General features: G+C 34.0%; 1 protein-coding gene across 2 annotated transcripts; it reads left to right on the top strand.

Annotated features, from left to right (window-relative positions):
• The first annotated feature begins 31557 nt into the window (after window positions 1-31557).
• On the top strand, window positions 31558-48439 carry LOC149580625 (ubiquitin-conjugating enzyme E2 34-like). Of its 2 annotated transcripts, XM_089792490.1 has the most exons (11): window positions 31624-31772; window positions 34012-34085; window positions 35079-35210; window positions 36613-36667; window positions 36960-36998; window positions 37343-37406; window positions 37578-37639; window positions 37766-37805; window positions 37953-37980; window positions 38198-38289; window positions 47958-48439. In XM_089792490.1, exons 3-11 carry the CDS (start codon window positions 35154-35156, stop codon window positions 48244-48246), a joined length of 726 nt encoding a protein of 241 aa, XP_089648616.1. In that variant the 5' UTR covers window positions 31624-31772; window positions 34012-34085; window positions 35079-35153; the 3' UTR covers window positions 48247-48439. The 2 variants fall into 2 exon arrangements, with proteins under 2 accessions (XP_089648607.1, XP_089648616.1); XM_089792481.1 differs by lacking the exon at window positions 34012-34085 and having other exon boundaries at window positions 31558-31772.
• Window positions 48440-72089: the final 23650 nt, after the last annotated feature.

Raw genomic sequence — 72089 nt, 5'->3', positions numbered from 1 at the left:
ACTTCAAAAACTAAAAGCATTTAAAACATAACATTAAATTCCCTATTATATTTTCAACAATGTTGCCTCCTATAGCGTTTCTCTTCTCTGCCACTGCAGCAAAAAGAAAATGATCTATTACACTTGATGGAAAGACTAATATTGATGATGTTTATTTTGTTGATGGTTTGAAACATTATATTTCGAGTGTTCGATAGCTAGTGGACAAGGGATGTCAATTGCAATTTATAGAGAAGACTTACATTGTCAAAGACAAAGATGACACATTGGTTGGTACTGGTACAAGGACAAGAGGTAATGTATTTCAGTTATATTGTACTAAGATGACATGTTTAGTTGCTAAGGTGGATGACAGTTAGTTGTGGCATATCAAATTTTGTCATATAAACTTTGATAACATTGTGAAGGTCAATACTATGTTCGCAGTTATAGATTTGCCTAAAATTGTGAAACATATTAACATGGTGTGTAAGGAATGTGTGATGGAAAAATAGAAGACAACTCTCATTTCCAAGTGAGAAATTCACTACATCTATGAAGTCGGAGTTTGTGCACATAGATTTGAGTGGTCCTACTAAGAGAAAAGCATTCTATGGTAAAAAGATATTTTATGAATCTTGTTGATAATTTCACTGGAATGATGTGGGTAGCATTTATTATATATAAATCTGAAGATTTTAACAAGTTTAAGATATTTAAGAGTAGATTTGGAAATTAATACGATTTGAAAATTAAATGTTTGAGATCTGATAGAGGTGGAGAGTTTATTTCAAATAATTTTAATAGTTTAAAAGATAGCTTTTAGCCCTAAGACACCTAAGCGGAATGGGATAATAGAAAGGAGGAACATAACGGTGACAAAAGCAAAAAAGAGAAATGATGCTTGAGAATAATGTATCTAAGATATTTTAGAGAGAAGCAGTAAATACAATAGTGTACACTATGAACAAACTATAAATTAGATAAAATAGTGGTAAGACACCTTATAATATTTGGTTTGGGCATACACCCTCAGTTAAGTATTTTAGAATCTTTGGAAGTAAATCTTACATTAAGAGAGAAGGTGATGTTGGAAAGTTTGATTCAAGGAGTGATGAAGATATGTATCTTGGATATTCATTGAAAAGTAAAGTATACATATGTTTTAATCATAGAACTAAGACTATTATTAAGAGCACAAATGTAATAGTTGATGAGATGTTTAGAATTCAGGAAATAATGCTTGATTATAATTTTGATGAAGAAACTAATCCAAGGCTTGACAAAGAGCATGTTGATCAAGAATTATTATATGAGAATGACACTAATTTGTATAATGAAATCCATAAAGAAGCATGGAGAGAAGAACAAATAGAAGAACCAAGAGTTGAAGGCAAAGTTGAAGCAATGACACCAAACATAAATTTGATAAAGAATCACCTTGTTGATCAAATTATTGAAAGAAAATTAAGAGGAGTTATGAAAATAAATATGGTACAAGAATGGCTTTGTTTGATTTCTCAGATTGAAACTAAAAATGTTGATGAAGCTAGTAAAGATGATTTTGGGATTAAAGCTATGAAAGAAGAACTAGAGTAGATTGAAAAGAACAACACACGGGAATTGGTTCAAAGACCTAAGGATAAGAATGTTATTAGAATTAAGTGGGTATTGAGAGACAAGATGAATGAAGGTGAGATTGTGAGAAACAAGGAAAGACTAATATGTAAAGGTTATTCACAAAAATAAGGAATTGGTTTTGAGAAAAAATTTGCACCTCTTACTAAAATAGAGGTAGTAAGAATGTCTTTGGCATATGTAGCTAACAAAAATTTCAAAGTGTATCAAATGGATATCAAATCATCTCTTCTAAATGGCGAATTAGAAGAAGAGGTATACATTGAGTAGCATTCATGGTTTTCCTTTGATAGATCAAATAAATATGGTTTGAAAGTTGAAGAAAGCATTGTGTGGATTGAAATAAGTACCTAGAGCCTTGCATGTGATATTGGATAAGTATTTGATAAGTTTAAAATTTGAAAAAGGTAATGCTGATAGTAATTTGTATTTCAAGGAAATTGACAATGGCTTACTAATTGTTGAAGCAATTGTGGATGACATAATCTTTGGAGGTGATGATGAAGCAAGTGAAGCATTTGCAATATAAATGAAGAAGGAATTAGAGATGAGTATGATTGGTGCGATGAAGTATTTCTTTGGATTGCAAATTGTTCAAGACAAAGATGGTACCTTCATATCACAAGCTAAGTATCTTAAAGACTTGTTGAAAAGATTTGGTTTAGAAAGTTGTAAACCTATTAGAACACCTATGGTTACTACTCACAAAATTTCTATCAAATATGAAACACTTATTATTGAGAAAAGAAAGTACATATCTATGATTGTAGGATTGTGATACTTAACACACACTAGACTTGATATATCTAATGCAATTGGAGTTTTGGCAAGATTTCAAGCAAATCCTAAAGAATCACATTATGAAATAGTGAACATAAATTTCAAATATTTGAAGGGTGCACCTAACTTTGGATTATGGTATGATAGATCAAATAATCTTACTTTATGTACATACAATTATGCAGACTAGGTAGGAAGTATAGATGTCAAAAAGAGCAAGTGGTGGAGCATTTTTCTTGGGAGGAAGATTGGTTTCTTTGCTAAGCAAGAAACAAGATTGTATTTCATAGAGTACAATAGAATAGAAGTATGTAACAACAACAAACAATTGTAATCAAATTATATGGATGAAAAAAATGTTGAACGATATTGGGATTGAGTTTATATAACTTGTTATCATACATTGTGTTAACACAAGTATAGTGAGTATGTCAAATAATCTAGTTTTATATTCAAAGACAAAGCATATATCTATTAACTATTATTTTTTGAGAGAAAGTTACAGAGAAAGAGATCAGATTAGAGTATATTAGCACAAAGGAGCAAATAGAAGACATATTTACAAAACCTTTTCTGAATGACACATTTGAATACTTGAAAGGTATGCTTGGGGTTTTACCCCAACCTACTTTTCAATAGTTGATGTCAAAGTTGCATCAGTCCAGTGGTAAAAAAGCACTATTTCTTTTATCTAGACTAGATGCTTGATGCTTCCTCTATGAGGGATTATCTATGTTTGAGATGAGTCATTAAGGACTCTTGGTATCGGTATTTAACAGTGTCTATGGACACCTAATCTTATTGCATATCTTATGAAGAGAATTGACATAATGATACCATTTTCATTGATGTAAATGGGGGAGAGTAGCACATGAAAAAAATCCTTGTATATTAATTGATATCAATTGGGAGAGATACACATGAAATATCCTTATATATTGATGGGGGAAGAGTATCCTTTGGGGGAGAGTTGTTCCTGAAGGAGAGATGTGGTTGATGGATGATTTGAAAAGATTGATGAAGAGGATTTGAATATTTGATTGGTGAAGATGATTTGAAAAGGTGTTGATGTATGGGGAGATTAACACCTTTCTTGTGCATAATGGTTACAACAAAGATGACATTCATGCACAACATGAATGGGGGAACAATTGCAATAGAGAATTTTGGTATTAATGGAACTTAGATGTTTTTTCATCTATGTTGCCATCAATACCAAAGGCGGAGATTATTAAGAATGAATGATGAAGGTATTCCTATGGGGGAATATCCTAGCATTGTTGGTGACATGATTCAGAGGTTGTGTGTTGAATTTGTGATAGATTTTGTCATTGATGTCATCATACTAGTTATTTTGTGAAGACTGGGAGTGCAAAAAATAGATTTTGGTTTTGCTAGGTTCAAGGAATAAAGATAAGCTTATGTGAAGTTGAGGATATGTTATATAGAGTGTCTAGATTCTATAGTCAATAGAACATACATAAATATAAAAATTGGACAGAGATATGATGAATTTAGTCAAAGCAGCATTCAAACAAAGTTTTTGAGTAGTGGTTACTATTTTTTGGATTATATCTCCTAACATTGGTGGATTCTGGTCATGCAGACTTGGAAAGAGGTAGAAGACATGATGAAGATGTTGAGGTTAATCAAACACATCTAGATGAGCATCAAGTGAAGAATTATGAAGATTGTGAGTCGACAATTGTGTGTAATTATGAAAATGATGTAATATTGTAATGTAGTTTGTGTAAACTTAATATCTAAAGTTGGTCCTATATTATTATTATAAATTGGGAAAGCCTCAAGGTCTACTCAATAATTTTTTTTATGACTTGGTATAAAGGAAAGTTGTTTTCCTTGACGTAAAGTGTCGATAGGCATTGTATTGTGTAATGTGAGTATGCAAACTTGTATATGAGATCCAATGAAAATGATAACAAATATCTTTTAGAGAAGTGTTTGGTGTAGTTGAGGCATGGTGAACTAACAAAGAACTATATTTGGCAAAGAAGTGGTTGTTGGACAGTGTTGATGTACAATTATATTATTCAGTGAAGATAGTACTAAAGCTATTTGGAAAGTGGGTCCATCTATCTTCCTTAACAACTCCTTATAGGGTTGGCACTATTAGTGTAAATAATTAATTATTATTACACTTTACTTAAGTTTACTTAGGATAATGCATTTTTATATTAGTTGTCATGTAGACAAATATGTATAGACATATGAGTTGTCTTGTTGACAACACAAGAGTTAGCAACTTATTAGAGCACAGGGTGTCTACAACATCTCTTTATGAGATACACCTATGTAAACTTATCCACACATCATCGTACAAACTCTTGTGCTCAATGGAGGATAATCCACTCTTGGTGGACATGTGCTTAGTTGTGATGTTTATCTCTTTGTTGACTCCTAGTCATTCTAGATGCCTTTATATACAAGGCACTTCTAGTGTGTATTCATCTCATATCCAATTATTTGATATGAAATCATCTTATATCCATTATCATTTTGATCATTATTGAGACTCTCAATTGATCGTCATTAGTCTCTCTTGTGCTATCTATTGAGCTTCTTGATCTTGGTGTTGAATTATTGCCTTAGGCAAATAATAAGGATTCAAAGTCTCTTAACAAGGACTAATATGTACTGAATGTGTTTTATTGAATCCTAAGGAGGCCCATCCTCTTATAAGGAACTTATATATTAGTACATAATTTTGTGGGTACCATCCCCACCGAAGTTTTCCCTCTAATCAAGGGTTTCCCTAGTTAACATATGTGATGTTGTTGTGTATGGTGATCTTTCTATGGTTGTTTCATCTAATGTTTACATGTTTTGGAATTAATAAGGATATTGAGAGTTGTTTTAATTGCATAACTAATTCACACCATACACCCCCCCCCCCCCCCCCCCAAGTTATCTTGGTGGACTTTAATTTCTAACATAAAGGTCTCATCGCATGATGAATGTACAAACAAAGTTTTGGTGTGCATATTTTGGTAAAATTTTCAAACTGCAAGACTTTAGATTACTAGAGTAAAATGAGGTTGCCAATACAGGATCACCCACTAGGCTAGGAGCCTAAGCTAGTGATGCAACCTAATCTTTCTACTAAAGAAGAAAACCAGTTTGGCATTATTAACAATGTGTAGCAAGCTTCATGGGACGTCAGGAAGAATTATGCTAGTTATGCAAGTGATTTTGATGAACTTGAACTAGAAAGGGATAGGGCTGCAATTACACTAATGTTGGTGGAATGAGAAGAACAATCAAGTGAATGTGTATACATCAATGATATGCTCGATATATTTTCTAACCTTCTCCCTTGATGATTGTGAAGATTTTCTTTTTGTTAAAACTGAAAATATTGTGAATAGTTGTAATTAGTTTAGTTAAACAATTTTGAAAGGGTCTAAAGCTTTGTCATACCTCTCAATTTAGTATAAGGAAAGGTACCAATACCCTAAAAAAGATATCACACATCATATAATGATACAATACTATACATTAGGATATATACAAACCAGGGCATAACATAAAATTGAACAATCTATGCAAGTTTTGAGTGGATATTACAATCAACCACCACTCTATTGTACTCTTTTTGAAGTTAATCAAAATAGTCTATTTCTCTCAAGAATTGTTTATAATTATCTTATATTTTTATGTAGATTTTCCTCTTGGATTTGCATTTCCATTGATAGATTGAAATTCAATACATTCCTTTGATAATTAAAATTCACAAGCTTTATATTTTTTTTATTTCAATTGGTCTTCCGAGATTGAAGTTAAAAATAAATGAATTGGGGTTTGTATTCAAGCTCTTTATCTAGTGATTGATGGTAGGCATGCACTATCTCTAAAGAGTTTTGATAATCTTGAAGTCCATATTGAATTAACTCTATTATTCCCAACCAGAGTAAGGAACTTGTCTAATTTGATTTCAATAAAGCATATTATCAATGGAAGTTGGTGGAGTTCTTTATCACACTCAAGTGTTGTACAATTCTTAAAGCCATATTTATTCAAATACATTTAAAACATTCATTAAAGCATTCAACCTTATACCATTGATTTCTCCTTGGGAATAACTTGCTATCCCAAGAGCGTCAAGTAGTAAAATCTACATAAGCTATATCCAAAGGTTTCCATTAGGTACACCCACCTAGGTAAGGAGATCCTAAAGTGAAGAGGGTTTGATCTCTAAGTATCAAACCTAGTCATTGGCAAAATTATGTTGGATTTTGTAGCATTGAGCAAGCAAGGGTCATAGGTTTTCCAACCAATAGTTTGAGGAACCAACATAACCAACTTTTCATCGATATCTCATTTGCAAAAAATGAACTCCATATGAGAAAGATATAACCAAAAAAATATAGGTTGCTCCACAAGGCCTAGAAGGAGCCTACAGGTGATGACGTAGGGGTGGTGAGGCTAAATTTGATGTCCATATAGCCATTGCTGGAAAAAAATACTCCCTCACTCAAAAAAATAATAGTCATTAAAATGTAGGGGCCAGAGATGGGAAAATATTTGGCGGCTAAAATTTGTATGTGTTGGTATATTCTATAGTTTTTGAGAAAGCACTAGTCAAAGGCAAAAAATGTGTGAAAACCACCAATAAATTGCTAGGATACTCGAAAAGGAAAAAAATCACCTATCAAAAATGCAAAGTTGTCGAAAGAGGTGGTGTCAACATAGCGGTCCTGGTTACAAAGGATGCCCATGGTGGGGATTTTGGTGCATACAAAAGAGGAACATGTATGTAGAGATGTTGATTGCATGAACATCTAAGGAGGGCCTGTAGACCAGAAAACCTAGGGGGCAATGGAAGATTCATCGATAATAGCAAGGTGAGCCACTGTCTCGTGTGACATGAGCAAGCATATGAGATTGTGCAACAAGACTATTGGGCAAGAGGTTTGAGCCACTTTGAAGGTGGTGAATAGTCTCCTAAGGTGACCCACATAATATTTTGGGTGGAAGCAGCATGCCTGATGACACTATCAAGGAGTATGCACGGATACCAAAGGGATGTGAGAGGTGAAAAAACCAAAGTGTACAAAGAGTGCATGGGGGGCACAAAACATGAAAAGGATGATGATAACAAATAGAGATAATGGAAAATGAAATTATATTATTCATTCCTCTATTATAATCTGCATAATAATACATGATATATACAAACTAAACTCTTGTTTGAAAGAGTAAATCATGGTGAAGGCAGTTCCATTTATCTCTAATGTAGGCAGTTAACTAGCCTTGTGTCCAAGTTCACCATAGGAAGAAATGTGACCTCCAAAAAATATTAAAGAAATGGACCATGTAGTTAATGCAAGTAAGTTGGAATTAATCACCAACATCCACCCTTAATTCTAATTGAGGAGAAATGAAAAATCTAAGGAAAAGAATGAGGAAAGATGGAAAACCAAGTGGGAATAAACCCCCACCCCCCAAAACAAATGCTAATAAAGCAATAAAGTTACCATACTACAATTTCTTTTAGTCCAAGATGATCTCTGAGAGAGTGAGACAAAAGAAAAGATAGATCCCTCTAGAATGTGTAGTAAACCATGTGTAGAAGATGGTCCATGATCTTTGAACAACGTTCTTCCCTTTAGGAAGAAACAAAACTAAACATGTGTGAATGAAATCTCCCCAATCCTGAAAAGGCAAATAGATCTCCTCAAAATGTTTTTCAAATGTATCCAAACTCATCTCAAAGTTTAAAGAATGACAATGTAGAAAAGGAAGAAGAGGATAAGAAGGTTCCCTCACAATAAACGAAGAAGAATCACCTTCATCAAAGAGAAGATGAATGCAATCAATATTGCCATCTAGATTTGCAATGAGAGACTCTACAAACAAAAATGATATACATGATAGAAATTGGTCCCAATGAATTAAATTTGGAAGACGCAAATGATCCTATTGTAAAGAATTATTGGAAGCTTTTAATGAAGCAACTCTAATATCTAAAGAAACAACAAAAGCCCTAGGGTTATCAATAAACTAACCATCCAAGATGGATGTATTGTAATAACCCTCTAATCTTGGAAATCATAAGTTTAGTTTGGAGATAGTATAAGTATACTTGGGATATGTTGGAAGATAATGTTACTTTTGGTATGCTTTGATTTCACAATGTGTTTAAGTAAAAACTATAAAATTACATTCAACAAGTGTTACTAGAATATTCAAGCACAATGATGCATGTCAACCAGATAACCTACTAAGAAAAATAAAATCAACTAGAATCTTATGATATAAAAATGTTTAGAAACATTTATATCCTTATCATACATATCCTTGCAACTCTACTTAGAGCTTGCTTAAAATGTCTACAAGTTGATTTTCATCAAATATTTGATCATGCTCTATATGATGTTCTTAGGAAATTGAGTATATGGTTTATTGTTTAATATATAACTTGCATCATCCTTTATAGGTTGCTTAGAATTATAATTTAGTATCATAATTTCAATACCTTGGTTGGACATATTGTTTATGGCTTCTTTTAATTCATACTTATGATTTAGTTTTAATCTAACCCCACTAACCCATTGCACTTTATGCATATGCATGTCTGTGTGTTTACTCTATTTGGCATGTCTTCTTGATGAGGGAAGTAGTCATAGTCACTCCTATGAGAGGTCTACATAATGATGCACTCCTTCTTCCTTGCCTGTCACTATTTGTATATATGCATATGTATTATATTGTAGGTTGGTGATGCAAGTTGGTGTAGGTTCAAGACATTAACTCCATCTAGCTACACAAGTCTAAGCGTGACTCAAAATCCTAAAACTAGTTGTTGTTAAAAGGGAGATGGAACTATGATCCATATAGACATCCTTATATCATTAGAATTCTAATAGGAAGTCAATCAGCCAGTCTGAGGATTATGTTTTTATTATTTCTTTTGATGGTTTGATTAGTTGGTGCTAGTGTTAGAATATTTGTTCATGATATGGAGATTATATTTTCATGTAATTCATCCATGATATTTATTTGGTATATTTTTACATGCATATGTGGGTGCACACATATATACCTATATAAATATGCATGGCTACATAGTTAATGCATTTAATTATTTGTGTATGTTATAAATTACATGTGAGTGATTTATTAATACACTTAGATATAAAGAGAAATTTAATAGAATTTAAAAATAAAGAAATTAAAAGGGGTAAAATAAAAAGAACAAGTATTTAAAAGAGTAGTAAGTTCTGTAACATACAAAGGATGGTTATAAAATGCGTTCAAGAGCAAAAGGCAATGTGTGTTACCCATGTGGAAGAATATGAGACCATTTCATAAATACAATGATGGGCACACAAAAATGGGTATTAAGCACTAGAGAGGGAATTTACATCATTTTTGGACCATTTATGCATCATATACCCCTAAAATACCTTGAATTTACCCCTAATATGCCTAAACAACTTCTAAAATGGTAGTTAATTACATAAACTAAGGCAATTTTGAGTTTTAGAATTTATTTAATTTAAAAAGGTGGTGTCTTTTCACCTAAATGGGTATGAAAGTTATTCAAGAACACACACACACACACACACACACACACACACACACACACACACACATACATGGAGTAAAATATAAATATGAAGGGTAAGAATTACTGAAAGGTAGATAAAAGATTGGTTGTGTCGGTGCACAAAGTGTTGGTTGACTTATGAGCTTTCCTACTCGATGCTGGGAAACTCAACACAATTTTAGCTAATGAAGAAGATTGAATCTTGACCTTGTTCAATCTCCACACTTCAGGCTCTGCAAGACCTAGGTGGTTGTACCTATAATGAAATGATAAATGGTTATGGAGGTAGACTTAATGATACTCTTGAGTTGGCAAAAGGTTCTCAAGGAGAAATTAGAATGTTTGAATGATTAAAAAAGGATGAAAGTTTTCAAGGATGATTTGTCCAATACTAATGGATTGAACCTCACTAACCTACAACTATACATATACACTTACAAGAAAAATACACTAACCAGTCCTTAGTCCTCTTGGGAAAATAGAGTCAACTCCCATGTAACCTTATTATTTGAACCCTTAGAGATAGTGTGTGCTCCATCAACTACTAAATAAAAGGAAAGATAAATGCAATTTGAAGCCTAGATGAATTTAACCCCAACTTAAGGAGACAATGTAGGAAAACTCATGCAATTATTCTCATTCATTTATACAACAGTATTAATCCAAGATAAATAATGAAGAACATTCGAGACATTTAATACACCATGAGCCAAAAGAGATTTAAAGGAACTATCATTGTTTCCATTTCTTTATAAGGAAATATAGAAAAGGAGTTTTGATTCAAGAGCCATTCAGTAAACACAAAGAAAAGATATTCAATTCATAATGAAAACTTGTAACTACTATTACTTCTTGTTATCAAATATGTCTCTCATATCCCTTTGAGTTTGTATTATAAATATAGGTCCTAGTAAAGGTACAAACAAGCTTCAGACCTTTACATAAATATAACTAATTAACTAATTATGAAAAATAACAATATAAGGCATAAAAAAAACATTAGACTTCATTGGTCTCCTCCTCTGCAACAACATTTTTTGCTTCCTTGGGTACCTTCATGTAGACTTCTATCTATTTAGCTATATGGGCATGAGTCATCCATGTGAAGGTAGAAATGGTAGGAGAAAAGGTCTACAAATCACTCCATCTCTTGCCTCAGGCTATTTTAACCTTGCTAATGAACTTGACAAATTTACTCTCTAGAGCAAACAATTTGCTGAGTAATCTGTGGAAAGTATCAATATGAAAAGTCTTGTCACTTTTATACTTTTCTATTATCATATGTGGAAACATCTTGAATTCTTGCTTCCAATCTTATAATGACTTAACCTTCCCACCTTCACCAACAATTAAAGGGATACATGAGTGTTCTATAGTTGTTATTGCCTTCTGTTTATCTCCAAGTTTGTGGTTGTCTTGATTCATATAAGCTAAATTCTTGGAAACTGCATCAAGGAGATCAATAGTATGCTTGATTTGGGCAAGTACATCAGGATCCCTTTTTATAACTTTTTATAATCTATTCAATTCAAACTTTGAAGGATTCCACTTCCTTTCAATTTCATTCAACTTTTCAATTCCTTTAACAAAGAAGTCTAACATAGTTGAAACATTATTATATCTTTAAAAAACCTCATTACATTTGTCTAAAACAATATTCATCCTACAAGAAAAGACTTCTCCCAATATGTTAAAAGCACAATCATGATGATCAACCTTCTAGACTAATTTTGCACTTGGAACTTCCACTTTGAGTATAACAAGGGACTTCCGAATAACCATAGCACTAGAATTCTCACTAGAACCCTTTTCATTTAACTCCTATTCCAATCTTTGATTCTTCACATGTATCTTATTGATAATATAATTCATATCCATTTCTCTTTTTTGTAATTCTTTGATCATTTCTTTCATATGCATGATATGTGCTTGATTAAACATAGACTCGTGAATGATTACTATAGTAGTAAGTTCTAGGTTTTTTTTTTCCACAGTCTAAATCAAGGCCATCCCTTCTTCACCTTTTGAAATATCAAGCAGTCGTGGCTCATTTCCTTTGACGGTTGCCCAAGTGGCCAATGTTTCTATTTTTGGGTCATATCATGTGCCCTCTACCTTATCAAGTGATCCAAATTCTTGCACAAAGGTAGAATCTTCTTTCTTTCTTATCTGATCAAGTAGAAACATTTCTTTTAGAGTCAGGCCTGGAAGAATCAAGATACCACTTTTCATCACAATTTCTCTAGCTTCTTCCTCTATGCATGTGATATTATCGAAATCTAGTTCACTCATCATTTGTTGTATTATTGTAGCATGTTGAGACTGATCAACTCCTTAAAGTCTTTTAGCCTTCTTCTCCTCAAAATATTTCATTTTTTATTTAATCCAAAAATCTTTAAACTCTTATGCCTGAACAAAGTTTTTCTATTCAATGAAGTGAATAGAAATAACCTCTCTCTCATCCTTGGTGTCAATTGGAACATCAGTCTCAATTGTTTGTGCATAATACCCATGCCTTTCCTCTGAGTATCTAAGAGGTCTTGAAAGTCTAGGTCCTTTGTCATTCTTCATGCTTTCAAGAACTCGAGAAATCTCCTTCGAGGCTTCATCATCAAAGTCGTCATATGAAACAAGAGATACATTGGATTCTACCTATTGTTGTGATTGAGATGTGGATGCACTAGGGCTATGCTCTACTTTCCTCTTTTTTACTTGAGGGGAAGATGATATGTTTTCAACACTCTTTGCTTTCTCCTACCCAACGCACTCTTGATATAATTCATCATAATTTTGAATACATTGTTCAATCCTCATCACTTCTAATTCTATATTTGAATAGAACCATGACATGTCTTTGATTAATCTTCTCTCTTCAATTGTGGATAAAACATGCCACTTGTTTAGTCTTTGATAGACTTGAGCCAAATCATCACAATTCTACTGAATACAATTGGTTAAGTGTGTATTGTCTTTGATGTTACATAAAATGTCATATATTTACCAGTAAGTGTATGTTGATTTCACTTGGGCAATGAAGATAGTTTCTTGTGTCTGTCGAGCATTCCAGTGTTTGCCAAGTTCAGAAGATAGTGTCTATCGAGTTCACTTGGATGACAAAGAAAAGTTCATAGAAGTTGAGTGTTAATCGAGCTCACTCGAGTAACAAAGGAAAGTTAGATAGAACCAATGTTAACCAAGATCACTTAGTTACCAAAGGAACTTTGCGAAGATGCAGTGTTAACCATGTTCACTTGGTTAACATAGGAAAATTATTTCTAAGTTAGTGTCTACTGAGCAGGGTTGGCTAACGAAGGATTTTCTTGTGTTGGCATATTGAATTCAATGGATTTGTTTGTTGGTTCTAGCCGACTAAGGAGATGAATATTAATTAATCTAAGTTGTATTCAAGCTGACTTGACAATGGATATGATATAAGTATAAGGTCAAGTTTAGGATTGAATGTGAGAAAGTGTATGGAAGAATAGAAAATGCTAAGAGGAAGCGAATTAGAAGGATAAGTAGAATATCCTTGAGGAGTTGTAAAGATACATTCAATCAAGAAGGATCAAGTATTTGAGTCAGAATTAAGATCTATAATTAGAAATTTAGTTGCATCATAAATTAGGTCATCTCATTGTTACTCTCTAACCATTGTAGCAGTGATCTAAATCTCTTAACAGAGTCAGCTTAATAGCTATTTGTAAATCCTCTAACAAGGTGGCATTTCTAGATTGAAGTGTTTAAAGACCTCTAACAAGACCACTCCTAATAGGGTCACACCTAACAATGTGTTTTGTAACCTTTAACAGGGTTGACTACTAATAGAGCTCACTTCAAAAGAGTGAAAACCAATAACTAGTTGCAATTGGTGGTTTTCCCAAATTGGGTTTCCACGTTAAATCTTGGTGTCACTTATGTTCATCTTATTTTTTTCATGTGTATGCAACTAAGTTAATTAATTTTAAACGTAGATAATATCTTAATATTTTCATGTTAAGCATTTGTCAAGTTATAGTTGTTATTTCAGTGGTTATCGAGTTACAACATATTATTAGTATTAACCAAGTGCCTTTGTGTTTGCTGAGCAATAATATTTTTGGAGAGTTTATGTTCTATGCTAACATCTAGGGATCTGGGATTTATTTTAGTGGTAAATGATTCACCCCTCCCCTCTCAGTTACTCCTCTTATATTTCCAACAATTGGTATTAGGGTGTTTAGTGCTTGCAAAAAAGGTTCCAAGGACCTAAGCTAAAGATTCCCAAGCTAAACAGAGATAACTTCGAGGCATGGCAAGAACTTATGAAGTTTCACCTAGCAACCATTAGTGATTCAAGTTTGAAATATTTGGGAAATGCTTACATGACTCCTATTGGAACATTGACTGTGGAGGAGATTGCTGAAAAGAAAAATCATAACATTATGATGATTGACATTACATCAGCTCTTAACTATGTTGAATTTGACAAGGTCAAGGGATGTGCTACTACTCATGAGATGTGGAACAAACTAAAGGATATCTATGGAGGTGATGATAATGTGAAAAGAGCCAAAGTATAAATCTTGAGAGGTCAATTTGATAAGATGAAGATGAGAGAGGATAAGAACATTGCAAAATATGTTGAGAGAATCAAAGCTAGTGTAAATGCAATCAAAGCCTCTAGAGGAACAATTGAAGATGTAATAGTGGTAAGCAAGGTACTCAAAACCCTTCTTCCTATCTATGCAATCAAAGCCTCTAGAGGAACAATTGAAGATGTAATAGTGGTAAGCAAGGTACTCAAAACCCTTCTTCCTATCTATGCAATCAAAGTGTTTTTTATTCAAGAAATGAGATTGGATCCAAGTAACAAGATAAATTTGGATGCTCTAGTTGGAAGATTTACAACATTTGAGCTAGATAACTATGATAATTATACTCCTAGTTCTAGAAATCTTGAGTCTGCATTTGAAGCCAAGTTATCACTCAAGAAGAAAGCTAAAAGGTCTAAAGGAAAACAATCTAAAAGTGAAGAGGAAGATAGTTTTGACAGTGATCTTGAAGCCATTGAAGCATTACTTGAAAGAAGGTATCCTAAAGGAAAAGGAAATTATAAAAGTAATATTCCTTTAATCTATTTTTCTTGTAAAGAGGTTGGTTACATTGTTGCAAGGTGTCCAAATAGAGAATACAAAGATGGAAAAAAGCAAATCAAGTTCAAAGGTAAGAAGGATTTCAAGAACTTCAAGGACTACAAAGAAAAAGGTAAGAATTTTTGTTTTATGGCTAAGGATTCAAATAGTAGTGATGATGATGAGATGGTCTATATTGTTGTAAAAGATGAATTTGATGACGAAGAAGATGAAATGGAACTTATCCTTCATATTAACAAAAATGATACATGGATTATTTATAGTGGATTCTCACATCATATGATTGGTGATAAATTAAAGTTTGAACATTTGGAATATTATGATGGTGGAAGTGTAAGATTTGAAAATAATGAACCATGTTGCATAAAGGGAAAAGGTTGCATCTCACTAACCAATGAACTTAGATGTGATAATGCTTATTGGGTTGAACGACTAAAGCATAATCTACTGAGTTTGGCATAGTTTAATAACATTAGATTCAAGGTAGAATTCATGAATGGGAAGGCCAAGCTGCTAGATGGAAAAGAAAATCTAGTTGGGTTTGGTAAACAAGTTTCAAAAGTGAAAACTATCATTCTAAAGAAGTTTTAGAGCTGGTTCATATTGATTTATGTGGACATATTGGAATTAGAAGCTATTGTGGAGATAAGTACTTTATTCTTTTTGTCGATGATTACTCTAGAATGATGATTGTAATGTATCTAAAAGATAAGTTTGAAGCTTTTCAAAAGTTTAAGTGGCTTCTCGCAAGAGTAGAGAAGGAAACAGGAAAGAAGCTAAAGTATTTGAGATCAGATAGAGGTGGTGAATTCATTTCTAATGAATTCAATAAATTGTGCACTGAAAGAAGAATCAAAAGACAAACATCAACCCCTGGTACACCACAACAAAATGATATAGTTGAGAGAAGGAATAGATCCATCATGGATTGTGCAAGAACTTTGATGATAGAAAAAGAATGTTGCAATCAAATGCTGGAAGGAAGCAATTAGTATTGTAGTGCATACTTTAAATAGAGTACATCTAAAGAAAGACCCAAATCAAACTCCTTATGAACTATGACATGGTTACAAACCTAGTGTAAGTCACTTGAAATTATTTGGTAGCAAATGTTATATTCTGAAAGAGACAAGGAAAGGTAAATTTGATGTCAAAGGTGATGAAGGAATATTCCTAGGTTACTCCAGTAGAAGTAAGGTTGAATTTTTCTACTTATAAGTTCATATAAAGTGTACATGTAAGGATTGATGAGTTTGCAAAAAAGAGTGAAGAAGAGGGCGACAAAGAACCTGAAGATTACATAAAGTTTATTTACTTTGAACCTGATACATTGCCAAATCCAATTGGAAGACAAGAGACTTCACTTCTTGAGTCCCCAAAATCTCCAAAATCACTTGAGTTGCATCCAATGCAACCCGAGTCATAGTTTGAAGGACTCGAGTTGCAGTCAGAAGCTACCAAGTTCTAGCCAGAGCAAACCAAATCTGAAGGACTGGAGTGACAGACACTAGGACTCGAGCTTAATACAGAAGATCATAGCAAGGCTTGTGGAACAAATTCTAGATCCAAAGTATTTGTGTTGGCAAGATATGTCAGAAGGTACGATACACTAGATTAGTGGTGGAATTTACAAGTGGGAAGGTTTACTTCTGAGGAGGGGGGTGAATTAGAAGTAACTAACTTTAACCTTTCAAAACTTTTAGCTGAGATCATTCACATGCATCTATCATATCTATTTAACATGAAAAATAAAGACATGCATGAAAATAGATAACACAAGATTTTGGTCACCTAGAAATCCTCCAAAATGAGAAGGTAAAACTGGAGTGGGGATGACACCCACAAAGTATCACTACAACAATATGTAACTGTTTAAGGTTACAAATTTGACTACTTCCGATGATCTTCCCTATGAAAGGCCTATTCTATTAAAGACTTTACACCCTATTAAAAGCGACCTGGTTAAAGGATTTACAAACACTCGCTTGGAATGTTACTTTGTTAAAGGATTTAGCAACTTGTTGAAAGGCTTACAATATGGCTGTTAAACCAACCTATCATCATAGGTTTTCATTCCTAATACAATGGCTAGAAAGTATTAGAAAGTCTTGACCTGATGACTTGCAATCTTCAATTGCTGATTCCAGATCCTTGTTTTGCGCAATCTGATCTGATCCTTCCTGATCTAATATGTCTCTACTTGAAATGTTGATGCTCTATTCTAACCAACTAGATTTTGCAATGCTGCTCTTCCTTTTCTAAGTCTTCACACCCTTCTGAACTTTGCTAGCATTCTTCCATCAATACCCTCACTCATGCACGAATAATGGGGTTTCATCCTCTTTTTCAAGGCTTTGAAGACTTAGGGTTAGGTATGAATCTATGATCAATATTCATTCTTCTTTTCCTACTCAATTCTTTCACTTTTCCTATTGGTTACATGCTTTCTCCATTTTTCTTATTGGTTGCATGTTGATTACATAGGGAGTGCAAAAGATTTGATCTTATCTTTAATATCCTTTGAGATTCATCTTGAGTTGGCTTAAAAACAGTTTAAATCTGAGTTTGTGAAGACACAAACTCATATGTTGAGTGTTACTCGGCACTTACTAGTTGCTAATGCTCGACACATCTAGGAATTTTGTCTTACTTGGCTCCTATAGTAATTCTATTTTGCTCAACATCTATACTTTACTTGGCACCTATACTGATTGGGCATCACTTATCACTCAGCACTTGATACTTGCTCGACACCTGAAGTTCACTCGACACCTATTGAATTTCTAGCTCGGCATCTGTATTATACTTGGCATCAACTTAGAAATTGGTTAAGTGTGTTGACACTCAATTGTCAAAACCAATATGAGACCAACAATTAGATCATTAGAGACAAGTCAAATGGTACAATAACAAGAAACAAATTGAAAGGTACATGTTTGCTTATTGAATTTGAACCTAGATTAGTCAAAGATGCTTTGGATAATGAAAGCTAGATTGAAGCAATGAATGAAGAGATGGATAAGATAGAAAGGAATAAGACCTGTACTCTTGTTCCTAAACCCAAGGATAAAAATTTAATTGACACAAAGTGTGTTTCATAAATAAGTTGAATGAAGATGGAGAAGTTTCAAGAAACAAAGAAAGGTTAGTATGTGAAGGTTATTCTCAAGAAGAAGGTATTGATTATGGTGAAACTTTTGCTCCTTTTGCAAGATTAGAACGTGTTAGGAGTTTACTTTCTTGTGCTACACATAGAGGATTTAAAGTTTATCAAATGGATGTGAAATCTATATTTTTGAATGGAATTCTTGAAGAAGAAGTTTACATAGGACAACATGAAGGTTTTGTAGATCCTAGCAAAAGGGATATGGTTTGTAAATTGCACAAAGTATTGTATGTTCTCAAGCAAGTTCCTAGATCTTGATATAAAAGACTTCATAACTACTTGATAAAGATTGGTTTTCAAAGGAAAAATGATAACAACAACCTATATATCAAAGAAGGAACAGACAAGAAGATTGTGTTGGCTGAAATCTTTGTGGATGACACATTGTTTACTAGAAATGATGACTTGTGCAAAGTTTTTTCAAAAGAAATGAGTAAAGAATTTGAGATGTCTATGTTTGGAGAGATAAAATTCTTTGTTGGATTGTAGATTCAACCGAAGAAAGATGGTATCTACATTACTCAATTCAAATATATCAAGAGGTACTAAAGAAAATTGGAATGGAGGATTCAAGACTAGTTGGAACACCTATGTCTACTGGACATAAGATTTCCAAGAATGATGATTCCAAGGAAGTAGATCATACCACATACATATCAATGATTGGTAAATTGCAATATGTAGTGCATACAAGGCCTGATATTGCATTAGAAGTTGGTATGGTGGAAGATTCTCAACAAATCCTAAAGAAAATTATATGATGGCAATAAAGAGAATCATGAGGTATCTGAAGGGTACTGAAAACTATGGATTATGATACAAGAAAGGAGGAAATTTAGATTTGAAACCCTTTATAGATGTTGATTGAGTAGGAAGTGTTGATGACAGAAAGAACACCAATGGTGGAGTGTTCTTTCTTAGTAAAAGACTAGTGCCTTGGACAAGAAAGAAGCAAAATTGTATTTCTCAGTCTATAACAGAAGCAAAGTATGTTGCAACAGAAGTTAATTGTTCCAATATTGTTTGGTTCAAGCAATTGTTGGCAGGTATGAAGATAGAGATCTAGGATCCAGTGGTTATCTTCTGTGATAACACTAGTGCAATTAATATATCAAAAAATCTTGTGATGCATACCAAGACCAAGAACACTGCTATAAAATATCATTTTATGAGAGAATTTGTGCAAGATAAAGAGGTGAGATTGGAATATGTGAATACTAAAGAACAATTTGCAAACATAGTCATTAAGTCATTACCTAAGGATGCATTTTTGTATCTAAGAGGTAAGTTAGGGGTTATTCCCCTATCTAAAGCTCACTAAGAAAATTTTAGTGATGCATCAACTGGTGCATGTTGAAGATCAATCAAGTTGATACAGTATTGAAAAGGGCATATTGCATATGAATTAGTACATGAGGCACATTGCTATTCACTGAATATTGTCTTTGGCATAAGATGTCAAAGAGGGAGAATTTGCTATCATATTCACAGAAATTTTATAAAGAGGGAGAGTTTTGTGATGGGGGAGAATTTGCAAAAAAATCAAAGAAGGAGAACTTGGTCTAATATCAAAGAAGGAAAGTTTGCTATCAAAAGAAGATGTTGAAGACATAGTTTGTTAATAAAGGGAGAAACTAAAGGCAGAGGGAGTTCACACTGATAGAGGGAGTTCTAATGGATGAGAATCAGAATGAAACTAAGGATATTTTCCTTACTTTATTTTTCTCTAAAATTTCATTGTATTATGACATGTTGTATTGCCATCAATGCTAAAGAGGGAGATTGCTGAATATAATTTGTTAATTGTGTATGTCTTTGATGTTACACAAAATTTCATATCTTTACCAGTTAGTGTATGGAGAGCTCACTCAGGAAATGAAGATAGTTTTCTATGTCTACTAAGTATTCTAGTGTTTTCCAAGTTCATAAGGCAATGTCTACCAAGTTCACTCAGGTGACAAAGAAAAGTTCTCAGAAGTTGAGCATTAACTGTGCTCACTTGAGTAACAAAGGAAAGTTGGATGGACCCAATGTTAACCAAGCTCACTCAGTTACCAAAGGAACTTTGTGAAGATGCAGTGTTAATCGAGTTCACTTGGTTAACATAAGAAAATCATTTCTAAGTTAGTGTCTAACAAGATGGGTTGACTAACAAAGGATTTTCTTGTTTTGACATATTGAGTTCAATGGATTTGTTTGTTGGTTCTAGTTGACTAAGGAGATGAATATTAATTATTCTATATTGTATTCAAGCCTACTTGACAATGGATATGATATAAGTATAAGGTCAAGTTGAGGATTGAATGTGAAAAAGTGTATGGAAGAAAGAAGATGGTAAAAGGAAGAGAATTAGAAGGATGAATAGAATATCCTTGAGGAGCTACAAAGATGCATTTGATCATGAAGGATCAAGTATTTGAGCTAGAATTGAGATCTATAATCAACAATTCAGTTGCATCAAAAATCAAGTCATCTCATTATTACTCTCTAACCATTGTAGCAGTGGTCTAAATCTCTTAACAGAGTTGGCTTAACAACTATTTGTAAATCCTATAACAAGGTGGAATTTCTAGATTGAAGCATCTAAAGACCTCTAACAAGGCCACTTCTAATAGGGTGATTAAATTTTCTAATAGGGTCACACCCAATAGTGTGTTTTGTAACCTTTAACAATGTTGGCCCCTAACATGGCTCTTTTCAGAAGAGTGAAAAATAATAACTAGTTGCAATTGGTGGTTTTTCCTAAATTGGGTTTCCACGTTAAATCTTGGTGTCACTTGTGTTCATGCTATTTCTTTTATGTGTATGCAACTAAGTTAATTAAGGTTAATCACAGATAATATCATAAGATTTTCATGTTAAGCATTTGTCAAGTTATAGTTGTTATTTTGGTGGTTACCGAGTTACAACATATTATTAGTATTAATTGAGTGCATGTGTGTTTGTCGAGCAACAATATTTTTGTATAGTTTATGTTATGTGCTGGCATCTAAGGGATCTAGGATTAATTTTAGTGGTAACTGATTTACCCCTCCCCTCTCAGTTACTCCTCTTATAGTTCCAACAAATTCCTAATAACATCATCTTCTAGGTTCAGTTGATGAACATATATGACTTTAATACTTTTAATATGCCCTTCAAGGTCATATTCTCTACTCTTCTCATTGGTCAACCAATATCCATTCTTGATATATTCTTGCACTTCTAAGATTATGTTGTATCTGATCACAAAACCATCAAATCTGATAAAATGGGGAAACATGTTGCCCTTCCTTCTAGGTTGGGCTATCTCTCTTTTTACTCACATCATCTACCAAAGAAACTCCATAAATTCTAATCTCCCTAGGACAAACAATGGCAACTTATGAGGAGGCTGTCTAGATCCATATATCCTCAATAGTGTATATTTGGGTTTACAAATCCAATTTCCTAAATTAAACAGAAAACCTTTATCATACTGACAATCTTTAGGCCTCAACATATTCTTTATTGCTTGACGGATTCTTGTTATGGGCTCACCTATCATTTTGATAATCCATTGTACAAATACATCTCTAAAGATTGTAAAATCACCATCTTTGGCATATGCATCCCAAAAAGGGCACCACAACTGAATGGACATGGGGTTTCCATCATTATCTATAGTTGCTAGCTTCATAGAATCCCTAAATTGGTCAACATTCTGATACAATATCAAATGACACAATAAAGAATAGTTCTTGAAGGACTTTGAAGTCTTCCATTTGATCAATTGGTTACGCAGAGCCTTCTTAATGTCACTGACGAAGTCAAATTCCAAGTATGTGTGTGGATTCTAGATCTTCATGCACAAATACATATAGTTTAGAGGGATCTTTTGCTTTTCATCTTCTCCAAAAAGCTTGAGCAATGCATAACAAGTTTTCTTGAAAAAGTTCATGAAGGAATCTACAGGATGGGATCCTATATTATCCACATACATTAGTTTGTTATTATGACCTCTACACATAAAATGGGCAATTTCCTTGAATTTCCCAAACTTCATAATCTTCTCATATTCATTCTTAAAATGTCCCCTATCTATCTTGGTGAGGGCCAAAGTGCTTAATCCAAAATATAGCTCAACACATGATTTAGTGATAACTAGCAAAGGCATTCCATCTAGTTTTCTTATAGTTCTAGTGGAAGGCTCGTAGTGTTTAGCTAGCACATTTATCAATTCAACATCTACAAAGGCATTGGGAACCATCACCTTCCCTAGGTCAAGTTTCCATGGGTTATTTTTAGGTTTTTTTTTGTACTGTTAGCAAAGAAATACCAAAACAAAGAACAACCATGCACATGAAATTTGGCATCACCACACTCCTTGAATTCATCTTGAAAGATAGACATGTGGCTACAAGAGGAAGACCCAAGAAAAACTTCTAACAACATTTTCTGAATTAACCTCTCTATTGGTTCCTCTTTATGTTCTTTACTACTAATATCCTTTTTCATAGGCATTTTGAAGAATTTAGAGCTTGACAGGAAATAACTCTTAAAACTTATTGATTTGGAAGCTAAACCTTTGTAGAAGTAAATTCCAATGTTGTCACTTTCTTCTTTACGCCAGCCTATTATTTTATGCAAAATAACTTAGCTTCAGTGATTTATTAGGTTAAAAAATAGTCCTTATTTAATGCTTATAACTTTCCTCACATTTCTAAATTCTTACGCCTCGCTCCATATGTCACATTGTCGAGTACTCGAGTGAAGCAATTAATATTTCGATCTCATGATATCTTTTGTTATTAATTCAACTTTTATGGGCTCACATTTTGTATCCCTTCTCGAAACTACAAACATTCAAAACTTTGGGCTCATGTTTAGCATGTATTGTTGAAATCACAAAATTGAGTTGCTCTTCCTTCCATTATTTCGAAAATCACAAAATTAGAATGTGGGTTTTGACTGCTCATCAATTTCATGAAATCGGACCTTGTTACTTTCTTACTTCTTGTTTTATCAAAATTAGTGCAAATTTAGTTTTTCTTTAAGGAATATTTAAGGAAATTTTAACATATGCCATCAGGATGTACTTTTCACGGATATTTTTATGGAGAAAAAATAATCATATGTGAGTGAGGGTTGTGATTATAATTTTTAAGGATTTCTAAGTTTTTTCCCCTTTTGGGGAGAGAGTTATATGTGAGAGTTTCAAGGGATAAGAGAGGGAGTTATTATTTTGGAATTGCTTCTTCTTCTACCATGGAGCTTTGTGAAATTGGAGCCAGTTTGAATGGTGCATCTCAAGTTGGATTTATTTTCCTCTCATTGTCTCCTTGCTTCTGCTTCCTTAGAATCTTTGTAGGACTTGAGGTATGGATTGAATTTATTTATTGCATTATTTATCTGATAAAATATAGATCTATTTACATGTGCTAATGATGTATTATACATTCAATTATTATAGTTATTTAAATGTTTTAAGTTCCCTTTCATGAAAATAGCGATGTATTTTTCTTTGGTATTTACCCACTAGTTTTTGGAGATTTGTTATTTTCTATTAGAGGGTTTTTGATAACTAGAGGCATGGAATATTGCATTATGATATCTTTCATATATTCTTATTTATGTGTTCATGTACATACTACATGTTTTCATTATAAGTTTTGGAATTATATATGCTTTATTTAGGGGTTTATAGCTAGTTTGACCTCTTACTTGGCTTTTCATGCTCCCAATTATTGTTCAAGACACTAGTCATATCAAATTGTTATGTGATGTATAACATTTATACTGAGAATTGAAAATAATTATAAAGACACATTCTTTAGTCTTTGTGCACTATGATTGTTTATGTATTGTAATGCTTATATGATGAGTTAGGGTCTTATTTAAACTAGGGATATGAGACCCTAGGGATATTGTTCTCTAAACTGTTATATGATTTTGGTTTTGGATTTGGATTTGTCAGTAGGGTAGAGGCCCTTGTTAGAATATCAAGTCCACTGATATAACTAAGAAGTGGGGGGGGGGGGGGGGGGTTGGGGGGTGAATTAGTTATCCAACTATTACAACAATTATCAACCTCATTAATCCTTAATCATATGAATAATATAATTAGCAACCATGACAAGATAGTCATACAAATAACACCAGATATGTTAACTAGGGAAACCCTTGATTAGAGGGAAAACCCCAGTGGGGATGGTACCCACAAAATGATGTACTAATATAAATATTCCTTGTTAGAGGATGTACCCTATTAGGAGTCTATACAAAACAATTAACACATATCAGTCTCTGTTAGGAGACTTTGAATCCCTTTTAGGAGTTGTGCCAACTCTGTTAGGAGTTGCAGAAGGTAGATGGACCCACTGTCTAAATAGATTTAGAGGCAATACCAATGAACCCACTGTCCAAATGATCTCTGTATTATTCCTTGCAGAATAATAGAAATAAATTGTATTTTCACTTCCTCTTCCTCTGTCCTGTCAACTGGACTACTCTAGTTCTTCTGATCTTGATACGAGATCACCAACTTCACATCTAATAATCTCATGGACCACTTACTCGCATTTACCAACTACTCTGCTCTTATTCACAATTCACATTCAACACACTCACAATCCACACTTCTTAATCAAGAAAAATACTTTCCTTTATACCACATCCTTAAAACAATTCCTTGAGTCAGCCTTGAGGCTTTCCCAATTAATTATATATAATAGGACCACATAAGATAATTAATTATTTTACAATCACACAATATTGTTGGCTCATAGTCTTTACCACTTCTCACACGTGCGACTCCAAAACTTGTGCACTCACAGACATCGTCATCAAGTTGTCCTCTATCACTACATAACTTTGCACACCATGATTCTATCTCTATTAGGAGATACAATCCAATCATTATAAATTTCTTGTCATGTGCTCTGTCTCTTTATTGCTCTTTGTAAATCAAACATATCTTTTATACATCTTTGACTTACTTGATGTGCACTTAACCTCATCATTAGGACACAATGTAGAACATGTCCTTAATCGTACTTCACCTGAACATGAAACCTTTGTCTGTATGACCACGATCTCTGTCTACTACTCTGCCAGTCTTCACATAAACATACTATGTTGTCATCTATGACAAACACAATCATGAATGCAACATGTAAATCATGTTACATGCTCTCCAATGCTTAGGATAATCGCCCAAAGGAATACCATCAAAATTCATGCTAACAACCCTAGGTGAGTGGCTCACCGTAGGTGCTGGGGCTCAGAAGTGGCCGCTAGAGGATCCTATGTGTTAGAGACCATGACCCTATGTAGGTTGGCTCTACTTGTGAGTTTTTGTAATCAAGTGGAAACATTAATAAAACTATTGAGTTATTGGCATTTGGAAATTCACATTAATTAAGATAATAAGAATGTATTGTTGGAGTACTTGAAGAGAAGATGTTCTATGCAGTAGGATAGTCTTTCACTCAGAGAAATGATCCCAACACTACATGACCACACATATATCATTAGAGTACTCAGGGAGAAGATGTTTTGTGTGACATGATGGTCTTTGGCTCAAGGGAAGGATGCCAACACTATAGGAATGTATGATGACACTCACCTAGGCATAGTTAACCCTTAACTTTTCTTTTGCCTTTGGTTGTCCATTTGATTTGTGATTTCATTTTGGGCATTATGCTTTTGTGTGACCTTATGTTACCTTTGTACTTTGATTTTGGGGTATAAGCCTTAGATTACCTTAGAACATACGTGGATCTATTAGAGAAAAAGATCAATTTAATTTCATTAATTAAATTACCTTTTCTCCCTTCTTAAGATTTCACTTTATGTGCTTTTTGCATTCTCTATTTAATAATTAATTATTAATCATTAAATAGCTTTTACCTTTTAGGTTACCCTTTTCAGGTTTTGATCTCCTTTTATAATGATTGATCTCTTTATAATTTCATATATTTTCTTTATTTGAGAATACAATTTGCATATTTTTAGAGCAAACTCTTCCCTCCTCTTGTCTTTTTCTTCTTCGTGACAGGTTTTCTACATGCAAGTATTTGAGGGCTTCATGGATTTAATTTGCATATTTGCTCAAATCCTTCATGGTATCAGAGCTAAATCTACTATAGCTTGTTCATTTTTTGGAGAAAAAGGAGAACGAGGGTTTGACAAATTAGATTTGGAGTTTTTTGAGTATTTCCTGAGAAAATAGGGGGTCACTAATTTTTAGAGTAGGTTGAGGCCAAACAAACGTCACAGATGGATCCATAAGGTATCAAAACCTTTGTTTCCATATAAAGTTTGTCCATTTTAGACAATGTTGATCCGGGAGGCAAATTTTTTTGCCCAGAAGGTCGTACAACCTCCTATATGCATTACGAGGTGATTTTTAAAATAAATACAAATATATAAAAAATGGTGTAAAGTTTTTTGTTTTTGGCCCATATGCCCTTACTAGCACCGAAAAATACTTTTCCAGCATCACACCGTCACCAACACCTCACCGGTCGTCGGTGTTTACATTTTCGATGTTGAAAAACACTTTTATGGCCTGTTGCCATTGTTTCAACTACCACCACCAATTCTTGACCGTTGTCGCTTTTTTTTGGCACCCACTGCTATTTTTCAGTCGTCGTTACCTTTTTTTGGCACTTGCTGTTGTTTTTCGGCCGCTACTGCCAATTCCTGACCGCCATCATCGATTCCTGGCTCACCACCACCAACCTTTGATGAACCACCATGACCTTAGCTCCATCGGCGGTGCCACCACCTGCATCCACCACTTTGTCACTCTCTGGCCCCTTTACCTCCTCTACATACATGGCACTGTAAGCACCTGCCACGTGTTAGGTGCCACACCATCATTCTTTGGGCCCACTACCATGTGGCATTATTTTTTGCTGTGACGACCCCCAGGTCATCAATTTTTTTTGATCCAAAAGAAGCACTAGAAAGCTGGTTTCGAGATGGAGACAGTGGTGTAGGAGTTTTCTGGTTTTGATGCAATTTGGTTGTCTGTTTAGGCAGTTAAAGCTGGGTGTTATTTTTTCACTTCGGAGGGCATATCTTGAGCATCCCATCTTTGTTTTTAGAAAATGTTATATTTTTGGAAAGTTGATTTAGTTCTCTTTCCAAAAATGCTAGTTTTTCTTCTAGATTCTACTCCAAGCTCTTCCTATTATGGTTTTTTCTTTATTGCACTATGGTGGATATCTTTGGTGTTTCAGGTCTGGGGATCATTTTCGTAGCATAAGATCTCTTTTTTTGGTTGTACTATCTTTTGTATTAGCTCTTTGCCCTTTCTGATAATTGTTGATATCATTTGTAAGCATATTTATGCAAACACACTGAAATAAAATGCCTCTCCTTGCATTTTTAGGATCTTTTTCATCATTGTGACTTATTGTACTCACACTACATAATAAAGTGCAATGGGGGGATAGTTTTTTGCCTTTTAGTGTCCTCTTCCTTTGTCAAGTGAGTGTCCCTTCCATGATATTAGCCCCATGATATGTCGATGAGATATACCCTTATAGGTGTATGTACCTCTTCCTCACTCTTGATGTTCTTGGTTCTTTCTGTCTTGCAGGAGATATTGGTCTGATTTCTTGGTTGCCAGTCACCTCACCCTTGTTTGCATTAGGGGGGTTCTTCTATTGTTTCTCATGCTTCCTTGGTTTGATTGATTAGCTCTTCAGGCTTTGGTGTTTCATGCCATCTGTATTTTTGAGTTTAGCTATTTGCCTCTTGATTTGATGCAGATTACAATCTTCTCTACTTGGTCAGGTTCTATTTCAGAGGAGGTTCTACAGATCAAGAATTTCTTTTTAAAAAAGTTTGCAACTTCTTCATGCTTCACTGATATTTCTTCATGATCACTCTTTGTTCCTATCTTTTGGAACATTCCTCTAGTTGGAGGCTTCCATAATCCTTCACTTGGTTTTCAACTATCTCTTTTTGGAGTAGAGTTTTTTCCACTAGGTTTTCTCTATTTCTCCATTTTATAGAGATTTGGTTGTGATTTGGTACCTTATCAAGCCTTGTTGATGGGACCCAAGTTTGCTTTTAGCATTGCATTGTAGTTTCCTTACTCTTTCTATATTATTTGTAACTGCATTGTTGCTCATCTTAGGGGGGTGTTGGAGAAAAAGGTCAATTTAATTTCATTAATTAAATTACCTTTTCTCCCTTCTTAAGATTTTGCTTTATGCGCTTTTTGCATTCTCTATTTAATAATTAATTAGTAGTTATTAAATAATTTTTACCTTTTAGGTTACCCTTTTTGGGTTTTGATCTCCTTTTATAAGGATTGATCTCTTTGTAATTTCATATCTTTTCTTTATTTGAGAATAAAATTTGCATGTTTTCAGAGCAAATCCTTGCCTCCTCTTGTCTTTTTCTTCTTTGTGACAGGTTTCCTACATGCACGTATTCGAGGGCTTCGTGGATTCGATTTGTGTATTTGCTTAAATTCTTCAAGATCACGGTCTTATCTCCTAGCTCAGGGGAGTGGATCATTTATGATTCTACATGGTTGGGTGGCAAAATATTTTTGAGGTATTGTTTGAGTTCTTATGGATGACTTTATGTGGATCCCTGTTGAGTAGCTATTGAAGATTATTTCTTGTGGTGCATTTCTTTGGAAAAAAAACTATGTAATATAATGTAAACTCTTAAAGAAACTACAAGTTTTGATTAAGCAAAAACATGTTTTAAAGGACCCGATACCTTTTACAATGGAACAAAGTAACAAAAGTTATAAAACCTAGAAGAACTGTACATCAATAGTTGAGAACACAACTAGCTAAAGCATGTAGCCAAAAAAAACCAGCAAGAAAAGATAGCAAAAAGAAAGCAAAAAGACAACACAAAACCAACTATAGGGTTTTCACTAAATCCACTGCCTGGTATGCAAGGATGTTCATGTTATCTGTAGAGGCCTTCAAATCATCCATTTCTTTGGCTTCGACAACCTCAATCTTGTTTGAATTACAAGAAACTACAAGTTCATATGTATATGCATCACAAATTGAAAATATATGTAAAAAGGGTAAAGGGCATCTCAAGGAGAAATGAAGGGATATGTGAACATATTGTATTATCTCAAAAAGATCAATGAAGTAGTAATGAGGTCATGACATTGTATATTCCCTTGAATTTAATGATGATGATGATAATATGTATAATGAATAAAATAAGCATGTACTCTTTATACTATTGTCAAATTAATGATCAAAACAATTAGTGAATAGATTATAATTTTGTAAATATGTATAGTTAATGGTTTAAATCTATTTAATGTACATCTTTATTTCATGTTAAGCAAATGCACTTTATTTATAAAGGTTAAGACATTAGCTCCTAATTTGGAAAAGAAAGTTGTACAAATATTGTTTGAAATTAATAAATAAATATTTAGGAATGACCATCTAAGTGTTCGTTGTCATATCCTAACTTCTACAAGAATAGATGTGAAACAACTTGATCAAAAGTGCTAAGTCCTATATGAGATATAAGACTAAAAAGTCATACAAATAAATAAATATAGGGATGAATACCACATTGAGTAAGAAATCAAAAGTAGACATAAACTAATAGGTGACTTAAATTAAGTAAATGTTAGATAAAGTTATATGAGAAATAATTAAGAAATACTTGTTGAGTTGGATGAGTAAAAATAACTCTTGAATTTGGAAACTAAGAAATATGCTTAAGGACAATGTTAGGGAACTTGTTAGGATTGTTATATTGATGATTAAGTAAACTTAGCAAGAAAAAGGTGTTCAATTTTTTTTTTATCCACCAAATATAGTAGCTTTTAGCCTTGTCCGTATGGGTTCCTTGGCGGGGCATTGCATATGTCCACACAAGACAAGACAACACAAATCTTAGTATCACCCATAGAAGCCTGGTTATCCAAGCAATTATCACTTTCAGATGAAGAATCAATGTCTCCATACAATTGTCAGATGATGTTTGAAGCAATAAAATGGCTCTCTATATGCTTTATATGATATAAAATATCCTTAGAAATAGTAAGAAATATTAGTCCATAGACAATGTCATCACTATTCAACCATGCAAATTTTTGTTTATAATCACTTGACTCAGAATCGTGTCCAAGGAGAGAGGATAATAGAACTTGCTCAAGTTAATGATTCTCTATCCCCTTTTTTCCAAGACATATAGTTTTTTGAGGTTAGCTTGACAAGGTGAAAATAAATACTAGACATCATTGATCTCCCCCAAAAATGAACTTTATCTCAATTCATGATTACAAAATGAAACACAATAACAACCCCCAATCTAATTTTTTATATATATTCTAATATAGTTCTGATCTACAATGCTTGTAAATAAAATTAATTCTTCTTCTTCTAGCTCTCTAAGCTCTGATACCATGTAGAAGTTGCCAAAACCAACTTCATAGAGTCCAAGAATCACCTACATGCAAAATAACTCATCACAAGAAATAATAGAGCAAAAGACAAGAAGATGGTTATGGAAATATGAAAGATTTATTTCTTAGAGAATGAAATAGATATAAAATACAAAGGATCAATCCTTACAAAAGGAGATCATGCAACCCTAAAGGAAAAACATATAATAATCAAAACGAGTATTAAATATGAACAATGCATAAAGTGAAATCTCAAGAAGGCGTAAAAGGTAACTTAGTAAAACAATTAAGTTAAACCTTTTACTCTAACACAAATCCTATTAATTCTAATCTTAATCCCAACCTAACCATAATCCTAACCTATAGTTTAACTAGTAACTAAATCTTAAGCAAGGGCTCTATGAGGGGGATTTAAGCTCCATTTTTGAAAAAGAGGATGATCTTATGAATACTTATTTTTTTCTATGTAATTATTTGGAATGCTTTTTGCCATTTGTCAAAATATTTTAATTTTAATTTTTTATGCTAAACTAGACCATATAATTCATGAGATGGCTAACTTAAAATATTCCACTTCTATTTTTGAGGAAGCCTCTTTCCATGGGACCCAACCTTACTAACTTCTTAATTCAGAATTAACCCCACTTTACTTGAAAGAATCACTTCTTAATTTACATCTTTGTGACCAATCAAATGTAAGCTTTTCAAGAAAATGTCTGTACAACTTTTCAAGAAACTTTTCAAATCACTTACTATGATTTATTTTCAGAAAGAAACATAAAACCAATATAAAAATATTAATCTTTATAATCTTCAATATATCCAATCCACCCACAAGTACCATTGCTAATCTTAACCCCAAACTAAGCCAACCTTAACCTCTAATTTAACTCAATTTATTCCCATATAATTCGACGACTTCAGTTTTGGCTTGGTGGAAAGCCTCAACATTTGTCGCGTTCCGAAGCAAAAGTCCAAAGCCCTGAAATACTTATTTATTACAACAAAATAAGTGAAATTACTCTTTTATATCGCTCTGAATAACGCGCATTGCCTGTTGGCGTTGAAATTTCAGGTCAATTTTCTTTTTCGGTCGGCGAAGGATTCAACCAGCAAGAGGACATTCTGGTGAGTTCTGTAAAATTTTCTCTGAAAAAAATGAGGTATTACAAGGTCAAAACGATCCTGAATAATTTTGTTTTCTCTATTAAACACAAATTCGTCATTAACTTTCCGAACAAGGTTTGTTTGCTGTATAGAGTTTGGAATTGGCCTCATTTAGGGTTTGATCGAGCTTCTTTTACGAACTTTGTACAATATGTGGAGGGTTTCGAGGGTTTATAAGCAATGGGCTTTGATATGTCAATGTAATTGATGACAAATTAACTTTCTTTCTTCTGTCGACGTTCGATCTGTTCATTGGAGGCATCAGTTTGGATGCGTGTGTGGTATGATCGGTCCTTAAAATCGGCCGTGAAAAATCTTCAGGGTTTGCATTGGCATCAATTTTTCTATTTGAGTGACAAATAGAAAAGTAGGATTTAGTTTTTGCATCGCGGAATGCCTTGTTTGGTGGTTTCGTGTACTCAGCAAGGGCTTTGATTTGTTTGCGTTTGACGTTCTCCTGGCTCTGTGAGGAATTTAAAGATTTATTCCGTTGTCAAATTCATTGTGTCTGGATTGAATTTGCTATTTCGAAACTGAAAAATCTAGTCACTTATGTTATACATGGTTGCACTTTGAGTGGCACCCCCCGGCTGGAGTGTAAGTGTATTTCATTTGCTGGATTTATGTCAGGGAATTATAACAAACCAAGAATATAGAATAGTTGAAATTGAATAATTTGTGCTTTGTTCGCACGTTTGGGTTCCTTTTATTTACGAGTTATAAATAACACAGTGTGTGCTCATATTTGATCAATTTGATTTTTGTTTTTGACGTTACAATATGTATTTTGACTGATATATTGTTTGTTTTGATTGATGTGCTGGGTGGAATGTCTGAACGTCTGTGAAAAGAAACTGGAATGGGTTTCTGCTTTTATAGTTTATTCTCGTAGAGGTGCTTGGATTTATTTTTCTTGAGATAAACTTTGGCCAGTGTGATAGGGTGATAATATCTTGGAGTTTTTACATCTTGAAATTTGAGAATATTTAGGGGTGAATAAAGACGATTTCTTATGCTAGATCTATTTAGGAAAGCAAATTGGGTGCATCCAATGTCAGTGTCAAACATCTTATAAAGAGTCATTTGAGTAATAACTCCTCATCAAAGTAGTCTTGATATAACTAAATAGTAAAAACATGTGTCCAATCCCTCAAAATTCTGATTAATATTTGTGTGAAAACTTTCATCTACCTAATAAAAACATGAGTTGGATGTAATTGGGCTATTAACATACTTCTATGAATTGCTGAACAAAACTAGATAAAAATTACATGTTTGAAAGGTCATGTCAATAGGGAAAAGGCTAGAGGGCAAATGGCCTAAAGTGGCAAACATTTTTAATGTTTCTACTGCCTACTAACAAATTATAAAAACGGCTTGTGACTTAAGTGGGTCTATTTGGCTTGCAAATATTACTAAAGTGGCAAACATTTTTAGTGTTTTTTACTGCCTACTAACAAATTATAAAAACGGCTTGTGACTTAAGTGGGTCTATTTGGCTTGCAAATATTACTAGTACAAATAAGGAAAATATCATTATAGTAATGCCACTCACTGAGGTCACCTTGAGCTGACTGAAATCTACAAGGGCCAAATTCGACAATATTTATATATTGTGTTCTGCTTGTATGTGTTTATTTTGAAAAAGAGAGTTGTATTAATTTGCCCTAGAGTTTAATTTGGACGTATTGATGGCATTAGCTCCTGAAACTTAAGTTTTCTGGGAGATAAAGACAATCTGTTTAGGGTAGATTTATTTGAAATCCAGTTTGAGATATTTTATATGATGACAATTTGCTTATTTTGAGGAGTATGTTTTGAATGTAAAAGTAGTTTTAGTTGGATTTGCATGAAGGAAAAAATCATAGAGATAGGCTATGTCTCATATTTATGGATGTGAATTGTAGAAATTCACATCCACTGAATGCCTCATAGATCAAATGAGCAATGAATGGAATTCATTATTCATTGTTTATGTATTGGGGATTAGAATTGAATAAAGTGTTTTTTACTTTTCACATTCATTTATTTTTCAATGGTCGATAAGTCTATCATGGTGTGGATAACTTTTTTCCCTTTTATAGTTTTTAACCATCTCCTTGATGTTGCATAATCATTTCCTACAGAATCTGAATTCTGTTATTTTGTCATATGTGGTCTTGATGGTATCAATCATTCTTACTTGTCATGTTCTTTGTAGGGCGAATTTAGTTGCTAATTGCTATGATTTACATTTTCTATAGAGGCCTGGATTTCTTCATAGCTTAGTGGACTGTAAGTATCATTATTTTTTTTATAGAGGCCTGGATTTCTTCATACTTTTAATTGCTTTTGCTAAGTTCGATTGTGCCAAGTTTGAGATTGTAAAATTTAATGAAACCAAATTAGAAAATTGCTATCTAATTTTTCATGTGTACTTAAAGGTAGTGGGTTGTCTCTAATATCATTGCCATCATTTTTCCCAATTCATTTTCTGTATAGAATTAATTTTGTGAGTCATATGCATCATGTAATCTCAAAGTTATGAAGATGCAGTGTAATCATGATTATCATCGTTTATCCCACTCTGTATTCTGTATGGGATTGATTTGTTAATTTTGTAATTAGCACTTTAATTAGACTTTAATAATCTTTTTATTAGGGGACTGGTTCTTCATCTTGACAACTTATTTGGACATCTATTGATCTTTAGAATGAGTTTGAGAGTCCCAGTTTTCAGACGTATTAAGAATAATTTTGAAAATTGCTTCTTGAAAGATGACAACTTATTTGGACATCTATTGATCTTTAAAATGAGTCTGAGAGTCCCAGTTTTCAGATGTATTAAGAATAATTTTGAAAATTGCTTCTTGAACTGTTAGGGTGGGTTAGGTGTTCTCAAAGCTAGCAGTTTTCCATGCAATTATCATAGTTGTTACTTATCATGATTCATTTTCTGTATAGAACTTTGTGTCTCTGTCATAGGTGGTCTGCGTGGATTGTATCATTTTAGTAGAGGATGGTTTTCTTCATATTGTTCATTACTCTGGTAGTTTCTGGACATTTTAATTTGTTAGTCCCAATATTGATTCAAAGTTGCCTGCAAATGAATTTAGCAATATATTTTCCAGCTTTTCATGCATCATGAAAGTATGCTAGTTTATCTGGAACTGCTAGAGCTTGCAATTATAGTCTGTATGATCATCTGTGCAAATGAGATTTCATAATCTGTTCTAAATGGATGAATTTTGCCAAATGAATTAAGATCTTCATGATTGTGGTCTGCAGAAGGTATTTTCAACCAGGTCGTAGTGACAGTCTGGCTTCTGGAGGATCTGTGGGTAGCCTGTGAGCATTTATCTGATGGCAGAAGCAGCCTGTGTTAAACGTCTTCAGAAGGAATTTCGAGCTCTTTGCAAGGTATGATTTCATTTGAGAGTAAGCGAAATTTTTAATTGCTAGATTATAATTGACTTTAAGAAAGTGCTTCATGTGTTGCCATTCTTCTGGTCCTAAATGAATAAAAAGAAAATAATGAATATTTTTCATTACCGTCTTAAGGTAGATCCAACAATCACAAATTCAATTGATGTTGTAAAATATAAGAAATTCTTAAAATTGTTGCTATAAAGGACATTGATGGGGCATAATTTGTTTTCTATCTACTACTGGGTAAATACAAAATCCTTTTAGATACAGTATTAAATTATTTCTTTCTACAAGTCCTCTACGCCCCATACAGTTGCTCTATGAAATATTAATAATTTTTAAAGATTTTAGATTTTCCCAGTTGTAGAATATCTAGTATAGTAATGTAATCCCTCTTGCTTTAGTGATTAGCCCTATACCTTCTTTTGTTGTTGGGTCTTGATTTGTCTAAGCCCAAGAGTGGAATGTACGAATGTATTTCTCTTGCCTTAGTTATCAGCCATATGCCCTCTTTGTAGTGGGGTCTTTGGCTTGATTTGTCTAGCCCCAAGTGTGGAATGTATCCCTCTTGCCTTAGCGATCAACCCAAGAGTGCAATGTATCCCTCTTGCCTTAGTGATCAACCCCAAGAGTGCAATGTATCCTGCTTGCTTTAGTGATTAGCCCTATGCCCTCTTATCTTCCCGGTCTTCCCTCCAATTGTGATGAGGTAATGTGATTAGATATTATCCATTAGCTGTTATAAGTTTATTATATCAGTTTTGAGTGAGTTGATCTTATATATAATAATAGTTATTAACATATTAGTGAGTTTTCTGACAGTAATCTTGATTTTTAATTTATTTATAGTCCTACTATATTCTGATAAGCCACTGTGCACTGGATATATCTGCTATTTAGGTGGCCTCTGTGTAATGTTTAACTTGACATTTAGAGTCTTATCCAAGTTTTCTTCAAAGATTAGCTTTTTTATTGTAGTAAAAGTCAAGATTGCAAATATTAATTGGAATTATGTAACATATATTAACATTGAACAGGATTCTAGACTATTTAGATTACAAAGGAAACTGTGAGCCAGGGAATCAGCATGATAATAAAATTAAATGAAGACTCCAACCATTAAACTATAAGTTGTGGGTCTTTATAGTGAATGATTTGAGTTGCTATATCGTTAGGGTTCATGCTGAAAAAAGCTCAAATTTGTTTTGCAAAGAAGCTGGAGTATATGGGAGCAAGCAACTGTTGCACAAACTTTTTATGCTTTTCTTCTTTGGGTGGATTGCATATGGAGATGGATTTTTTAGCTTAATACTGTAGTTTTGAACATGTTTTATAATTAGTTTTAAAATTTTCTGTTGGCTTGTTATCACTTACATGTCCATTGTACATGCAGGAACCAGTTCCCAATGTGTTAGCTCGTCCTTCTTCCACTGACATTTTAGAATGGCGTAAGTATCACCTATGTTTTCAATTTGCTCCTGGGCCATGCTTAGCTGTTTGGTGATAAATGGCTACAACTATGGAATGAACTGAATGTCTGCTCATGCAAGTTTTGAAGTACATTGATGTTACATTTTTATCTTACAATTCTCTTTTTCTTGTTTGGATTTGATTTTAAAAATTATTTTATTATGCCTTGTAAAGGTTTTCTGGTTTCCCATACAAATGAACTACAGATTTTCTTAGTTCGTTGTATTAGAATCTCTTTTTTCAAATGCTGGCCGTGTGTAAAATGTGCAGATTATGTATTAGAAGGAAGCGAAGGCACACCATTTGCAGGTGAGCTCACAGTTTTACCACAATTATCTTCAACTGTGTCTGTATAAAATCTTCAATTATATGTCTAATGTGGTTTTGGGAAGACAATGTGGGATTGACACATGGGTTTTGTTCTGCTCAAATTTCTCTATTTGTGTATCGCAATTAGTGTTTGCCTGACAACATGCACCTGTTGATTGTTCATGCACTCTTTTTGTGGGCTTATTTTAGATGGCTTATACTCTCTTGTTGCTTGGCCCTATTGTAGACATTTATTGCCCCAGATATTGAACATTATTTAGCAAAGATATTTAATATTTATCATATTCCTTACGGCATACATGGTTCACTTTAAATTTGATCAGGAGGAGTATATTATGGCAAACTTAAATTTCCACCTGAGTACCCATATAAGCCTCCAGGCATCAGGTATCTTTCTTATCTTCTCCTATGAAATGTGACATCCTTGTACATGAAATTTAGTTGTTGACGAATGTAATTTAATAACAGTTGATTCCTTTTTTCAAGTTTTTTGAATTCACAAAAATTCATAATAAATTGATTCATTAATTACAATGTTTCTGTTCACCTCCCTTGCAGCATGATTACACCAAGTGGGCGCTTTGCTACTCAAAAGAGGATATGCATGTCTATGAGTGATTGTAAGTTTTTATAATGGTTTTCTGCATGATACAATTTGTTACAAACTTTTCTTATTCTTATGCTTTCTGGAATGTTACTAATTTATTTGGGAATTTTATTATTGTCTTTACATGTGTATTGTCCAGTTCATCCAGAAACATGGAATCCCATGTGGTCTGTCTCAAGGTATATATGAATTTTGATTCAATATTATTAAATGATTATGTTCACATGAATTTTGTACGTGTCTGATTTGGGGAATCAAGTACAGTTCATTTCTGTGCCAATACTGTGATTAACTCATTATTGTTTACTGTGAACACATGGGTGCAGCATTTTAACAGGACTTCTTTCCTTCATGGTAAGTTTAACTTGGTTTTTTAATTTGCATGGTATTTCTGCTCCTACTTTGGAGTTCGTAGGCATGTGCCTTAAATATTGTGAATCCTTAATATTGTTTTGAGTGTATTGAGAAAATATAATCTTCTGAAAATGGATGTCAACACCAAAATGCAAACTTTATTGTCTTGCATGATGGGATAATTATGCATAAATCATAAATGCTTGTACCTTTACAGATGGACAATAGCCCAACAACTGGTAGTGTCTCATCAACAGTGGAAGAAAAGAAAAGACTAGCAAAGTCTTCTCTTGCGTTTAACTGTAAAAAGTGAGTATTGTAGTACAAACTCTGTTTTTGTGCATTTGGAATTTGTCTAAATAATATGTCTCTCATCCTTGATATGAACAGAACAGTTAAGCCTATTACATATCTAACTAATTATACAATTACTTTGGGTTGATATGAATTAAAAAATAGTTTTGCAAGTGAACCTAATTATATTTCAATTCCAATTTTGGTTAATTGGGGGTTCTATCCTGGGGCTTTAGCCTATTGATCATGCAAACAGTAAATAGCTCAACGAGGGATAAAGATGGCCTGCATATACCTATGCATGGGTGAAACAGGCCAAAAATGGAAGCTAAAGCAAAATAGCTAAAAAAACACCCAGCTAGCCAAAAATGGAAGCTTAAGCGAAATAGAATAAAAACAATGAACCAGAAAAAAATTGAATTAACCAGACCTCAAGGGAGTCTGGAAATTCCTTATCAGTCAACAAATGCAGCTGCAACATCTCCTGTCACCTGATTGAATCGGTGAACAAGTGCTGCTGCAACCTCTCCTGTCACCTGATTGAAAGATTTGGCAGATAACTCCAATTGCCAGAACTACAATAGTTTTCAATTTCATGTTACCCCTATTTGTGATTTTTCAGTTCAAACAAATTATACACTGTGAATCGGTTTGAACCTGTTTAGATGCTCTGTTTAATTTCCTCCAGAGGGACATGCTAAGGAAGATGTACTTGAGACCACCAATAGACCCTTGTAATGGGATATCAGGAGATGTCTCTTGACTGTGCTCAAGCATTAAACCATGGCAGAATTTAGTTAAGAGTTCCAGTATCCTGAGCCAGATTCGTTATCTTGGCTTCTATTACTTGTATATCCATCATCTACTGATGCCAACACCCGAAATGCCTACCATGATTGCTTAATCTTCTCCTAGCACTGCTGCTTCTGTGACAGTTTCAGGTGCAAGGAGAAGAATTTCATCAGCCACAATTACCCAAATTTTTATGTACATCAGATTTGGGCAATGGAAAATCTGACATATTCTATGATCATAGATGTAAGAATTTGGTATTGATACCATGTAAGAATCTGCCTCAAGCTTTTGTATTATGTAAGAATTTGCCTACGGTAATAATGAAATGCCAAGATATAGAAGCTCAAAAGATACCACAAGAGAGACAAGTTATGATCAAATGAGTGTTAAAACTAGAGTCCAGAAATCAATGAAGATAACTAGTAATAAGAAAGATATAAAACTGAAACAAAGACACCAAAAATATCTTGGGAAAACCCTTCGAGAATGAAGGGAAAACCCCAACCACACAACACAAATATATCTTTATTGATAATGAAAGTTCAAGTGTACAATATCCTTTGGTAGATGAGAATATATAGCAATAGGAGAGACTCTTCACATTATAACCGAAGGTCTCTTGAGATTCCCATAACTCCTATAATCAATAATAACTCTTCGAATATTCATGCCTCAATGCATGTGAATGACGTATTTCATTACAAATATTACAGTTTAAACATAAGTGTCCTTTTCAGCTGGACGTAACAATAACGGTAAGAACATTCATATTTCTAGAGATAAAGATCTCTATCGCAGCTACCATCTTCAACACTCCCTCTTAGCCATAGAGAGATCTTTAGCTGAACAATCATGCAAGATTGCAACCAAAATGTTAATGATGAAATCTCATCCCATATATCCTATAAGATTCATGAAAACCTATAACAATCAATTACATTCATGGAATCACTCAACATGAAACTTTGTAACAATTAATCACATTCATGGAATCTCTCAACATGACATCCAACTCCCATCACGAAATCTCTCAACATGATGACATCATGGACTCTCTCAACATGATGTTCATGGACTCTCTTAACGTGATGACATCATGGACTCTCTCAACATGATGTTCACTATCGCATAGTGTAAGAGTTATCATAGCTGATCTTACAATCTTATTGTTGATTTCACACTTAAAAATCATAATTGAAACCCTTTTCCAACACAAGTCTCAAAAATCTACTATACCAGAGCATGTAAAAAAAAACAAGAGTTTTAATGAGAATTCTCTCTCAATTAGGAACAACTCCCTCTCATCATAACTGATTCCAATTGATTTTAGACATGTCATGCAACCTCCCTCTGAAGTTGAACAGTCTCTCTTTCTAAATGAAAGCAACATCCTCTTATTGCTTTTATGGCTGTCATAATGTAATAAATGGAGATTAATAACATCAATTCATAATAGAAGTCAATAATCAGTATGGAATAGCAATGTAATCAAAACAATGATAAATCCTAGATACTGCTAAATTGCTTAATAAAAACTTATCTGTCATAATCTTTGTTACAGACTTCAATGGCTTCTACACTGAGAAACCAACAACATATTAAAAAGATAGCAAAGAAAATACGATAGGAAAGATGACTGAAGATGACAAGCACACATAATTCTATCAAATACAAGACTCCAGTAAAATTTGATGGCTCCGATCATGACAGTAGTATTGTCTAATCTCAAAGAAACATGAAGTTAATAAACAAATTCCATTAACAATACTACCATTGACAGTCTTTGCAAGCTACAGACTGAACCAATTCAATACAGACTTTATTCACAACGGGGAATGAATAGATCACGAGATGATATCAAGGTTGCAGAGAGAATATGTGACAGGTGGCATAGCAGGAGGAACACATAACTGCAGCCTTTAATTATCCATTTCTGGAAGACATGTAGTAATGCAAAATAAAAAATAGCTTCTATGAGAATGCGATAATAGTGGTCATCCACAGGGAGAACAATGGCAAGTACACCTGAGCAGAATGACATGAAGCTAACCGCACAAAAATAGTAAAGCAGTTATTAAAATATATTTCCTCAAAGCAATACGGAGGAGAGATGAGCAAAACTAGCAGTGAGAAAAAGATAAAGTAGAGATGTGATTGCTTTAGCATATACGACAATCATTTCAGCGACATCACTGAAAATATGGTCACCTACAAAATCAATTTTCTCTGACTACAACCAGAACAATAGGCATAGTTTACGAAGGCATAGATAAATATACTTTCTACTTCCCCAAATCTAGAGGATTGTTCTACCAACACAATTTCAGTGACATGCCGAGATACATTGCCAACCCAAAGATTACAAGAGTTCTAAAGTTCCTCATGTTCCATTTTCTGAACTCCAAAAAAAAATGACCCTTTTCATCAAATTGAGGGCCTTTAATTTGCAAAAGATGTTCCCCATTTCACTCCCATGACACTCCTCTGGTCCCTTAAATTTCCAAACATGTTGAATCTCCCGTGACTTGGAAAGCTTTAATAAATCTATTGAAGAAAAGAAATGGAGATTTTAACCTTTACAAGCATCACCGCCACAACAAAGGCAAATGTTAGGAGAAATATACAAATAAAAATAATCGAAGCACACATTGAGCTTTATTGATCGATCGAAGAGAAAAACAATTTCATGCAATAGAACCGGTGCCCATAGAAAAAATGACAAGGCTCAAATATGCCAAGGATCAACTCCAACACAATGACGTGAAACATGCGATGAATCAATATTGACAAGAAAAAATATTATATATATCTTTCGAGTGGAACACAAAACTGAAAAAAAAATGCTTTTGATTAAACACAGATCCAATCATCACAAGACAATTTTCAAAGATTGATTTCCTTAAAATTGATATTAACTAGGCTTTGATAACATGTTAAAACTAGAGCCCATAAGTCAATGAAGATAACCAGCAATAAGAAAGATATAAAATTGAAACAAAGACACCAGAAATACCTTGGGAAAACCCTTCGAGAATGAAGGGAAAAACCCAGCGACACAATACAAATATATCTTTATTGATAATGAAAGTTCAAGTGTACAATATCCTTTGATAGATGAGAATATATAGCAATAGGAGAGACTCTTCACATTATAACCGAAGGTCTCTTGAGATTCCCTTAACTCCAATGATTAATAATAACTCTTCGAATATTCACGCCTCAATGCATGTGAATCACACATGTCATTACGAATATTACAGTTTAAACATAAGTGTCCTTTTCGGCTGAACGTAACAATAATGGTAATAATGTTCATATTTCAAGAGATAAAGATCTCTATCACAGCTACCATCTTCAACAATGAGAATGGATTAATCAGATAATTGGATGAATACATCGTAGAAGTGCCTTGTATATAAAGACAATCAAGATGACTAGGAGTCATGCAAAGAGATAAAGAACAACTAAGCACATGTCCACAAGAGTGGATTATCCTCCATTGTGCATGAATGTATGTGCAACAATGTAAGGATAAGAATACAAAGGTGTATCTCATAAAGAGATGTAGTAGACAACATGTGCTCAATTGGAGTGCAAACTACGATGTTATCTACATGACAACTCATATGAAATGCAAACTCCTAGTTGTTTACATGATAACTAATATGAAAATGCATTAACCTAAGTGAACTTAAGTAAAGTGTAAATAGTAAATACTTATTTACACCAACACCCCTCCTTAAGTGCAACTTGGGGGAATGCACTTAAGCTCACAAAAGCTAGATAATAATGCAAGAAGGGTCCCGGCTACTAGGCCATGTAAGGTACCCATGTATAAGATGCAAGTGCAAAAGATAAATGCAATGCATTCTCTCATAAGGTGGAGAAAGAGGGAAAACCACATGGGAAAAACCCCCTTCCAAAAAGAGAGATGAGTACAATAAAAAAAACGAGAGAGAAGAAGACCTCATGTGAGGAAAGAATCCCCCCCATAAGAGAGTAGACGATGTAGTCTCCCCCCAATGTAGAGTGTACACCAATGGTAGATGCTTGAGACTTGATGTAGAAACTATGCCATGAGTGTAGAACGATATTCCTCCCCTTAGGAAGAAACAAAACCAAAGGTGTATCAATGAATCCTCCCCCATTTGTAGGAAGAAACCTCAAAATGTATGAAATCTCTGAAACTTGCTCAAGTGTCCCCATGTCAATACTGAAAATTGCCTCCTCCAAATCATGTGTACTATGCCACTTTGCTAAAAAAGACAAGTCAAGATCAACTGAGTATGAATGTAGAACATGAATCAAAGACTCAAGCGTCTCCTTTGAAGAGAAAGTGACCTCCAACTGCTATATCAAAGTATCCACCATCATGTCAACCTCGAAAGAATGATCAAGTAGAGAATGAAGATGAGGGTAAGAGTGTTCCCTCGCAACAACTGAAGGAGGATCATCTTCACCAAAGAGAAGATGAATGCCATCAATAGTGTTTCCCAAATCTGCAATGTAAGACTCCACAAACAAACTAGATATGTCTGTCAAGTAGTCATCCCATGGAACCGAGTCTGGAAGACAATGAATATCCTGTTGCATTGAATCACCTGAATCCATAGCTATGTGAATACAAGAATCATTAGGAACAGTAGTAGATGTCATACCAATAGGAGTAGAATCAATGGATGGCTCAAGAATTTGATCACATGTGAGAACACCCAAGTTCAAGTAGCCAAAACCCTCAAACTCTAAGTCAACACTGGAAGTGTGATCAAAATTTGTTAAAGAATTTGCTGAGAAATCACTGTCATTATCATGAGAAAAGTCAGAGAAGTAGTATAGCCGAGATGTATGATCAACCACCCCTATATCAATGATTTGTCTAGTCTTCAAGTCTAATAAAAATTGAATCTAGTGTGAATTCCACAATCCTTCTATCTCCATAAGTGAGGTGATAGATGGAAAGAAGATTATGACTTAGGTGAGGTACGAACAACACATCTTTGAAGTATTGTCCCCTTTATCAATAGTGCCTTTCCCAATAACATTCATGTAATTATAATTTCCCATTAAGATAGGTGGATTATGACAATGATCAAATGATTGAAACATAGATTGTGAAGATGCTATATGATGAGAAGCCCTTGAATCTAGAAGCCATCTCCCAGAATCTTAACTTGAAGTAGCTACTAAGGCTCGACCTTTTCCAATGTGATCCTTTCCCTCATCAAAATCAAAATGAAGAAGAGGATGAAGTAGTCATTCTTGATGGTAGACCAATTGGATTCTTCTTAAAAAGATTCTTGGGTTCATCTATCTCCTTATAACAATGATGTTCTTCACGTCTATTCTTCTTGCAATATGCACAAGTAAGCAACTCCTTGGATGATTTTCCCTTATTGTTGGAGTTGTCTTGTGGTGAGGAGGTTGAGTGTTCTTTCTCTTGTTGTGAATTTTGTTGCTATGATTTTTGCTTCTTGCTAGACCTTTTTCCTTTCCCTTTACTAACCACCAATGCTTTGGACTATGAAGACTTGCGAATCCCCATGCTCATCAAGTTTGATTGTTCTACCATCAACATCTCTATGAAGGAATCAAATGAAGGCATGGTGTAGGAAGAACCTAAGATCAACTTGTGAGTGTCGAAGCTTGAAACAAACGATGCATACTCTGGAGGAAGTTTTCTCATCAAATTATAGATCAATTTTTCATCCTCTATGGTAATTCCACAATCCTTAACCATTGACCTTAGCTCATGTGCCTTGGTGATATAGTCTTGAATTGTGTCAAACTCCTTAGGATCTAATGACATGAGATTTTCATCAAGTTCAAAACCCCTAGCTTTGTCTACTTTTGCATACAAGCTAGCAAACTTATCCCATGCTTCTTTTACTGTTTTACAATTATCAATATGGAAGATAAGATCTTTATCTACATCCTTCCTCAAAGTACCAATAGCAACCTTATTGTTATGATTCCATTCATTTGGTTTATTAGGACTAGATGGTGCAACCATGGTTCCATCAATATAATGAATTAAACCTTTTTCCATCATTCGACTCCATGCTCTAACTTTCCATGTAGCATAATTATGTGGAGTTAATATTGTAAACCTAGGAGAACCCATGATGCAAAATGAAAGAACACAAGAGAGAGAAGGGCAAACACTCAAGACACCCCCTCAAAATGGATGATTTTTGCACTTTATACTTAGTGCATGTACAATTGCCACTTGTCAAAATAACCAAATTGGACTTCTAATTTTGATGTTTACAACAACAAATATGAAGTTATATATGACTCAACAAGAAAAGACACAAGAACTCTCAAGGATCTAATTAGTTACAAGTGCCAAAAAAAGCCAAAAAATGACCATTTACCGAAAGTGATATGTCCACTCAAAATTCCTTCAAACTGATACCAGATCTGGAAAGTAGACAAAAAAACTATACACTTCAAAAAAATAACACTTGAATATGTGTCCATATGAGTCTGAACGAAGCCTTTGAAGTTGCAAAAATTGAGATATGCGATTTTCAGAAAAATTCAGGAACAAAGATTACAAACAACCTACAACGTGTAGATCATGAAATTCTACTCCAAAAAGAAAAAAAAAATCGTTAAAAAAAAGGAGTCTGTATGAGGGAGATATCGTTGTTTGAAAATCACCTTTGTAATTATTTTTTCTGAATTGCTGCTGTCTCATCTCCAAAAATCAAACGACTCTAGATTTTGCCTTAGATGTCCGATTTTGATGAAATAAAAGTCGATTTAGGGGTTTTGTGACCTTCTGAATGTGATGCCAACATCTGATTTGTGCTAGCGAGCTCCAATCTTGACCTGCAATTTTTTTCTCACTCCAATGGCTATGCAATGAACGCTCCTTTGGCTTTGATACCATGTAAGAATCTGCCTTAAGCTTTCATACCATGTAAGAATTTGCCTAAGGTAAGAATGAAATGCCAAGATCTAGAAGCTCAAGAGATAGCACAAGAGAGACAAGATATGATCAAATGAGAATGGATTAATCAGATAATTGGATGAATACATCATAGAAGTGCAATCAAGATGACTAGGAGTCATGCAAAGAGATAAGCAACAACTAAGCACATGTCCACTAAGAGTGGATTATCCTCCATTGTGCATGAATGTATGTGCAACAATGCGAGGATAAGAATACAAAGGTGTATCTCATAAAGAGATGTAGTAGGCAACATGTGCTCAATTGGAGTGCAAACTACTCTGTTATCTACATGACAACTCATATGAATATGCAAAACTCCTAGGTGTCTACATGATAACTAATATGAAAATGCATTAACCTAAGTAAACTTAAGTATAGTATAAGTAGTAAATACTTATTTACACCAACAATAGACATGGCATTGGGGTGAGGGTCATGGCTACATCCTACAGTCTAATGAGTTGCAAATTCAACTACAAGGGAAACCCAAACATCAGAGCCACATGGCTTCAAGCAGCATCCTACAACAGATCAATCATCTCACCAAACTCACCAGGGTATCATAGAATAGGAAGAAACCACTCATTATTCTCCATCCCCGCATGCAGCAGCGAAGAACATGGCCAGCAATATTTTGCAGCTGGTGGGACATAAACTTATACAACTCTTGAAAGTATTGTAATAATATCATATAATATATTATTATAACTATTTGAGGGTGCCAAATATCTGAACATTCAATAAAGGAGGCTAATTGATCAAAATGATGTCGTGAAAACCTTGCCAATCCCAATATTTCTCCCTTATCTAGCAAGCAGATCTGCAACCTTTGTTCTGGTTGCAATAATTTTGAGAGAAGGAAATAAATTATAAAATCAAAGCTTTTGTATATTAAGTAAGCTTCTTCGTACAAGCTATGAAGTTTACAGTTAGGATGCTTCCCCTTATGAAGACTATTAATAAGTGAATTATCTACTACAGCAAAAATATGTTTGCACCCTTCCATTTGTGCAGGAGACAACCCCACTGTTATGGCCTCGTAGTCACCTTCATTATCACTTATTTAGTCCAGGAGAAGCATTGCACGTTTGATCAGAATCCCACTGGAATACCAAATGATTAAAGCAACTTCAGCCGAACCGGGGTTGCCTTGTGAAGACCCTTCAAATTCAAGCTTCTACTGGTCATTTGGGGATGTTTCTACCTGTTTCTCTACCATGCTTCTTATTGACTAGGAGCCCACTAAGAGGTGGAATTATTTGAATATTCCACTAACCCAAAATCAGAATCACTTTTATGAGACAGGGAGGGAGAAACTTGCAGAATGTATTGCTTCACAAACTTGTACTCATTTTTATATCCAACAAATAGAATATTGACAACAAAGCAAAGGAGGATGCATCTCCTCTAACATAGCACACAACTTATCTTAGTGGATGCAAGGGATTACAAGCCATCTAGAATTTATGACGACAAGATAATCTGCTCTCATCACCTTTTCTTAAATTCTAACCTATAAACATTAACTTTGGAGCTGAAGAAGTCTTGGTTCTCTCCTAAAACCTTCAATACTGGAAACAGGCTCAAACTAGAAGCTTGCCAGATCTCATTTTCAATATTGCCAAACACCTCCTGATTCCATTTATTTTTTGCTGCTGAGTTGAATCCATCAGCTTTATCCGTAAAAGCCTTATGATGTTCATTATCAAAAAGCTGACACAACTGTTTGAAATAAAAGAGGTATCTGTTCGTATCTGTTCCAGCAAGGCTTGCAGCCTCCTCTGCACTATAACATTCTCTACAGTGGATCACACATTTTTGAAAACCACTTAATTAGGTACCAAGTTCATAAAATAACTTCTAGTAAATGGATAAAATATATATATTTGTTTATGAGACTGATTGTAATCAAATTGTCAACTTCACGCAGTGCTACATTCCGTAAGATTTTTCCAGAGTATGTGGAGAAGTACTCGGAACAACTAAATGCAGAAAAAATGGAAGCTGAACTTGCATCAAAGAAAGAAGATGCAAGACCTTCCGTTATTGTTCAGGAGCGATCTCAAGCAATTCAACCAAACAGAAAAGAGACAGAAATCAAAGGGCCAAAGCAGAGAGGATTGAGGAAGTTTCCAATGTGGCTTTTAGTACTTCTTATGGCAGTTTTTGGTAGTGTAATGGCATTGCCATTGCTCAGTCTTGACCTGGCTAATATATAGTAGTCTCTGTTTTTTGCTATAACCTCTAATGGTATTTCAGAGATAAAATTTACTGTGACGGATGTCTCAATCTGCTTTTGTAATCTTAGAAACTGTACAAAAATCTTTGGAACATGTGATTGGTTTTGTTTTAAATGATTATCATGTGGTCTTATAACATCTAATAGAATTCAAGGGAGATAATTTATCCTGAGAGATGTCTTTGAGCCTGCATTTGTAATTCTAGAAACTGTACAAAAATCACAGCAATATGTGAAAGCTTTTGTCATTGGTTCGGTTGATTATTATTTTTGCTTTGATTGTAGATTTCTATTGGCCAAGGAAAACACACCAAGTATTTATAATGTAATGTTACAAGTAACATTTAATCTGTTGGGAAAACATCATGTCAAAGACTTATTTCTATGCTTTGCCAAAAAGCAAATTCTTTGATGGATTTATAAGACTAATCTTAATGACGGAGTAATGTAGTCTACGAATTTGTTTGAGCAATGTGATTTTATAAAGTATGGAAGGAATGCTAGTAATTCGTTGTGATATTAGAATATGGTAAATTCGTATTTAGATATAGATGTTTGATACAAAGCATGAATTTGTATTTACCCTCAGGACATCTCTACATTATCCCATGTTTGGTCTTTCTCTAAAGTAACTCTATTGGTCAGATTGCTTTGCTTTGCTGATGAATTGTAGATTTATTTATTCAATAGGAAAAATGAACCCTAGATTCTTATATATTCAAAAGGTATGACCCCAATATAGAACCACATGATCTCATTTTCAATATTTTTACCCCTTGGATTTTAGACTCATATCCATTACCTAGCCTCCTCTTTTACTATACTTAAAATGGACAAGTAGGTATGACTCTTGCATGGCAGAGACATAAGATACTTGAGTGTTTACATATTTGTGAAGACATCTAATGCAATGAAACCACATAAATAATTACATATTAAAAAATTCATAGCTCAAAACCTGGGAGTTATAACTTGGAATGCTGAAGATGATAGACATTGCTTTTAAACAGGCATGACAATGAAATTTCACGTCTTCAAATTATTAGATACAAAAGCTATCAATGAAATGTAATTCTACCTTAACATGAAGGTTTCGGCGGTGCTTATTTGAGAATGTTTGATCTGACAATTAGCGAACTGTCATTATGAGGGAAATAATATTTAATGAGATCAAATGGTCAATATCTATTTACCATCCCGTGAATTTTATATAAACACGTGGCTAATATTGTGATAGATTTTGAGGTGCGATACATGCTCGTATTGTGGTAGATTTTGAGGTGTGATTTATACTTAGTAGAAAAGACAAGGAAAATAATAATGGGAAAATGTGAGCCTCTAGGAAACTAAACTTAGATACAAAATTTGTTAAATTTGTATAAATCGCATTGCAAACTTGCGAAAGATGTAATATATTGGGGTATCATTGTCTTTTATTTTATCACTTTGTTTTTTTTGAAGAGGACTTCAGTCCTAGTAGTTTATTGACCTCACAATTAGTAATCAATTAGTAATCAAGTAGATTCAAACGTTAATCAAACACTATAATATTGATTAATCAATATCGAATCTAACACTTCTTTATTCATTTCATTTATTCCAAGATAAGATAAATTTATTTATGTCCAACAATAGGCCACGAGGGTCTATGGGACTGAAAAGCGTACAAGATACAAGACCACTACTAGCAAGAGCACCAAACGGTGTCAAGGAAAGAAAGCAAATAGGAAAAACAAGAGATACAAGATGAAGCAAGGAACACAAGAATGAGGCAAGGACTAACTTGTGAAACTATCAATAAGACAACAAAATAAATATTCACACAAGTAATATAATTACATCAGCATTTTAATCGTGTGGAAACCTTGGTTAGAGGGGAAAATTTCATCTCTTAAAATTATTAGATACAAAGCTATCAATGGAATGCTTTGATACGTCTAATTATATCTTTTAACATGAATGTTTAGGCGGTGCATATTTGAGGATGCTTCATCTGACAATTATTGAATTGTCATTTTACCATCATGCAAATTTTCTATAAACAAATTTTCTATAAACATGTGGTATGCTAAATTTAGAGGTGTGATTCATACTCGGTAGTAAAGATGGGAAAAATATATATATTTCCTTCTTATAGAGGGACACAACATTATATAATTGTAAATTTATCACTTGATTGTATCTTTTTTACTGTTTTTGAAGAGGAGTTTTGTTCTAATGGTTCTAATACTTGGGACCCATAATTTTAATCATACTTGTATCATTTGCATAATAATATGCTACTCCTTAAGTTCACCTAAAGGGTGATAGTTTGATACGGTGTTTCATTGATTTGGTTTATTAGTATAAATAACATGCAAATCTAAATCACGGTGAATCTTTCTAGAAGGTGCTTATCTTATATATTGCCATTAATAATAAGCAAAGTCTCATGTATATGTATATGTGTTTAATCAAGCAAACTAGCTATCCTTGCCGTTATCACTTAAAAGAAGACAACTCTTAAGTTTTTAGAGTGATCTTAGAGTGAGAATTTCGCAGTCAGCTCCTATTTTTTTTTGAAGTGTAGAATGCCCTATAATAGACCACTAGTTGCAACCAATGTCTACAATTCCCAAAGCTCATTTACAATTCTTAAATGCAACAAGCCTTGTACGAGACGTGAATATTATTCATGTGTAATTTTTGTGCTACGTCTAAGACGCTTTAATAAGTGAAGATTCTCTTGAAACCACAGTAAACAACAGTTACGATCTATTTCTCAGTACGGCTACATTAGACGATGGTTTGTTCAAACACTGAAAGATACAGTCATTCCCTAACAGCACAACTACAATGTTAAAAAATATTGCCTTCAAGATGCATGCATTATCACATTCCATAATTCAAAGTCGACATAGGTGCTGCACAAGCTGGAAAATATAAAGAGGTATTCCAGACCTTTCTAATCACCACCACCTACCTTGACCTACTCCTCGGAAATACTGCTCTGCTTGTAAATGAAAAAATGGCTTGATGATTATGTAATCCCATTGAATGGGCCTTTTTCTTCTCTTTCATGAATATCAAACTCCTATTTCTAGCCTTCTCAAGGGATTTCTCATAATCCTCGACGAATCTTTATATCTGGCTTCCTTAATGGCTTCAATGCAAAAATCTTACCTTATATATTTGAGGTGCTCTATTTAGTCGAAAAAGATCAACATTGAAGGATTCCTTTTCGGTTGGAACTAGCCCTTAATCCAATAGATTATCTATCTTCTAAGATTTTAGGTTTTAATCCTTGTTTAAATTTATTTTAGGCTTGAAGCATGTTTTCTTAAAATGCTTTAAATTTTGTTATTCTTGAGATTTTTTTTTTAATATATGACCACATTTGCTCATCTTGAATTCACTTTTACATTGCATTTTGACTTCTGAATTTGTCTCGACACTTCATCTCATGTCAGAGTTGTGGGTTGTGAAGATGTATGCATTTAAAGACACAATAAGTTTGATATGCTGCAATTTAAACAATTCGTAAATGGTTTGCATGACATGCCTCACTCTTGTCTTCTATTGTTTCCTTTCTTTCACTATCTCCAGCTTCCTTGAATGAATGAATGAATAAAAGTTTTTAATAACATCCCCAGCCTATGGGACCCACTAAATAGCACATGCTTCAAGACAAGGTATCAAAAATACTTATCAAGTTGTACATTCTTATTTAACTCCTCTTTAATAGTGGATTTCGATCACAACGTTTTCTATTATTTCTAATTATTTTTTTGAAATAAAGAACTTAAGTATCTTGCCTGTAAAATATCACACATTATAAAATGGATACCATTGTATGTTGGGCATTGCATGATAAAATGATGTCTTGTATCTACCACATCCATATTGAAGAATATGGGTATACTTTTTTTTCTCAATCTACTTTTGCTATCAACCATTTTCCTATTTGACATCTCAAATGGTGAGAACTAGTTCTTAGTTGAGCTATAAACTTTTTTTTTCTTTCCATTTGATATTTGCTATGATATATGATTTTTCCTCATGATCTTTTGCATGGTTAGATTCCTTACACAATTTTTTTTCCAATTAGCTTGACCATATGATATTCTTCAATTTTTCCTATACAAACTTTTTAATGTCTTCATTGTTATCTGGATACTCTTGAATGACTCCATTTTTTATGAAACATGTTGCCCCATATTTTACTCCCCTTAGCCCCATCCTATTGGCTTTTGCACTATAGGCTATCCTCAAACCAATTCCTTCCAACCTACTTCTCTATTTGTATCTGCACCCATTCATTCTACTCATCAACCAGTCATGTCAACTTGGGTTTTCCCATTGTGATGGCATTACTATAAATCTACCACATTATTGGTCTCCCCTATTATTTTTTATTATCCAACCCAATTCCCTAGTTCTCAAGAACTGTACTCAATGTCATATTGGAACTTGAAGTTGGTGATTAACCTTTGCAAGCTAGTCTTAGAGCCCTTTCTTCTATCATAGTTAACCTTTGCATGGAGCGATTTGAGGCAATTTACCTTAACTCTTTCTCTCTCAAATCAAGGCAGTGCAAATTGTATGTTGATGATTATAATATTTGTTGGCATCACGACCTTGAAAAGTTTGCTCAATGCATTTTTTTTTACCAAGGAGTTTGAATCTAGCAACCAACTTCCTTTTGTTGATATTTTTCTCACAAAATATATGATGTCTCCATACATCATTAAGAGTATTACAAACCTACCCACATTAACCACTACTTTAACTCTTCTCATCACCATCCTACCCATAAACTAGGGGTTCTTAAAACTCTAATTCATATTTGTGATGAAGATGACTTGAACTCTAAGTGGGCTCATCTTTGCCATGTCTTTTAAGGGTTTGTTTGTTTGTAGGAATTGAACTAGAATTGGTATTTGTTAATTCCTCAAATTTTCAATTTACAATTTGGATTCACCAAACTGAAATTGACATTTAAGTTTTGTATTCTCCATTTATCCAAAATAAGGATTTTTTCATTCTATTTGAGAAAGTAGAATTCATAAACATTTCAAATTTGGTGCTAAAATTTGGTGGGAGGAAATGAAAGGGTTACTCAACAGGTGACGGCACATTTCTACACGACCATAAAAAGCAACTTTGTGCAAGGAGTCCTACTTTTATGGTCAATTTCATTTACAAGGTTGCTTTCTTTTGAAAGAAGGATTCTTGCAATTTTAAGTCCTTTCAATTCATCATCTAGTTTTATTGCATGATGTAATACTGTTTTTCCTCTTTTATCGTCTGTCTTAGAGGGCTGCACCCCACTCTCTAACTTTTTCCCAATATTTACATTTCCTTTCTTTGCCACCTAAACAAAAAAGGTATTCATGACCAAATATGAATAAACTGCTTGGATGACAAAAAGCATGATCATCCATGCTCTTCCTCTTTGCTCATGTGATATTCCTTATATAGGTAAAATGGGCAATTCCTTTAACATCAGAATCATAGAATATCATGTGAACACTAGACATGGTTGGATTTCCGAAAGTATGCTTGCTGAACACTCTGCCATGACCAAACACCATATTATATTAGAAAACATTTAGATCTTGTGCAAAGAAGAGGAATTATTTGAGAGAAATCTCAAGGAACTATTTCTATCAACAATCATCCCTTCAACATCAAGTGCAATAGAGGGTGAGTTTTAGGCTTACCCAAAAACCTTTAATTTCTAACCTCATACATTGCCACTTTCCTCATTGACCTTTCTACCCTCTGCTTCCTTTCCTTGTTGCCTTCCTGTGTGGTTGTTTTGTTCTTCTAATCTCCTTGTGGTTAGGTTCTTTTTGTCAGAATAGGCCCCTACATTTTCTTGCTTTTGTGCTTATGAAGTCTATTTGATGACTTCTAAGTCTTTGAGGTGGTCATGTAGCTGGGGTTCTATCACAAAGAATATCCTTAAATGGGTTCCAACATTTGTTCCACTTCTACAGGCATAGGTGTTTTCTTAGGGTCGCCTTCTTCATTAGGATTCACTGACAACAAATCCAATTTCCCTCTCATGTATAAATTCATGCAAGAACTTCTTGCCACTCATTAGAAGTACATTTAAATCCACTATTTTGTTTGATTCCTCTTCAACTAGTGATTGGATCTTATAGGTTACTCCACTTTTCTTGAAAGTGTACATGTTTTTCTTGCTATGGTGTACCGCATCTCTGATATATTGCCATGGTTTTCCTAGTAATAAATGGAAATAATCCATAGGAGACACATAACATAGTATTTTATCTTGATATTTACTTATGGAAAACTCCACCCACACTTATTCATTCACGAGCACATTCTGCCCCTTATTCAACCAAGTAACTCTGTGAGGGTGTGTGTGTGGTGTCTTGTTGAGCTTTAAATATTACACAGTTGGTTTTCTTATTTGCATGTATTTTTATGTTTGTTGCATGTATGTTTAATTGTGGGCTCTTATATTTGCTTGGTTAATTGTATTGGACGTTGGGTTGCATGTCGATTTGATTGGCTATATGTTGACGGGTTATTTGCTTATTTGTTTGTGTTGAAGTTGATGAAAGATCAATCCCACAACTCCCAAGAATCACTTGCATGCAAACACCTGTCACTGAAAGAGAGAAGCAAAAGCTATGAAGGCTGGAATTCCTAGATCGATAGATGAAACATTCTTGACGAGCAAAAAGATAGATTGCTATTATCAAAAGTGAATCAATAAATTACAAAGAGATCAATCCTCATAAAGGAGATCGAAACCCTAAAAACTAAAACCTAGGTTGCATGATAATAATTAATAAAAGAATTAATTATTATATGCCCAAAGTTTAGCTTAAGTAAACTAGAGATAATAAGTGACTTAATAATTAAATCAATACAATTTAATTAATAAGGAAATACTTTATTACTCTAACACCCCCCTTAATATAAACTTAGGAAGTAGCTAAAAACTTAGAAACTACTACTGGAAGTAAATTTGAGTTCTGACAAAAAAAAAGCACAACCAAATCTCTGAAAAGAGGAGAAATAGAGAAAATCACATTGGACAAACTCTACTCCAAAAAGATATGGAAAACATGCTGAAAGAAATTAGTAAAGGAATGAAGAAGCCTCCAAACTAGGGAATGCCCCAGAAGGTAGGAACAAAAGATGAACATGAAGAACACCACTAAAGCATGTAGAAGCTGTAAAGCTCTATCAAAACTAATTACTGATCATAAGAACCTCCATTGAAATAGAACTTGACTAGGTAGAGAAGACTATAATCTGCATCAAATCAAGAGGTACAAAAAGGAAAAAACTGAAGTCAAAGATACAAATGACATAAAACACCAAATCTCGAAGAGCTGATCAATCAAACATGGAAGACTACAACCAAAGTAGGAACAAAAAGAAGAGTGCTCACCAAAATGCATAGGTACTCAGCCACTGCATCTGCCTAGTACATAGGAACAAAAACTAAATTTATAGCTCACTCCATTGAACCAAGGAACCATGTGAAATAACATAAGAACCCCCCTAATGTAGACAAGGGTGAGGTGACAAACATCTAGAAAAGTGGTCCAAAAGAATTGCATGTCAAGTAACCATGATCAAGATGCACAAAAGAATACATATGTATGTACTAAGGTGATTAATCTCAAACACATCACGAGGCTAATGTCACGAAAGGGAAACTCACTAGAGAAAGGAAGATGACAAATAAAGGCAAAACATGAACCCCCCATGACACTTTAATCAAAGTAGTGCATATACAATACAAGATATGGTGAATTCCAAGAATAAAATAATTAGTATGAGTGTTCTCAGATGACACTGCAATTAGAAGGCAAAATAAAACAAAACTACTGAAACAAAAATACAGATGCAATATGACACTTTATCTCAGTGTGTTTGCAAGAATGCATACAAATGATGTCTAAATAGACTAGAAGAGACATAAGGCTGATACAATAGATAGTACAATCTATGATGAATCATCCAAAGTAATGAAATTGATCCCCAGACCTAAAATAACTAAGATATCCACCACAATGAAAAAATGCAAAAGAATGAATAGAATGTGCTTAGAGCAGAATCTGAAAAAATAACCAGCATCACTGGAAAGAGCTCTCGAAGACCTTTCCAACAATATAAAGACTTCCCAAGTCAGAGTTTAGATACTCAAGATATGTCTCCTAGAGTGCAAAACAAAACTCCTAATTTTGATAGCAAAAGCAACCATAGTTAAAGCACCAAAATTGAAAATAACCTGCATCACTAGAACAGGCTTGGAACTAGTTTTCCAGCGATATCTTATTTGCCAAAAATGAAGCCCGGATGAGCAATCTATGACCAAAAAACCATATGTAGGTGTAAAAAAGAAATGGAAGAGAAAAACAATTTTTTACTGCCTCGAGATCTGTGCCAAAATGCCCAAGAAGTGTGCTTGCAGTACATAAAATACCTCAGGAAGCGGGCCAATTTTGTATAGATAAACTCTCCTAGGAAGTGTGCAGATTCAATACAAAAATTGACTTGATTTCTATGGCAAAAAATCTCAATTTCTGTGCAAAAGCATCTCAATTTCTGTGCTAACATAAAAAGATCATCTCGCTTTTTGTACCAAAAACCTCAATTTTTGTGTTGAAAAACCTCAATTTCTATGCAAAAAACCTCAATGTTTGTGATAAAAAATCTCATCTCTTGTGCCAAAAAGCCTCGATTTCCATGCCAAAAATCTTAAAATTGCTGTCTCGAAAAACATGCCTAATCTGGGAGCAATATCTTTTTGCCTCAGATTCCAACTATGTTCAAATTGAATATATTTAATATGAAAATAAGGAGTTTTGGGTGTGTTAGATTATGGTGACTAATCAGGGAAGTACTGTACATACTCCATAATTCCTCAGTGGGGTTCAACATTTTATGGCCGACATGTTGTAACTAATTTAAACCCTAAGGTGAAAAAAATATTTGTATAAAAGAGCTTAGAATTAGGGATTATTTCATAAGGTGTGATAAAAAAATTGCTTCTTGCGACAGTATTGAACTATAAGGGATTATAGATTGTAATTAGGTTGTAACCACTGGATTGGAATAATATCAGACTTATTGTTTGGTGGACGTAACCAAAGGTTTGGGTGAACCACGTTAAATCTTGGTGTCTTGTGTTCTCTTCTATGCGATTTATTATTTCCTAATACTGTTTATATTTGCACGCAATTGTTATTTTTATCTAAGGTTAATCTTAACAAGGTGCTTTGAGCTCAATGGTGAGGTCTGTTCGGGCTCAAAGTGCATCAAAAAAAGGTGACTCCCAAATCCAATACAAAAAAACTCTAAAAAATGAAACCCTGTAAAAGAATAAAATATAGATATGAAAGCCAAGCTTAACCTTTCATAAATAAAATAGGGGCATGAAGATCTAGAGCTCTGATACCATGTTGAAGTGATGAAAGATCAACCTGACAACTTTGAAGTATCATGTGCATGCAAACACCTGTCATAGAAAGAGAGAAGCAAAAACTATGGAGGCTGGAATTCCTAGATCCATAGATGAGACATTATTGATGAGCAAAAAGACAGATTGCTATCTCAAAAGTGAATCAATAAATTACAAAGAGATCAATCCTTATAGAGGAGATCAAAACCCTAAAAGGTAAAACTTAGGTTGCATGATAATAATTAATAAAAGACCTAATTGTTATATGCTCAAAGTTTAGCTTTAGTAAACTAGAGATAATAAGTTAATAATTAAATCAATATGATTTAATTAATAAGAAAATACTTTATTACTCTAACAGTTTGCTTATTAACACTAGTAGATTATAGGTCAAAATTTGACCTAAATTTTTGACCAAATTAGGTAGAGAGTTGTTCAATATTTTTAAAAAAAGTTTTTATGTCTAAGTTGGTCAAAATTTCAACCAACTTGAGTTTAAATAACAAAATGGAAAAGTTTGTTTGTTACTTGTTACTTTCATTTTCATCTTCACACACTATTGGAGCATCTGGTGTGTGGCATTCATCGAAGGCAATGCTTTCTATCACCCAAAAAGCTAGGCCTTCCTTCCTCTCCCGCCGGTCTTGGATGCTCATCAGTGACTTATGGAGCTTTGGAGGAAATTGGACCTTTTCGTATATTGAAGAATGGCACTAGACTTTCCTTGAATAAATTCTTGTGGAATAGAGGTAATGATGTATTCAATAATTTGATTTGAGTTTAAAACAAGTGATTTAACAATATTGGTTCTAATAATAATTTCCCAAATTTAATTGTGTGAGATATATAGACCATGTTGAACAAACCCACTTCAAAGTGGCAATAGGGCTATTTGCATTTATCTTTGATCTATGCTTCCATGCCCCCATTGTTTCCATTATCATTAGTGTGATGTTTGGAGTTAGAAAATGAGGCAAACCCCTACGTTGAAACAACAATCAACGACATCCTCTATACTGTGAATGATAATGCATTTTTTATGCATGTACATGTGTCTAAGGGAGTCCATCCAGACTAGTAATGGAAATCACCCATATTTATCTCATCTCTATGTCATTTCTATGTTTCCAACATGGGTTCCTAAGAACTCTTGCCTGTATGTATGGGGAGTCAACATAGTAATTCTCCATAGCCCCTATATCAGGTTTGGCAAATGATTCTTCTTTGATATTTCCATGTCAACATACAAACATATAGAAAGTCAACACAACACTTCCATGAACAAGATTCACAAAATCTATAGAAGACCTCAAAGAGACTATAAGCCTTGGGAATTAACATGTCTTATCAATATTTGTTTGTCATATTTTTAACTTGGTTTTCCTTTCATGTAGTGCCTCTCCCAATAGATTTTTGTAAGTCATCCTGATGGATGCAACCCTAGTGATATTGCTTTGTGATGCTTTATGTGAAAGTGAGTGATGTAAATGGATTATTTTAGTACAACTAAATAAATGGTTAAATTAGCCAATTTAATGCATTTATTGTTTCAACTATATTATTATATGCAATTGCACTTGATCATGTTGTTTAGTGTGCAGGATTTATATCCTTGACAATGGCACATGGAGTTAGTGATTCACCTATTTATATTTTACCCATGTCATCCCTGCATGGTTGACATATCTTATTTAAGTATTTAAATTAAACACTCTGGTGATTTGATTAAATCTAGACTCATTTGCATTATGTGATTAGACATGTGAGCGTGTTTGTGCATTTAGAGGTTCACATTTATCGTGAAAGCTATTAAGGTTTTCTGTGATTTTGGTTTAAGGGGTTTTCGAGCTTTATTTTATTTGATTTTAATTTATGCCAATTTTTCCATAGATGAATTCCAATTACTTGGAACAACCTATTTTTGTTTGGGTTGATTCAGGGTTTAACTAGTTTTCCTAGTTATTCGCCCTAATAGATTATTCACTTGAAAAGTGAATAAGTATCCAAAGAGGAAATTAATTCCTCACTTCTCACTTTTGAATTAGAAATTTTGAGAGTAAAACCCAAAATCCTCTTCATGAGGAATTACTATTCTGTTCATTGTGGGAGCTACGAGCATGGGATCGTTGCAAGACCAATCTCGTTGGATCCAGCTCAGGGAGTCCTTGGATTGCTATGATTTTTGGCTACTTCTGCGAGATTTTTATGTTATGGTTCAGATTCCTATTTTTCCCTTTTGGCTATGAGGTAGGGTTCTCCCATTTTATTATTTCAGCTCTATTTCTACTTTTGGTTTTGGTAGCCATTTGTTAGGAGGCTGAGAACTAGTGTTCCCCTTTGTTTCTGTTTGCTAGTTCTATCTAGTTGGATGGGTATGAACATTTTCCTTGCTTTCGAGATGAGGGTTTGGGGTTTCGCACCATTATGATGGCCATTTTGCATACAACGTTTGAAACTAAATTTTATTTGATTTTCGTGGCTTTTGTGCCCTAAGACCAAATGGGTTTTATTTTCAAAGTTTTTCAGTTTTGGGGTTTTTACCTCGATTTGTGTTCCACTCAATTTTCTTAGGTTTTCTTGGCATGATTTTGGTCGTGGACCTAAATCATATGTTAGGATGTTAGTTAGACCATTGTTGCACTTTTATGTTTGCATTGGAATGCGTATTGCATTCTTACTCTTCACTTTGTGTTCAGTTGAGTGATTTTATGCCTAGTGTTATTGTTTCTTTTGAGCCCTTGTGGTTATTTCGTAGACACTAGGATTCGTGTACAATCCATACTTTCGGATTGAGGCCAATTGAGTGAGTTCATGATGTTTGGTTTTGTTGCATCATTGGGATTAGTGTAGAATCCATAGTCCCAAATTGAGGCCAGTTGAGTGAGTTCATGATGTATGGTTTTATTGGTTTATTGGGATTCATGTAAAATCCATATGCCCGAGCTTGTATTCAGTTGAGTGTTATTTTTCTAGTGTTCTCATTCAACCCTTGTTTTATGATCTTTATGATGGTGGTGCACTACACACGAGCACATGTGCGTGCATTTGTTGGGTGACTTGCAAGGCCCGATCTCTTGTTGTATTATGGTGGAGTTATGTTCATTGGGTTTGGGTTGGAAACTTGCATTACCTTTGGGCACTCATCATGTGATGAGCATGGGTATGTAGGGTAGATGTGTAGAGTGGCTTTTCTCGTGTACTTTGGCCTAGAAATGGCTGAAAAAGGTAACATGAAGAGGTTCTAACAAGTGATAACTAAATTAATAAATGGTTACTAAAACTTAATGAAAAGACAAGATTTGAAACACTTGGACTCCCAAGGGAGTTGATCAAAGGTGTGTGTGTGTTTGGCCTCTTGAGGGAGTTGATTGAAGGCACAATATCTAACCTCCTGTGAGAGTTGATTGAAGATACTTTTCGAATTTGGCCTCTCGAGGGAGTTGATCGAAGGCTTAAAGTACTTGTGCTACCTGATGGGAAGTAATGACACTCCACTAGAGTCCCTGCATAGTTATACATAGAGGGTTTGACATGTGACCTATTGTACTTGCATTGTCTCATAATCTTGGTTGCAGTCCTTACTACTGTCTGGTGTGAGTGTTAGCCATGGATGTTTTCTTTATGTGTGTTTGTGGTTGGATCATTATCTTCATCAACATGGTGGGAATGGACCTATGGGTCTCACATGGTTGGGAGGTGTAGCTACCTTCTCCATTGCTAGGGATCCGTGTATAGAGATGGTCTATTGTCCCAATATGAGCATTGTTGGATGTCTTCACTTGATACTTTGGGTTCCAAAGTATGCTTTCTTGTGATTTATGCTTTCATTAGAATGCTTGGATATCATGTTTAAATGATGTTAGTTATTTGACACATTCTTATATTATGATGTTTAGCATATGATTAGATGATGCGATTTGAGTAGTTGGAATATCTATTACTTTACTTGTTAGCATGTTAGATTTTTGGTTCGTATAATGTTTAGCATATGACTAGATGATATTAATTTCTTAGTTGGAGTATTTATTACTTATTGGATTATCATGTTAGATTTCCTATTCTTATGATTTTATTACGCTTTAGCAGTGATGTCCTCATAAGACAGTTCCAACTATTTAGTTGGCAATTTGGGATGTTATGTGCAAGGGATGACTAGGACGTTCGAGGTCTCATGATGCTATTATGGTTGGGAGAACTGCATACTTAGTTTGTTGCTTTAGTGCATTGTGATCTTACTTTCAATTTATTTCCTTCATTGCTATGTTTAGATGGTTAGATACAATTTCCATCTTTCAGATATTAAGTTCGAGTGTCTACACCTCGATTTGTGGATCTAGTACTCCCAGTGTGGAGGAATTGTCTTTTCTTGCTTTCTATTCCTTTTTTTCTTGGTAGGCTATTATGGTTCCTGGCACGAGATTGTGGAAGTTTTGTGTGGTTCTCTACAGTTCCTCACGTGGCTTATTGCACTTCTTTATGCGAACCTCAACATTAGTGCAATGCTTTTGGCTGCTGAATCGAGCACTTCTTCGCATGAGATGGTGTTTCCTTGCATGGTTCTGTGTACTTTCTCACGTAAATAGGTACTTCCTCACATGAGATTTTCAGTTGTAGATTCTCTCGTGCAAAAAATAGGGGCATCTCCACTAGTTTTTGGGGAACGCAATTTGATGTTTTAAGTACCCTTTGGATTTGCTTAATTTTCTATGCTTTGACAGATTTGAGATTATTTGTTCTATTGTAATCTTTGGTCTTCATTTCTCTATTTGTGTCTGTCAGTTTGGTAGTGGTGTTTGTAGAATCATTGGTTGCTAGGATTGTGGTTAAGTGTTCTATTGTGATCTTTGTGATCCTTGTTTGTTGCATGTCATGTGCATCCATACTTCATACTTGTTTAAAAAAAAATCTTGGCCTTTATTTATCCTTGTTCCAAGTATCTCTGGGCAGGACATTAAATCTGGTATCAGAGCTTAGTTCAAACATTGGGATATCTATCTATATCTTTCCCATATGGTTGATGTTGTGTAACATGAGTGCGAGTGTCTTGGTGAGAGCTCGTGAGCTTTGTTGCTTTGATATCTACCTATGATGGACTTTCTTGTCCAATAGATGTGACTAGAGAAGTGTGAGGAGAAGGAAGTGAGTCTTTCCTTGTTTGTAGATGAAATTGATGTGCCTTAGCATGGCTAGTTGCTTGTGTGGTCCTCTTAGATGAAGCCACTGATTGGTGTCCATGTGTTGGCTTTGAGTGTCTTTTTTGCTTCTCCAAGTGGAGTAAGGTTCATTTTATTCCTTGTGTTCTCTCCTTTTGTAAGTGAAGAAATGAAATGTACTTGTAATTCATTGTTAATTCATTATAGTAATGAAATAGTTTCCCTTTTAAAAAATACATGAGTGTATATTGTAAATCTTTGACAGAGACATAGTTTTTGCATTAAGATCATTTGGGTTAATGATTTATGTCCCCAAATTTCTTATTTCGTAAGCTTGTGAAAAGTTATAGTAAAGTTGTGGTATATCTAAATGTCGCATTGCATGGAAAAGAATTAAGAAAATTGTAGTGATGCATATGCATAAGGTTATTGATGGTGCATTGTTTGATGTGCATGAGTGTGTTCTCTAATGATGCTAGGAAGATGTATTCCTTAGCATTGTATGGTGATTTATCCCTCTTGTGTGACTATTCTCAGTCATCACTTGTAAAGTAATTTAATTGATGCCTTATTTTATTTGGATGGAGGTACTTTCCTCATGTTGTTGGGCTAGCATTGGATTTCAATATTTTCTTATCTTGGACTAGTCATTAGAATTTTTCTATTGCCCTCTTTGTGGCTGTTGTCCCACTGGATTTATTGTTGAACTATGTGCATTTTTGAGACATACTGTTGGAATTGAAAATTCCCCCACTTAAGATTTTTCATTATGTTTCTTGATGACTATTTTAAATGTCTTTCATGACTGCCCAGTTGTGTGTTGTGACTCTATCATGTCCATTTCAGACCACTGATAGTATGTACAAGGGATAACATTATGGAGAACATATTGGTGTGTTTGTTATGAATGTAAGTTTTTATGAAATTTTTTTTTGGTTCAATGTGGATAAACACAATAGTTCTATGAAGGAGAAAGAAAGTTGATAAAAGGTGTATAAGTGTTAAATGGTTATTTATTCTTGCTGCTAGTTGTCAAAATCTTGGTTTCTATTATTCTTAGCTCCTTGTATGATGGGTGATTTAACATTGGTTGGGTTAAATGAGAGTATGTCGCTTGAGAATATTCTTTTACTTTCTTATCTGGATGTATGGTGTGTGTCCACATTCCTCCTCTCTTGCGGTTATGGACATTCTATTGTTGCATTCTTTGGCAACTTGGATTCTGAGTGTTCATCTTGCCTGATGGTGTTGGGTTGTGGCTAGATGAAGTTTTTTGTGATTGGTTGGATTGTGTTTGGGCACTTGTGGTGCTTGGGTTCTATTCTTCGATTGCAAGCTTCTAGGAGTAAGCCTAATCTTTGGGGGGGGGGGGGGGATGATGTAGTGTCTCTCCCAATAGATTTTTTAAAGTCATCTTGATGGATACAACCCTGGTGATATTGCTTTGTGATGCTTTATGCGAAAGTGAGTGATGTAAATGGATTATTTTAGTACAATTAAATAAATGGTTAAATTAAACGATTTAATGCATTTATCACTTCCACTATGTTATTATACACAAGTGCACTTGATCGTATTGTTTAGTGTGCAAGATTTATATACCTAGCAGTGACACATGGAGTTAGTGATTCACCTATTCATATTTTGCACATTTCATCTCTGTATGGTTGACGTGTCTTATTTAAGTTTTAAAATTAAACCCTCTGGTGATTTGATTAAATCCAAATTCATTTGTATTATGTGATTAGACCTATGAGCGTGTTTGTGCATTTAGAGTTTCACATTTGTCGTAAAAGTCTTTAAGGTTTTTTGTGATTTTGGTTTAAGGAGTTTTTAGGATTTATTTTATTTGATTTTAAATTTTGGAAGCTTTGCCATAGATGAATTGCAATTACTTGGAATAGCCTATTTTCATTTGGGTTGATTCGATGTTTAACTAGTTTTCCTAGTTATTCACCATAATCATTTATTCACTTAAAAAGTGAATAAGTATCCTCACTTCTCACTTTTGAATTAGAAAGTTTGAGAGTAAATTTCAAAATCCTCTTCATGAGGAATTACTATTCTGTTCATTGTGGAAGCTATGAGCATGGGATCGTCGCGAGATTGGTTTCGTTGGATCCAGGTCGAGGAGACCTTGGATTGCCGTGATTTTTGGCTACTTCTACGGGATTTTTATTTTATGGCTCAAATTCCCATTTTCCCCTTTTGGCCTCGAAGTAGGGATCTCCCATTTTATTATTTCAACTCCATTTCTACTTCTGGTTTTGGTAGCTGTTTGTTAGAAGGTTGAGAACTAGTGTTCCCCTCCATTTCTATTTGCTAGTTCTACGTGGTTGGATAGGTATGAACATTTTCCCTATTTTTGGGATGAGGGTTTGGGGTTTCGTACTGTTATGCTGGCCATTTTTGCATACGGTGTTTGAAACCAAATTTTATTGGATTTTCGTGGCTTTTCTGCCCTAAGACCAAATGAGTTTTATTTTTAAAGTTTTCTAGTTTTGGGGTTTTTACCTTGATTTGTGTGCCATTCAATTTTCTCAGGTTTTCTTGGGATGATGTTGGTCATGGAGCTAGATCATCCATTAGGATGTTAGTTAGACCATTGTTGCACTTTTATGTTTTCATTGGGATGGATGTTGCATCCTTACTCCCAACATTGTGTCCGATTGAGTGATTTTATACTTGGTGTTATTGTTTCTTTTGAGCCCTTGTGGTTATTTCATGCACACTAGGATTCATGTAGAATCCATAGTCCCAGATTGAGGTTGGTTGAGTGAGTTCATGATGTTTGGTTTTGTTGCATCATTGGGATTAGTGTAGAATCCATAGTCTCGAATTGAGGTCGGTTGAGTGAGTTCATGATGTTTGATTTTATTGGGATTTTTGTAGAATCCATACTCCTGAGCTTGTATTTGAATGAGTGTTATTTTTCTGGTGTTCTCATCCAACCCTTGTTTAATGATCTTCGTGGGATGGTGATGCACCACACATGAGCACGTGCGCATGCACGTGCATTTGTCGGGTGATTTGCAAAGCCTGAACTCTTGGTTGTATTATGGTGGAGTTATGTTCATTGGGGTTGGGTTGGGAACTTGCATTGCCTTTGGGCACTCATCATGTAATGAGCATGGGTATGTAGGGTGGATTTATGGAGTGGCTTCTCTCATGTACTTTGACCCAAAAATGGCTGAAAAGGTAATGTGAAGAGGTTCTAACAAATGATAACTAAATTAATAAATGGGTAAGTTAAAAATTAATGAAAAGATAAGATTTGAAACGCTTGGCCTCCTGAGGGAGTTTATTGAAGATGTGTGTGTCTGGCCTCTTGAAGGAGTTGATCAAAGGAACATTATCTGGCCTCCTATAGGAGTTGATCAAAGATACTTTCTGAATCTGGCCTCCTGAGGGAGTTGATCAAAGGATTGAAGTACTTGCACTACCTGATGGCAAGTAATGACACTCCACTAGAGTCCCTACATAGTTATCCATAGAGGGTCCAACTGGTGACCTATTATACTTGCATTGTCTCATAATCTTGGTTGCATTCCTTACTACTGTCTGGCATGAGTGTTAGCCATGGACGTTTTCTTTATGTGTGTTTTTGGTTGGATCATTATCTCCATCAGCACGATGAGAGTGGACCTATGGGTCTCATGTGTTTGGGAGGCATAGCTACCTTCTCCACTACGGGGGACTACTGTACAAAGATGGTCTATTTTTCCAATGTGACTGTTGTTGGATGTCTTCACTTGATACTTTGGGTTTTGGAGTATGCTTTCTTTTGATTTATACATTCATTGGAATTCTTGGACATCATTTTTAGATGATGTTAGTTATTTGACGCATTCCTATATTATGATGTTTAGCATATGATTAGATGATGTGATTTGATTAGTTCGAATATTTATTGCTTTACTTGTTAGCATGTTAGATTTCCTATTCATATAATGTTTATCATATGATTAGATGATGTTAATTTCTTAGTTGGAGTATCTATTTCTTATTGGATTAGCATGTTAGATTTCTTGTTCTTATGATGTTATTACGCTTTAGTAGTGACGTCCTCATAAGATAGCTCTGACTATCTAGTTGGTAGTTTGGGATGTTATGCATGGGGGATGGTTATGACCTTCGAGGTCTCATGATGCTATTATGGTTGGGAGGAACCACACACTTACTTTGTTGTTTCAGTGCATTGTGATGTCACTTTCAATTCATTTTCTTCATTGCTATGTTTAGATGGTTAGATGTAGTTTTCATCTTTTAGATATTATGTTCGAATGTCTACACCTCAATTTATGGATCTGGTACTCATCGATGTGGGGGAACTATCTTTTCTTGTTTTTTCCCCCTTATTTTCTTGGTATGTTGTTATGGTTGCTCGCATGAGATTTTACTTCCTTGTGTAAGATTGTGAAAGTTTTTCATGTTTCTCTACAGTTCCTTGCTTAGCTTATTACACTTCCTCGCATGAACCTCAACACCAGTGTAGTGATTTTGGCTACTGAACCCAACAATTTCTCATGAAAGATGGTGTTTCCTTGCATGGTTCTATGTACTTTCTCATGTGAAGAGGTACTTCCTTGTGTGAGACTGTCAGTTGTAGATTCTCTCACATGAAAAACAGAGGGCATCTCCACTAGTTTTTGAGGAACTCAATTTGGTGTTTTAAGTACGCTTTGGGTTTGTGTAATTTTGCATGCTTTGATAGATCTAAGATTATTTGTTCTATTTTCATCTTTGGTCTTTGTTTCTCTATTTGTGTGTGTTAGTTTGGTAGTGGCGTTTGGAGATTCATTGGTTGCTGGTATTGTGGTTAAGTCTTCCATTGTGATCTTTGTGATTGTCGTAATTTGTATGTCATGTGCATCCATACTTTAAAAAAAATATATTGGCCTTTATTTATCCTTGTTCCAAGGATCTCCAGGAGTAGAATTACATTTCAAGCTTATGTGACTCAGATAATTATAGTTTACTGTACATACCTTTTATCTCTACTGCTCTTGACCCAAATGTATCTTTGTATCAAGATTTTTTACTCAGAATTTATGATATAATCTTAATATTTTAAAGATAGCTGAATTCTCTTTTAAATGGCATAAACTTTATGTTTTTTATAGTTGTTTTCCATGTATATTTCTCAAGTTCTCTTAGGTTATCTCTTGCTTTATTATATCAAGCTACAAAAATGGAAGTTGCAGTTATGACCAATTGAAAGTGTTAGCTCTTTTATGACTAATTTATTTTTATTTTTCATAAGCTATCTTACACCTATTATTAACTTCAAGGCTTCAAGAAATGAATTAACAATTTTATTACTTAAGCCATTTATTTATTTTGATCTTTTTAGCTTGTAACAACTTCTCCCTTTTCTTGAATATTAGTTTTGATCTAAAGGACTGATGAGAATTTATTTATCCCTAATTCCTTATAATCACAAGGGATCCTCCTAGATGTTTTCCCACTCTCTATATGGTACATATTGTAAAGGCTTCTAGCTTTTTTGTCTATCCCACTTAAACTCCCCATCTTGTTTATCATAGCACTGGGTCTTCTTTCATGACTTCCATGACATGTCATCATTTTGGCATTGATATTTATGTATGTAGATGAATCTCAATTTTTCTGTCATGATGATAATTTCATGTTTGATGCTTAGATTATAAAAAGACCCAGTAATAAGAACTTAATGTCACTATTTTTTGGGAGGTATTAATGCCATACCCTATGGTCGTTTGGACTCCTTTTCTTGGAAAAATTAGATAGTCCACGTGATGCCTCTCTCCCAAGTTTTTCCTATCTAATGGATTTCTATAGTAGGCCAAGAGGGTATTTTTGGTCTGTTCGATACTCTTGACTTTCTATCATTAGCTCTTTGGGTCAAATATAATATAATTAAACTATTATCATCTCTTACAATGTTTCTTTGGATTGTGTTGGCTCATAAGATTGGAAAAATTCTTCTTACTTCCCCTTATAAAGTCCTTTTTTAAAAAGAAACTTACAACATCAACATTATTTCAGAAGGAATTTTTGGCTCATTGTGATCATGTGAATATCTATGCTCTATTGGCAACATAAGTGACTTGTCTATCTCTTCTCAAAGAGAGTCCTTTCATGGTTTCTCATGGTAATGATGCCGTATAATATTTTCTTTTATACTTTGGGTGAGTTCTCCTTATTTTGATATCAGATTTCTTTTATTTAATATTTTTCAGTTCAACACTAATCCATGGTCTAGAAGGTTAGTGTTTTATGTGCACTTTCTAGCATTATCTTAGACCTTAAGTAACAAAGGGATAGATGAAGGATGATGCTTACTTTCTTAGAGTATTTCACTTCGGGCCCTTAGAAGTCCCAAATTTGTAATTACTCTAAAACTTTGTGTTGTAAAGATAATCAAAAGATTATATGCTCTATGTAATACATGTATTTCTAATTGAAAGATTAATATTTTTGACTGTTGTCCAACATGGATTTATGTCATGCAATTTTCTTTCTAGACCAAATAAGTCCTGGGCAAGTTCAAAGGTTTTCTTTGCCTCACTCTTTCCTAATGATGCCTACACTGAATGGGGTTGTATTTGTAACTGAACATTATTAATTAATAAAATTTAGACTTTGGCCTTTTATCAGTCATTTTTCTAAGACATTCACTCTATACTCAATATTTATCTACTCTATATTAGTTTCAAATGAGAATTACTAAAAAGAAGATTCAAATGTAATCATTGAAAAAATATTACAAATGATAGTTGTAAAATAAGACATGAATTGGAAAATATATTTTATCTTTGTATTATTAGGTTTGTAATTGCAACAAATGTACACTATATAAGTGGGCATAAAAGTTGACAGCTTATGGTACTAAACTCATTATTTAATATCAAGACCAAGATCTCTTCTTTTCTCTCCAGAAACTACTCTTGGGAGCATTTCATATAAAATGATGATATTCTACAAGATAACTAAAAAGGAAAAGATTAAATAAAAATTAATTCTTCAGATATCAATTTCATTTTAGATGTCAACTCTATAGAACAAAAATGTATTAAAATATTTTTAATAAGATAATTAGTTACAAGATTTTGTTCTTCACACTAATTGTTAGATTTGTAATGATAAAAATTCTTGGTAGGCAAATATCATTAATGGAGATAATGACAAAAAAAATCACCCAGCTACAATGTCTAATTACTTATATAAAATTCTTAGTTACTAAATATTAAATATAACTATTATATATTTGAAGTATACATCCATTAAAAATATTATCTTTTACTTCCTCATTGGAAATATTTAAAAAAAAAAATGTTCTATAGTTCACCTTGATTATATAATTTCAAATTATCTTGGCATCCTATATAATGATGTATTTGAATTAAATTATGGAAGTCTTCAAACATCAAATAAAAGAAAAAAATTAAGACTAAAAAATACTATTCACAAGATAAAGAATGATACGAAATGAGTTAAACAGTGGTTGATACTTCACCTAAGATGTAGATTGATAACCCCATTAAGTGACTGCATTACATTCCTCTAAAACTTTGCCATATTTATGTGTTATCTGAAGTGGAATGAGAGATGTGCATTACTTATCAAAATCACATTCTAATGCATTAAACTCACCAAAGGTGGTTGAAGGAAGCTGATCCTGCATATTATTTTGATACTCCAACATCAAAAATTGTTCAAGGGCCTTTAAATCATTCAAAGGTGGTTGGATTTTCTATGACCAACTACTGATAACTTTGTGAGGGGTGTTAGAGGAACAAAGGGGATATATTTATTCCCAACTTATCTTGACAAGAGTGTTAATGCTAGGTAGAGTATTCCCCTATTTGCCAACTCTTCCAAGTTGAAAAGAACAAGACATAATTAGATTTCTTTATGAAAAAGAAGAAGTTTGAAATGGTACTCACTACGAAGTATTGGGCTGTGGAAAAGAATTGAAGGTCACTTTGTGATTCTTTCCCTCCATTGCTATTAAGTCATGCACTAAAATGCGCACACCTCTATAAAACACTCCCATCAAGCTCTAAGTTATCCTTCAAGATTATCCTCACATTTTCTTGTGATCTTGGGAAAGTGTTATTCAATTCGTTGAGTACCCCCCCTTGTAAGCCTGCGCATACATATGTCCAAGATGGTATATCCTTCCTTGATCATGTCTATACACACTTATTTGAGAAAATCAATGTAGCATTTCCAACTACTATTGGCATCTATTGTGACCAAAATGGTGCATAGTTCCTTTTGTTACTTGAAAATTTCCATGGTGGATGGGCCTTCACCCCTCTATGTGTCCACATAGGCTGAGAATTCACTTCATATTGGAAACAATATTCATCTTGGATAAAAACTTGATAACATTCAAATTGAAAAAGTTATATAATTATTATTCAATAATAATAACTCTTACCATTGTAGCTGCAAATTTACTATTTCTTGTATCTCCTGCTGGAGTGGGTTTCTCTTATACAAACACAACGTCCAATTTGTATAACACTCGAGACAAAAGCACTGGTATGTTATGCTTCTCAATGAATTCTAAACATTTTATTTTTCTTCTTCTTTATCTAACTTATTTATTAATATCTTGTATGTAACTCAACACAATAATATTATACTAAGAAATCATTTTCCTTTTGGTAGCTTGGGATGCTTTTAAATTTCTTATTAACTGGTCATGTTTCCATTCCCAACCTCTAACATGTTAGGATTTGATTCATCAATTGAATAACATGTATCAATATAAAAAGAAATTAAATGTTGTAAATTATAGTTTTGCATTATCCTAAAACCATTGCATATTTGAACATACCATTCCATCCATGAGGGCCTGCATAAGCAACTCACTTATCATTCTCCACATGCTACAAATATGTGTCCCATGAGATGCCCTTTTAATATGAGGAATTTTTTCAAATGGTTCATATGCCTACTCTATTTTTAACTTAAAAGAATTCTACATATTTACCACCGTATTACTTTTCTAGTCGCATGTTCTAGAAAATGTACCACTCTAAAAATACCCATTATTGCTTGCATATTGTTCAATGCAATAGTGATAGCTCATAGTTGATTTCTAGAAACTCTTTGAAAATCCTTTGAGGATTATCATGCATAAATGCATAGTAAGATTTAGCTCAAGGCACATACGAACATTGAAGGCTTTTGAGACCTCTTTAATAGATATATTAAAGTACCTCTATTTGATGAAGCCAAAAG

The sequence above is a fragment of the Cupressus sempervirens genome, chromosome 1, assembly GCF_028749045.1.
Source record: "Cupressus sempervirens isolate cs-2001-9-10 chromosome 1, ASM2874904v1, whole genome shotgun sequence".
NCBI classification, from domain to species: Eukaryota; Viridiplantae; Streptophyta; class Pinopsida; order Cupressales; family Cupressaceae; genus Cupressus; species Cupressus sempervirens.
Note: the sequence above shows the minus strand (reverse complement) of the source record. Positions and strands in the feature narration are given on the sequence as shown.

Bases quoted from the DNA above. Each gene is read 5' to 3' on its own strand.
- LOC149580625 (XM_089792481.1), top strand. From the start codon at position 35,154: ATGGCAGAAGCAGCCTGTGTTAAACGTCTTCAGAAGGAATTTCGAGCT. The intron at 37,407-37,577 runs GTATCTTTCTTA...CCTCCCTTGCAG, and splicing joins TATAAGCCTCCAGGCATCAG to CATGATTACACCAAGTGGGC. The intron at 37,806-37,952 runs GTATATATGAAT...ACATGGGTGCAG, and splicing joins CCCATGTGGTCTGTCTCAAG to CATTTTAACAGGACTTCTTT.